The sequence below is a fragment of the Pongo abelii genome, chromosome 18, assembly GCF_028885655.2.
Source record: "Pongo abelii isolate AG06213 chromosome 18, NHGRI_mPonAbe1-v2.0_pri, whole genome shotgun sequence".
NCBI lineage: Eukaryota > Metazoa > Chordata > Mammalia > Primates > Hominidae > Pongo > Pongo abelii.
In genome coordinates, this window is record NC_072003.2 from 49,904,906 (window position 1) to 49,967,811 (window position 62,906).

The following is a 62,906-nucleotide window of genomic DNA, read 5'->3' on the forward strand; positions in this document are numbered from 1 at the left end:
TATTGCAAATGGCATGGGTCCCAGCTCTTTTCCAGTCTACCCTTCAAGACCCAGCCCCCACATCACTGCAAATGCCCCTTGGCATTAGAGTAAGAGCCTCCCACCTTGTTCCTATAGCTTTTTTATTTTATTTATTTATTTTTTGGTGGAACGTCTAACTATTTTTCACTGATCTGTTTCTCTACCAAACCTCAGGACTAGTGCAGTGTTTGATTTGTTCCTGTTTCTGTTTCCCCAGTGCCCTGCATAGGGCCAGGAACAGAGCAGGTATTGAATAGGGCATCTCGAAGGATTGTAAGAAAAGATTTGTTCCAGGAGATGGCACTACAGCAGATGCTGTCCATGCCCCAGGGTGGACCATGCCCTCTTGGCACCCACTTTCCCAGAACATGCCACTGGCTTCCCTGAGGGCTTTCTAGGGCCATAGCAGCAGGCCCAGGAGCGTCCCTTCTCCTATGCAGGGCAGGACTGGTAGATAACAGCCGGGCTTCCTCACCCCTAGGATAGGACAACCCAGAGATACGTTCCAGGGTCTCCCAGAAGACCCACGCTGGGGTTGAGCCTCAGCCACCTACCGTGCCTATCTGTTCACTGATGTCCTGCCCTGGCCTCTTGCCCTTTCCTTCCATTCCCACTCCCCTGCCGTGACTCCTAGGACCATCTCCCGGATAGACAGCTTGCACCAGTTCTGTGTCTCAGTGTCTGCTTTGGGATAACCCAGGTTACAAGAGCTGCCCGGGCCTCTTGCTGCATCCGACAAAGTGACCCACATTTGTACTTTGAATGTCTTCAGACCTCTCCCCCAGACCGAGTCTCAAGCCTCAAGCCCACCTAAGTGCCCGTCAGGTCCTGGGCGCAGGAGGTTGGGGCCAGTGGCTGGTGCTTCCTGCTGGGTCCTTGCCGTGCACTGGGTTATGGGTCCCGTGCAGCCAGGGCTCCCAGGGTGCTCTGGACTTGCCATGCTCCAAGGCTGCCAGAGGAACAAGAGAACAGTGAGGACCCACTCCAGTTGGGGTTCCCGGTGGCTCCTGGGGTGCCTAGGAGCTGTGTCATGCCCCCTCCTGGCAGGCAGAGGGAATGACAATGGCCCCACGGCTCAACCTTCCCCACTGTCCCAGCTGCCAGATCCCAAACCTGGGTCTGCCCCTTTGCTGGGCAGGTTACTCCAAGGCAGAGAAGACCCTTCACCTATTGTGATGATCCATGTGTTATTGAGGTGATCCTTACGTATTGCTCAGAGTTTTAAATGAGATGATTTCAAGTAAAATTATTGGCTTTAGTGATTACTTGAAAGAAAGATGCTGGCTTGTCTAGATACTCAGTTTTATGTTACACATGCGAATGAAGTCTCAGTGTTCAAGCCGAACATGGCCGCTCATGCCTGTAATCCCAGCACTTTGGGAGGCTGGGTTAGGAGGATCACTTGAGCCCAGGAATTTGAGACCAGGCTGGGCAATGTAGTGAGACCCTGTCTCTAGAAAAAATAAAAAAAAATTATCCGGGATGCACGCCTGTGGTCCCAGCTACTTGGGAGGCTAAGACAGGAGGATCCCTTAAACCCAAGAGACTGAGGCTACAGTGAGCTATGATGACACTACTGCACTCCAGTCTGGGTGACAGAACAAGACCATCTCAAAAAGAAAAAAAGAAAGGTCAGTGTTCAGAGCAGGTAGATACTGGTATGAATCATCTGTTGATCAATCAATCAATTATCTATCTATCAGCAAAATTAACTGATAGCTTATTATACCCACTTCATACCCACCTAGGTTCTTCATAGCCCCTAATCTAGTTTAATGCTCACAAAAGTCTATCATTACCACCACATAACAGATGAGAAAACTGAGGTCCAGTCTAAAGTCACGCAGCTGGGGAGTGTGCACAACAAGCAAAGCTGAATTTGTCTCCAGTTCTTGTGACATGCTGGCTGTGCACTTCACACCCAACACATACTCTTGCACTAACCTGAACACTGTCTGCACTCGGGACTGTTTGCGTCTCCCTTTTGTGGTGAGGGAACTGAGACTTAGAGTTGCCAAAGATGAAGAGCTGGTGAGTGGTGGGCAGGATACAGACCCAGGCTGGGCTGACTTCAGAATTCTCTCCACCTTACTAAGGCAGGGAGAACAGGCAGCTGGGATCCGGTTTACATAATAACTCTGTCTGTGACCTGGATAAGTGGATGGGATGACCTGGTAGCTGGCAAGTGACTCAACTTCTCTGTGCTTCTGTTTCCTATAAATTGGGGATAATAACAGAACCCATGTTCACAAGGCTGGGGTGAGGATTCAGTCAGGCAGACTCTGAAGCCTCAGCTCAGGGCCCTGTCCATCCCAGGGACTGTGTAGTACCCCTGCTCTTAGTGTCTGGTAAGTGCTAGATGTTTCCAGAAATATTTGTGAAATAAATGACTAAACTAAGGTGGATTGGAATAGAATTACAAATGTTTGAGACAACTTAGAAAAAGGGACAATTAAAACATTAGCTCGGCTGGAGGGAGTAGCTGGTATACTGGTTAGGCATGGAAATTCAAGACAAGGAAGCTGCAGATGACCTGAGGAAGCTGCCAGTGGAACATAGAAGTAGAGCTGGGACTTGAACTCTGGTCTGTTGGATTCTGGGCTCTTGGTCTGAACCCCTGGGCTGACTAAGGCCTAGAGAAAGATAGAGCTGGTGCCTCCCTGGCACCCCCTGAGCACAGATGGGGACGGGAGTCATGCATGTCCCTGAGCACAGCCAGCGCCTGTCCCTTGCTCCAGGGGTGAGAGCCCCTGGCCTGGGAGAGGGGAGGTCAGCTGGGGCCCGGAGCCTGCACTTCAGGGGGAAGTGCTTGCTGTGTCGGGTGAAAGGAACCCTGGGGCCTTCTCCATATGGCTCTGCACAGCCGTCCAGTGGGCGGCCCTCAGGGACCCTCGATCCAACCTCACCTTTTACAGACGGGCAAACAGAGGCACGGAGCAGGGGCCTGGCTGGCCCAGGGCTGCACATTCTTGAGCATGCCGTCACGGGCACCTCTCGCTTGTCTCTTGTGCCTGTCAGGGAGTCAGGAGACATCGCCTTCCATCCTGACCAACAGTGTGTCCTTAAGCAAGTGCTTTAATATCTCTAGGCTTCAGTTTCCCCACCTGAAAAATGCGGCTACAAGCCCCGTCCTGTTGATAACATGACGGATGACTAGGGGTGGGTTCCCTACGTTCTGATAGGTGCCTAAGTGAGACAGCGGATGGTTTACGTGATTCTTGGTGGCTGGGATTCTTGGGGGCCCAGGGCACTCCTATGCTCAGCACTTCCGTAAAATGGGTGATGGCTAGTGGCCTTGGCCTCAGGGGCCCCAGCCTTTGCAGATCTGCTTTCATGACCAGGCAGCTGGCTCCAGGTCAGAAGCAGGGCACTATTGGCCCAGAGACCCTGTAAGACCCTAGAAATGATGCCTCGGCTTGACACTCCCGTAAAGACTGAGAAAGCTGATTCTAAAACCAGGCCTTAGAATAAAATCAAATTCAGCAGCCACAGTCAGCTCCCTTATGGTTGTCTCTTAAAGGTTTCATTGGGAGTCACCCATTTAAAGAGGAGGGGGAAGGAAAGAGTTGTGCACTGGTGTATCCATGGGGCCTTGGGTAGCTTCCCATCCCTCTCCAGGCCTCAGTTTCCTCATCCGTGAAATAGGAAAGCAATCTTGTCACTCTAAAAGCTCTCTGGGGATAGCCACATAGACGGTTCCATGGCCCTTTCCTCCCCTCTCCTCACCCTCTGTAGCAAAGATTTCTTGACTTTATAACAAAATACTAAAAGTGTTGTCACTGTTGGCCTGGGGGCCTGTAGTTGGCCCAGGGGACAGAGCAGCCCCCTCTACCTTCCAGCCCTGTGTGCATAGACAGTCATTCTCCTCCTCCTGTCCTCAGGTGTCCTAACCACCCCACTTTCCAAGAGCTGACTGCCAAGTCCAGTCCTTCTTCTGCTGGGCACACAGAGGCCACACTATCTTTCTGAGGGCCTGCAGAGGACTTTTCATGGGGGATGAGCCTCTAGGGGGTGAAATAAAGCACCTGGCCCACTCTGGGAGACAGAGATCCCAGGATGTTGGATGTGTGGCTGCCTCTCTTGGGGAAAGGGTGGGTACCCTCCAACAACTGGACGCTCACCTGAGAAGCCTTGCCAAAGCCAGGGGCTCCCAACCAAGTGTGCGTAAGAATCCCCTGGTGGGGTGGGGGTGGGATCCCAGGGGCTTGTTCAAGAGCAGGTTTCCTGGCTCCTAACATAGGAAAGTGCCATTTGAACAGGCCTGGATTCTGCATTTTCCATGAGTCCTCTAAGGCTATGCTGAGGCAGGGGTTCCCTGACACTGTTTTTTGAGAAACACAGGTGTGGTGACTCATTCTCCAGGCCTGAGATGGGTTGTACAAGCGCCTAGCATTTCAAAAGGAATGGAGGTGATGGAGGGTCCAGGAGCTGTCCCTTCCTCTGCCTCAGTGTGCTAAGGAGAGCTCGAGACACAGCGGCTGTCACTAACTCTTCCCCCTCCCACCCTGCCCCCAGCAGGTGCCAGGCAGGGCCCCAGGAGAAGGGGACTCAGGCCACAGCGGGCAGAGGACAGCTGAGCTTGGGATCAAATACTGACCTCCAGTCTCCAAGGCTGTGTGTGTCCAGGGGTCCGGGAGGAGTGTCATATGGCCCCTTCGAGCTCTTGGTTCTCAGCTCCGGCGACAAGCCGAGGGGCTGCCACTTTCTAAGTTCCCCGTTTGAAAACAGGAAACAGGCTGTGTGACCTGCTTCTGATCGCCCCAGCCCATTGGCTGGTGAAACATGGTATATTGAACTCAACTGCCAGCCTGCCAGCTGTACCCACCTCTTCTTCCGGGTAACGCAGAGAAGGGCAAGGCGGTGTGGGGCCAGCCCTGTGGGATTTAGCTCAGCCTCACTTTCCCTGCAGCCTTGCAGAGGTCTGGCTGTCCTTTGAGTCCCTGTTGATCTCTGGCATTCAGGCATTAGCTCCCAGAGCCCTTTAACATTCATTATTCTACTCTATGAGCTAGGCATGATGGGGGCCGTCATGCCCCTTGAACAGATGGGAAAACCGAGGCTTGGATCACAGAGCTGGTGGAACACAGAGCCAGTGACTGACATAGAAGAGCAGTGGGGTAGAATTACAGTTCCATCTGGTGCCTTTTCTCTGAGCAAAGCTGTATCCATCACCACCAACAAAAGTCCCAGGGAAGCGAAACCCCAGGGCAGTGGTGTGATTCATGGCCACCCATCTTTGTGGCCTTGAGGGCAAGAGACAGAAATCAGACAAAAAAAAAAAAAAAAAAAAAAGAAATAGAACTTTGCTGGCTCGCCCAGAAGTTTACCATGTGTTGTTTTCTGAGCCATGATTCCCTTCCTCCCTATTAGAGGTAGTTACAGTCCTGATTCAGATGGGGGTTACTTCTTGGCTTTTCCTTAGAAATTTACCACCTATGAGATCCCCAAACAATTCAGTTTCATTTCACTCATTTGTGAATCTTATGTAAATTGAACCATGCATACTGTGTGTATTCTCCAGTGCCTTGCTTCTTTCATGCAACATTTATGTGTATAAGATTCACTGATGCATTTCTGTGTAGCTACTTTTTTTCATTTCCATTGTTGTGTTGCTACATTATTATTATTATTAATTTTACTTTAAGTTCTGGGATACCAGTGTAGAACCTGCAGTTTTGTTACATAGGTATGTATGTGCCATAGTGGTTTGCTGTACCTATCAACCCATCATCTAGGTTTTAAGTCCTGCATGCATTAGGTATTTGTCCTAATGCTCTCCTTCCCCTTGGCTCCCACCCCTGACAGGCCCCAGTGTGTGATGTTCCCCTCCCTGTGTCCATGTGTTCTCATTGTTCAACTCCAACTTATGAGTGAGAACATGCTGTGTTTGATTTCTGTTGCTACATTATTTAAATACATCACCATTTGTCATTTTTTTTTTGTCTTTTGATGCACACTTGGGTTGTTCCTAGGATGGCCATCATGATCAATGCCACTGATGATATTCTTACACATTTATCCAAGTCCATGTACTTATCTGAGGTGAAATTGCTGGGTCTCAGAGTATGGAGAGTTTCAACTGTGCTAGATTACGCCAAATATTTTCCAGAGTGGCTGTGCCATTTTGTATTCCGACCAGCAGTATATAAGAATTCCAGGTGCTCCACCTTCTCACCTGCACTTGATATGGTCATTATTATTATTATTTTAGAGATGGGGTCTTGCTCTATCACCCAGGCTGGAGTGCAATGGTACCATCATAGCTGACTGCAACCTAGAACTCCTGGGCTCAAATGATCCTGCCACCTCAGCCTCCTGAGTAGCTAAGACTACAGGTATGTCACCATGCTTGGCTAATAAATTTTTTTTTTTTTTTTTGGAGGGATAGACCATCATGGCCACTATGTTGCCCAGGCTGGTCTTGAACTCCTGGCCCCAAGCAATCCTCCTGCCTTGGGCTCCCAAAGTACTGAGATTACCAATGTGAGCCACTGTGCCTGGTTTGGTCAGTGTTTTTTAGTGTACCACTGCATTAATGTGCAGTGGTCTCTCATCATGATTTTAAGTTGCATTTCCCTAAGGACTAATGATGTTGAGCATCTTTTCATGGGCTTATTTGCCATCCTTATTCCTTCTCCAGTGAAGTGTCTGTTCAAGGTCATTGCTCATTATTGACTTGATTATTTTTAATGGTTTGTAGGTGTTCTTTATGTATTCATTTGGGTTTATGTGCTTCTCAATATCCTTTTCCATCCTGCAGTTTGGCTTTTGTACTCTCTTAATGGAGTTTTGTGATGAATAGAAGTTGCCAACTTTAAAGAACCATATTAGTCCTTTGATATGGTTGAATTTCGACTTTCCTAATTGCAACATGAAATTTAATGAAGTCCTCCTAGTGCCAAAGCATTCCGCCTTGAGCCAGTGCCATCCTTGGAGGGCATGTAGGTTTCTCCTGTATTTGCTTCTGCAACAACCTCATAGGCTTGTGAACCTCAAGAGGAGTTCAGATGAGCCAAACACTTAGAACAACACTGTTCCATGCTGTACAAGTGCTGGCAGTTCTTACTATTCTAAAACCGTTGCTGCTTGTCTTTTTCATTGGAGGCTCTATAATGTCCCTGTTTACCTATTGACCTTGCTTATTGACATGGCCCTGCAATTCCACCTCTCTGCAGTGTCATCACTGTCATTAAGAGCCTCCACATCTGCAAAGGTCTGTCTCTGGGCAGAGCTCACGAGGAGAGCCATGAATGATGTGCCTCTGGCCTGCTAGCTGGGGCACCCCGTAAGTGCAGGGGCCATAGGTCAGTCATCTCTGCCTCCCCCTGCCCAGCAGAGGGCCTGGTGCTGTGGCTTCCTGCATACAGTGAGGCTGGAATGCCCTCTCCTCCCTGGGTTGTGTCCCGTAACTTTCCAGTTTTCTCGCCTACTCTCTGCCCAGGCCTGGAATCTGCGAGACACCAGGGTGGACTCTAAGCCTTTCTCTGCAGCCCTGTGAGCCTCTCATGCAGCAGAAGGCAACCACAGGGGAAAAATGTGTGGTTGCTGCCGCTTCCTCTTATGGGGAAAGGAGACGTTTCTTGGAAACCCCCTGACAGAGAGGGGCCTGGCCTATGTAGGTAGGACCCAGCTGAGCCAGAGTGACCGGAAGATGCCACGCATGGCCACCTGTTGGATGTTGCTTTTTCTCTGCAGCCAGAGTTCTCTGCGGTGGAGGCAGAAGGCATAGGTAGTGTCTTAGCTTGGGCTGCTGTAGCAACACACCGAAGACTGGGCGGCCTAAACAACAGACATCTCTGTCTCACAGTTTTGGAGGCTGGGAAGGCCAAGATCAACGTGTTAACAGATTCAGTGTCTGGGGAGGGTTTGATTCCTGGTTTGCAGATGGCTGCCTTCTTGTTCTATCCTCACATGGCAGAATGAGGGCTAGAGAGTGCTCAGGGATCTCTACCCTCATGACCTGATTACCTCTTAAAGGCCTCACCTGTTTCATTAGGATTTCAATATATGAACTATATGAACTTGGAGGCCAGATACTCAGTTCATAACAGGCAGGCAAGGTCCCATCGTCATGCGGGGGACACAGAAGTGGGCATCCTCCATTGCAGCGCTGAAGCCAGATGGCGAGGAGGGTCACCACGAGGCACCAGGAGTGAGAAAGGGGAAATGCTAGTAGTGTCTCAGAATCTGATGCCTCTCCTAGAATTCAAAATCAGAGCACCTCTCCATCTGGCTTGGACCCTTCAGTGGCCTCCCACCTCATTCAGAGTAAATCCAAACTCTCTGCTGAGGCTTCCACGATCTGCTGCTTGTCTGGTTTCCCATTTGTCACTTGGTCCACTCCCAGTGTCACCTACCACACACCAGCCGACCCAGACTGCTCTCTGTTGCTCAAACGTGCCTTTGTTTTCACAGTTCCTTCAGCTGGAAATACCCTCCGCTTGGTTTTTCCATCTCTGGCTTTCTCATATCATCTCATCTCATCTTATCTCATCTCATCTCTTCTCATCTCATGAAGCAGCAGCTTCATTGTCGCTCCTCCCTGCAGCCTTCTCCTGACCCCTCTGTTGAGATCTGTCCTTGTTTTGCTTATTCGTATACTTGTGCATTTCCTGTCTGAAATGCCACAATGGCAGGGACTTTGTCTGTATCATCATCTGTGTCTCTAGCACCTAGCACAGTGCCTGCCACATAGTGGGTGCTCAGTAAGTCATTGTGTGCATGAATGAATGGCGGGGTGAATGCAGAGAAGTGGTCACCCAGGCTGTGGCTGCAGCTCAGCCCTGACTCATTGTGTGATTCTGGGCAGGCCACCACCCTGTCTGATTTTTGGCTTCCCTAATTGCAACATGAAATTAAATGACGTCCTTTTACCACCAAAGCATTCTACATTGAACAAACAATTGAGTACTAGAAGCTACCCCTCACTATCGCTCCGGATGCCTGACATGCTTGGAACTACAACACTGGTACGCCTTCTTTGAGAAATTCAACAAGAGTGTATCAGTCCCAGGTGTGCCTCTCAGCGCTGGTACAGCAAACCACAATTGGCCAGGTGTTTTTTGCAGGTGACACAAAATTTGATCTTGTCAATCTTGTTTTTCTGCAGCTGGATGTGCCTGTATAGCTTTTTATTAAATTTCAAAGGTTCTTAATATTGCGAGATTTAAAAACTGGGGCTGCAGACAGAATGCACTGTGGGGCACCGCTGTGGTTGTATTGAGACATGGCAGGGTGGGGCTGGGTACAGGCCCATTTATTTCTACACTGCAGGCCGCGGGAGCTTCAGTCACCATTACTGAACTTCCTGGTCTTTGTCAACCTCAGGACTATCAGAACTGCTGATTGTGTAAAGATTCATGGCTAAGATTAGGAGAAAATCCAACTTTTCTGATCAGGAGAACATACAACTCCCATTCTTGGGACATCTGTTTGGGCAAAGGTGCTGATGAGCAGTTTGGGTGGGGTTAAGGGCCATCAGGGCCATTGTAAATCATTTTAAGGTATGTGCCTTGCACAGAGGACTTGAAAAAGGGCAGCAGTGGGCCGGGCACAGTGGCGGATCACCAGGTCAGGTGATCGAGACCATCCTGGCCAACATGGTGAAACCCTGTCTCTACTAAAAATGCAAAAATCAGCTGGGCATGGTGGTGCATGCCTGTAGTCCCAGCTGCTCAGGAGGCTGAGACAGGAGAATTGCTTGAACCCAGGAGGTAGAGGTTGCAGTGAGCCGAGATCATACCACTGCACTCCAGCCTGGGCGACAGAGTGAGACTCCACCTCAAAGAAAAAAAAAAAAAGGCAGCAGTGATGCTAAAATCCAGCCCCGGCTCTTCTGTTCCAAGCCAGCACTTCTGACCATGCAGATGAAGCTGGCACTTGTGTCCACATATTGGAAAAGAAGAATGATATGGTCTTCTGTGAGTTAATTAATAATGGAGGAGTGAGAAACTGATTTTCAAAGACAACACCCTCAGCCAATGGAACATTTTATTTTGCTGAAGTGGGGTTTGTAAGCTTGGGGCTAGAATGGCAGAGTTTGAGAACAGAGGGGTGATTCTAGAAACAATATGGCGGAAGGGAAGGAGAGAGAGGAGGCACAGCACGGAGTCTCAGGAGGAGGCTTACGCAGGGGAGCTGGATTGTGTTTTTGGGTGTCTGATCTTCCTGCCCAATGTACTGATGAGCTTCAAATTGGGTTAGGACCTGAGGTGGGGAAGTGACAAAATGCTGGGTCTGGTCTTAAGGTGGGAATGGGGCAACCTCAGAGGCTGCCCAAGAGATGCAGGCACGTCGGGTTCCCAGGCTGGAGGCTGCTCTGTGGAGAGCTGCCTGCTCCAATGTGTCCTTCTTTCAAGCATTGTCCCTCTGTCAGTAAGTCACCCATGGATAGGGTGCAGTGACTTACGCCTGTAATGCTAGCCTGGGAGGCTGAGGCAGGCAGATCACCCGAGGTCAAGGGTTTGAGACCAACCTGGCCAACATGCTGAAACCTTGTCTCTACTAAAAACACAAAAATTAGCCGGGCATGATGGCACATGCCTGTAGTCCCAGCTACTTGGGAGGCTGAGACAGGACAATCGCTTGAGCCCAGGGGGCGGAGGTTGCAGTGAGCTGAGCTGGCGCCGCTGCACTCTAGGCTAGGCGACAGAGTGAGACTCTGCCTCAAAAAAAAAGTCACTCTGCAAACAGACTTGGCCAAGCACTGGGCCAGAGGCTGAGGTCCAGCAACAAGGAAGGGACAAGGAAGGAATAGCTTGAACCCTCAGAGACTGGTGAAACACAGGACGGACACATGGAACTTGGGCCAACAGTGGAGGACCGTCTCGGCTGATGGCCAACAGGAGGACAGGCAGGCTGATCTTTGCAGCTGAGAGGACTGGGAGAGCCCATAGGGACTGTGGGGTCTGGAGAGCTTCCTTGCAGGAGGTGGGCATGGAAGGTCCAAATAAAAGCGGGTAGAGAAGGACGTGGACTTGACTCATAGTCCCACCATTCCATAGCTGGGTCATCTTAGGAAATTCATGAACCTCTTGAAACCTCCGTTTCTTCCTCTCAAAGATGGGGATGAGGAATGGAACCTATTCCATAGAGGTGTTGTGAGAGTACAGGGCGTGGCATATGGCAAGTGTTCAATAACATATTCACACTGTGGAGTGCTGTTTACCAGGCACCAAGTCCTAGTGTATGCATCCCTCATGACAAGATGTAAGTGGACTGTCATTCCCACTTAACTGTGAGGGAGACTGAGGTCAAGAGAAGTGAAATGACTGGCCAAGAACCTACAGCAGCTAAGGAGCAGGGCTGGAATTCAAATCCAAGTTCGCTGGGGCCAGAGTCATTGCAGTTGCCACCTGTTGCCTCTGCCTGGGGCGCAGAGTGAGCAGAAGCTCAGAGGTGGGAGTACTGAGAGCTGCGGGAAGTTGGTGAAGCTGGGGGTGCAGTGATGTGGGGAGAGAAAGCCATTCCTGTCTTCATTTGGGCCAGCTTGTGGAAGTGTTTGGACTTTGGTGAGTGGGCGGGCTGCTTGGAGCAGAGGACCACCAGCGTGGAGACTGCAGCCCAGTGTGAGGCCGGGTAACCACCGCTGTCAGCAGCAGCAGCAGCCGCCAGTCCTGGGCTGAGCTCCTACCATCCAGGCCTGCTGATGGGGGCAGTTGTCGCTCCTAGGGGAAGTGCTCAGGCACAGGCAGCTTCCCGGCCTGGGAGAATTTTAAATGACACAACCCAAGGATTTCTCTCCTCTGAGGCCTGGGGGATTCTGGAGGCATCTTCCTTCCACCTCTTCTGAGCACTTCCTGGCCGGTGCCCAGGTCAGAGCACTCAAGGACAGAAATATCTCCAGGGCATCCCAATTGCCTGTGTCAGCAGAGGGCCCTGCACACAGGGAGTTTTTAATCAATATCCCTTAACTCATTGGAAAGTTTTAAAAAATTATTATTAAACAAGTAAATTATGCTTATTAGGAAACACAGGTTAGCACAGAAGAATTTTAAAAGTCCAGTTAAAATCCGATCCTAACTTGTCTTTTAGATGTTTCAATGCATATATTCACACATATCTATTACAGAATTTTTGTATAAAGTATGAGGTAGTAGTCTAAATTCATTTCTTTTGCACGTGGATATCTAGTTTTCCCAGCACCATTTGTTAAAGAGATCATTTTTCCCCCTTGAATTATCTTGGCATCCTTGTTAAAAAAAACCTACTTTTTAAATTTAGCCTAATATTCTTTCTACACAAAGCATTTGACAGCCCAACTGTTTTTCATTGAGATATAATTCACATACCATAAAACTCATCCTTTTAAGGTGTGTAATTCACTGGTTTTTCGTCCATTCACAAGGTTGTGTAACCATCACCATGATCTAATTCCGGAATATTTTCATCATGCCAAAAAAAAAAAACAAAAAACAAAACAAAACAAAAACCAAACCTTACGCCCACTAGCAGTCACTCCTTATTCCTCCCTCCTCCCAGTTCCTGGCAACCACAAATCTACTTTCTGTCTTCATGGGTTTGCCTATTCTGGACATTGCATGTAAATGGACTTATACAATAGATGTCATTTTGTGACTGGCTTCTTTCACTTAGCATAATGTTTTCAAGGTTCATTTATGTTGTAGCATTTATCAGTACTTTGTTTTTTTCACAGCTGAATAATATTCCATTGCACAGATAGATCACATTTTCTTTATCCATTCATCAGCTGAGGGACATTTAGGTTGCTTCCACTTTTTCCTCTTATGAATAATGTTGCTATGAACATTTGTGTACAAGCGTTTGTGTGCATATATGCTTCAATTCTGTTGAGTATACCTAGGAGTAGAATTGCTGGATCATATGGTAACTCCATGTTTAACTTTATGAAGAACCCACAAACTATTTTCCACAGTGGCTTCACTATTTTACGCTCTAACCACCAATGTATGAGGCTTCCAGTTTCTCCACATTATTTCCAGTACTTGTTTTCTGTCCTTTGGACTAAGGGCACCTTTGTGAGTGTAAAGTGGTATCTCATGTTGGCTTTGATTCACATTTCCCTAACAATTAATGATGTTAAGCATCTTTTCATGTGCTTGTTGGCTACTTACATATGTTCTCTGAACATTTTCAAATCCTTTGCTCATTTAAAAAGTTGTTTATTATTGAGTTTCAGGAGTCTTTTATATATTCTGGATATGAGTCGTGACTATTTTCTCCCATTCCATTGGTTGTCTTTTTATTTTCTTGATCATGTCTTTCAAAGCACAAAAGCTTGGAATTTTGATAAAGTCCAATTTATCTATTTTTTTCTTTGGTTGTTTGTGCTTTAGGTGTCAAATCTGAGAAATCATTGCTTCATCCAAGGTCACAAAGATTTTCATCTATGTTTTCTTCTAAGATTTTTATATTTTAAATCTTGCATTTGGGACTTTGATCCATTTTGGGTTAATTTTTGTATAAGGCCTGAAGGAGGAATCCAAATTCAGTTCTTTTGCTTGCGGATATCTAGTTTTCCCAGCACCATTTGTTAAAAAGACCACTTTTTTCCCCCCTGAATTATCTTGGCATCCTCGTTAAAAAAACAGTCTACTTTTTAAATTTAGCCTTATATATTCTAGGCGGCTTTCTATCTGATAAACATACTTATAGCATCTTTAAAAAATAAATATCTATTGAAATATGACAAGCACAAAGGAAAATGTAAATATCATGTGTTTAACTTGGTCAGTTTCACAATGCATTTGCATCAATGCAACCACTATTCAGACTAAAAATAGGAGATTATTGGCACCCCAGAAGTCCCCTTCACTCCTCCCCTAGTCACTACCTCCAACTTTCTCCCCAGTGGTAGCCTCTATCTTGGCTCCTACCTGTAATGCAGTTTTGCCTGCTTTTGAACTTTATAGAAACGATACCATTCCGTATGCACGCTTTTGCACTCAGCCTGTTTCACCCAACATTATGTCTGTGAGGCTGCAGTTCTCGTGGGGGTACAGTGATTCATTTATTTTCATTGGTAATTAGAAGCACAGCATTATTTTTAGTATATTCACTTAACAAAGATTTATTGCATGCCAGGTCCTGTTCTAGGCCTTGGGAGAAGGCAAGGAACAAGGCAAAAATTCCCTGTTCCCTTGGAGCTCATGCTCTCTTGGGTGAGAGACCGACAACAAAGACAATAAATAAGTAGAATACATAATGTGTTGTGTGCAGATAAGTGCTACGGAGAAAAATACAAAATAAAGCAGGAGAAGGGATTGGAGGGTGTTGCAGCTGTACACTGAATAGTTAGGGAAGGCCTTGCTGAGAAAGTCATATGGAAGCAAAGACCCAAAGGAGAGGAAGGAGGGAGCCATGTAGATTTCTAAAGAAAGAGCATTCCAGGCACAGCAAAGGCAAAGGCCTGAGTGTAACTTCAGGTTTGGCATATTTGAGGAACAGCCAGGAGGCCAGTGTGGCTGGAGCAGAGTGAGTAACATGAGAGTGTTAGAGGTGGGTAGAGAGGGTGCCAGGGGCCAAACAGCAATTGTAAGGACCTTGGCTTTTACTTTGGGATGGGAGTCATCAACAGAGGAGTTTCAGCAGAGTAGTGATATAATTTGACTTAAAACAGCAACAACAACAACAAAACCAACAGACTCACTCTGGCTGCTGGATTGAAGAAGGGCTGTAGCTGGAGGCGTGGAGAATGGCCAGGAGCTCCTGCTATCACCCAGGTGAGAGATGATGGAGATGTGGACCCAGGTGGTAATGGTGCATATGGCAAAAATGGGCTGCATCTTGGAAATATTTGAAGGCCAAGCTGAAAAATTTGCTCCCAGATTGGATAGTGGGGTTGAGAGAAGATGGGTCGGGTTAAGTGTTCTAGGTTCAGATGTTCTGTCAGTTTTCTTAATTAATTTTCTGTTACTGGGCATTAGGGAGGTTTCTAGCTTCTCACTGCTATAGGCAAGATGATGGTGAACATCCTTGTAGATGGATCTGTGCACTGCCCAGAATGAGTTTTCTAGGGTAGATTCAGTCCTTCTAATGCAGCATTTTCCAACCTTGGCTGACTGTGCACCACCTGTACAGGTATTTACCTGAAAGCGTATGGGGTAGTGGTTAAAGCATTCATTTGTGCCAGAGGCCTGGGGCAAATCCCCATCTCTGGTGCCAGAGGAAAGGGGGCATCTCGAGGCTGGGGAGGCCCCTGGCAGGAGTGAGAAGTCCTGAGGAGCCCGGGCTTCAGGTCTCAGAGGGGGCCACTGTTTTTTGAGTTCCTTCCTCTCTGTGGGACTCAGTTTCCCCATCTTCACCATGCCAGTGAGTGGGTGGGTGTAAGTGAGCGAGTCTGCCTGGAGGATCCTACTGCTGCTCTCTGCACCTCTTAGGGGAATCTCCTGCCTCCTCCTTCTCCCTTGGTGGGTGTGAGATCCAAATTCAAATCTGTACCTCAGTTTCTGCATCTATAAGTTAGAGGCAATAATAGTCAATACCCTAGAGGTGGAAGTAACTGAGTTACCGTACGTAAAGACTAGCACATGGTAAGCACTTTCTAGATGCCAGTTATTTTCATTATTTTTGAAAATTGACTTCACATTTTTTAAAACAACCAAATATAAGAGTTTCAAAAGGAACATTTACATTAACATGTTAAATGGAAAACCGGTGTCATTTGCTCTGGAGAACAGAAGAATGTAAAATAAAATATATTTAACGGAAACAAAAACAATGCTATTAAAAGCTAATTAGATAGTTTCAGAGCCAAGTAGTCTAGGCGGTGCTACAGAGGTACTCAAGCCCTATTAGTACTAAACTGAGAAATAGACTCCATTCAACATAAACGGAAAAATTGAAAGGAAAATGAAAAAAAAGAACCTTAAATGACCAGTCCACTCTTACCTAACATGTAACCTGTCACACTCCGGAAAAGTTTTCCTAGTTTTGGCTGTGTGTGCGTGTGTGTGTGTGTGTGTGTGTTGGGAAGCGATGTGTGTGTGTATTGGGAAGTGGGGTGTGTGTATATTGGGAAGCATGTTTGTGTGTGTTGGGAAGCAGTGTGTGTGTTGGAAGTGGTGTGTGTGGGGTGTGGTGTGTGTGTGTTGGGAAGTGGTGTGTGTGTGGGATGTGTGTATGTGCACGTGTGTGTTGGGAAGCAGTGTGTGTGGGGTGTGGGTGTGTTGGGAAAGCAGGGTGTGTAGTGTGTGTGTGTTGGGAAATGGTGTGTGTGGGGTGTGTGTGGGGTGTGTGTGTTGGGAAAGCAGGGTGTGTGTGTGTTGGGAAGTGGTGTGTGTGTGTATGTGAGTGTTGGGAAGCAGGGTGTGTGTGTTGGAAGTGAGGGGGTGTATGCGTATCAGGAAGCATGTTTGTGGGGGGGAAGCAGGGCGTGTGTGTGTGTGTGTATGTGAGTGTTGGGAAGCAAGGTATGTGTGTTGGGGGAAGCGAGGGCTGTGTGTGTGTATTGGGAAGCATGTTTGTGTGTGGGGGGGAAGCAGGGTGTGTGTGTGTGTTGGGAAGTGTGTGTGTGTGTGTGTGTGTGTGTGTGTGTATGTGAGTGTTGGGAAGCAAGGTATGTGTGTTGGGGGAAGCGAGGGCTGTGTGTGTGTATTGGGAAGCATGTTTGTGTGTGGGGGGGAAGCAGGGTGTGTGTGTGTGTGTTGGGAAGTGTGTGTGTGTGTGTGTGTATGTGTGTGAGTGTTGGGAAGCAGGGTGTGTGTGTTGGGGGAAGCGAGGGCTGTGTGTGTGTATTGGGAAGCATGTTTGTGTGTTGGGGGGGGAAGCAGGGCGTGTGTGTGTGTTGCGAAGCGGTGTGTGTGTGGTGTGTGTGCGTGCGCGTGTGTGTTAGGAAGCGGTGTATGTGGTGTGTGGTGTGTGTGTGTGTGTGTATGTGTATGTGTTGGGAAGCGGGTTGTTCCGAGGACTCCCCGGTTCCCTCCTGGTTGAAACGTGGCCCAGAAAGAGAGGCACACTGGCTAGGGCACACAGCCAGGGCCGTCCGGCCCCGCAGGCAGCCCCGGTCCTGCCCTGTCCCAGGTAAGCCTGGCCAGCCCTGGAGCCGGCGCTTCGGGGCCGCGGGGCCGCGGGACAGGAGCGGGTGCTGCGGTCTCGGCATAGCAGGGGCGGGGTCCGGGCGGGGGCGGAGCCGAGCGCCCGCGCACCCGGAGCCGCAGCCCGAGCCGAGCCGGAGCCAGAGCCGGAGCCTGGAGTCGTGGCCCGGAGCGGGCCTTGGAGTCGGCGCGCAGGCGGCTCGCGGTGAGTGCTGTGCCCAGCGCCTGGGGGTGGGCTGGAGGGAGACTGTGGGGCCGAGGTTCCCGTCCCCGGGACTTGAACACTTGGCTTCTGAGCCGTCCTGGCCGCAGGGCTTGGGCAAGGGTTGCCTCGGTTTCTCCTGGGGGAGTCCCAGGATGTAGATGGGAAGTGAGACGGAAAGCGGGTATCTCGAGGTTGGGGAGGCCCCTGGGCCACTCTTTTGATTTCCTTCCTCTCTGTGGGACTCAGTTTCCCCAGCTTCACCATACCAGTGAGTGGGTGGGTATAAGTGAGAGAGTCTGCCTGGAGGATCCTACTGCTGCTCTCTGTACCTCTTAAGGGAATCTCCTGCCTCCTCCTTCTCCCTTGTTGGGTGTGAGATCTAAGTTCAAATCCATCTCTTCCCAGACAGCCCACACCAGGACCTGCAAGGCCACATCTCCCGGCTGTTTGCTCTCCTCTGCTTCTCAGGTTGATGGAGCAGCCATCTGGTCCTGCTTTCATTCCAACAAACTGAAAAGCCCTCCACCCCAATCCCCCTGGGGAGGACCTCCTGAAGCTGCATGAGGGCTAGGGGCTGGACCCCTGCTTCTGAGTTTGCTCTTTCTGAGCCTCTCCTGCCATGGCCTTGGTTTCCCCATGGGCTGTGACCTGGCCTCCTCCAGGGTCCTTGTTCTACAGAGGGGAAACACCTGCCCTGTCTCCCTCCCCTGACCCCTTAGTGAAAAAGACCATAGTGACATCCCCACCACCTGTACTTGCCTGTCCCAATCACTCAGCCATGGGGCTGCTGGGGCCCCTGAGTTTGTTGGTCACTCAAGGCCCCTTTGCCTCTCTGCACCCTGGGATCTGAGGCTGGAAGCATCCTCATCCAGCCTACCTCCCTCCTACCCAGTGCAGAGCCCCTCTGTGACACATGCCCAGTGGTGGGGAGCTTGTTACTGATAAGGTGGCTTTTCAGTGCCTTGCAGCTCTTGTTTTCTTTAGCTAAAATCTGTGGCTTACAGATTCTACACCTTGGTTCCATGTCTGTCTCCCGGAGCCATGCAGAGCATGTCAGTTCTTTCATTCATTCCAGCAGTCATCATTCATGCACTGGATGAGACACGAGATGGAGCAATAGGAAAATCAGACAAAACCCCCTGCCCTCATGGAGTGCACATTCTAGAAAGGAATGGACAGCAATGAAATAAGTAAATACATGGCATAGCAGGTGGCAGGAAGTGCTACGAGTGAAACAAAGCTGGGAAGCAGGATGGGGTGCTGGGGCTGGGTATTGCATTGTATATAGCACAACCAGGGAAGGCTTCTCCAAGATTACGATAGCCGGGCAAAGTCATAAGGAATTGAGGGGTGAGCCATGTGAGTATCTGGGGGGCTGGGAGGCTTTGGTTTTCACTCTGAGTGTGATGGGAGCATGGGTTTGGAACAGAGGAGTCATCTGCTCTGACTTGGGGTCTGGCAGGTCCGTCTAGCTGTGGGATGGAGAATGGATCATGGCGGGTGGGGTAAGGGCAGAAGGAGAGCCCGCTGAGAGGATCATTGCTGTCATTTTGGGGAGAGACCATGGTGGCTTGCCCATGGCCCAGAGTTGGTTAAAAAAAAAACCCCGACATTCAGATTTGGGATATATTTCAAAGGCTGTGTCGATAGGAGTTGGGGTGCAAGAGAAAGGTAGAGTCAAAGATGATTCTGAGTTTTTGGCTCAAGCTTCTGGAGGTTTGAAGCTGCCATGAACTGAAATGGGAGTTGCTTAGGGGGGAGAGCAAGAGTTTGGTTTTGTGCTTGTGGAGTTTGAGCTGTCCATTAGGCATCAATGATGAGTAAGCAGTTGGGAAAAGTTAAGGGTGGAGGTTGGAGTTGAAAATAAAACTTTGGGCATCATCACCATATAGCTGGTATTTAAAGCCACAAGAGCAGGTGGGCTCATCTAGGGATGGAGTGATATGGAGAAGAGAAGGGGTCTAACCATTGAGTGCTGGGGCCCCCAGTGTTAGGAACCAGCCAAGAAGACAGAAAGAGTGAAAATCAGAGAGTTGGGGTGTCCTGGAGGAAATGAAGAAAATGCCCCAAAGAGGAAGGAGGGAACAAATATGACCAGTGCCCCTGGCAGAGCAAGCAGGCTGAGGGCTGAGGATTGAGCAATGGGAGGTCACTGGTGACAGTTTCACTGGAGCTGGATGGGGAACTTGAGGGAATGGGAGGGGATGGGAGGACTTGGGGACAGCAGTACAGGCAACAGACAAGGGGGCCTGCTGTAAAGGGAGCAGATAAATGGGATTGGAGCCAAATGAAGAAGGGGGGTGTCAAGAGAGGGCTTTACTTTTACAATGGAGAATTAGAGTGCATTGCGCACTGGTGGGGGGAATCGATCTCTTAGGGAGAGAACAGTGTTGGGGAGGGAGAATGCAGGATGCCTGGGGGAGGGTGGGGGGCTGGGCCCCGGCAGAGACTCAGGACACTTGGAAAGTTGAGCTTCCCTGGGCTTCCCCTCCTCTCCTGTCTGCAAGGGGTCAGTGGGCTGAGATTTCAGCACTTAAGCAAAGCATTTGCTCTTGGCCCCAGAGAAACCAGGCTGGCTGTGGTCTCAGGAAGGAAGGAGGTGTCCAGGCTCAGGCCTGGGCCTGGGTTTCAGGGAGGGCCCACGTGGGTCACCGCTTGACCCTCTCTTTCAGCAAGGAAGTGCTCCTTTCTCTACATGGGCCTCACCTTGGGGAGGACAATGGTGTCTTTGAAGTTGTAGTAACTGAAGTAGAGATCAAAAGGCAATGCAGATAGATTGATAGATTTCACCTGAAGAGGGGAAGCCCGACCAGGTAATAAAGGAGTAAGAGGAAGGATGTTAAGGACAATTTTTAGGAAACAGATAATGAGTGAATATTTTTTCTCTCTCTTTCCCAATTTAAACTGAAGCAGGAGAAACTGAAGCTAGACATAATGAGGAACTTCCCAAGCTGGTGAGCTTCCTGAGCTGGTTAGTGAGAACAGCACTAAGGCCAGGTTCTCCTCTACAGATGTTTAAGATGAGACAGGACAATGCCTGCTCAGAGACAGGGGGCTGGCTGAATTGGCCCTCAGGATTCTCTCTGCTCTGAGGTTTCTGGAAGAAGGCCAGGGCAGAGGTGCAGTGATGCAGCTGCTGGGAGGACAGAGCTCTGAGTCACGTGGCTTGGGCGGGCCTCCCCTTCCTGGTGTCCACAGAAGCCCAACGTCACTAGCCGGGCTGTGTATGGCTCACATGTAGGCCAGGCTGCCCTAGGCTTGGTGTGCAAGGGAGGGGCCCCTACTTACTTGTAGCCTGTCCCCTCGTGAATGTGTCTCATCTCCCCAGTGGGGTTTTTCAGTGAGTGTCATGGTCTCCAGGATGCACAAGGCTTTGTGCCAGAATTGCCTGGAATTACCTAGTTCTGGAAGGCTGGTTGGCCAACTCTGGCCTCCGGCTTTTCCTTTGGGAATTTCCCTTGAAGGTGGGGTTGGTAGACAGATCCTGGCTCACCAGTCCTGGGCCACTGGGCTTTTGATGTTCTGCACAAGGCCATCCCACAGATGCCATGCCTGCTCCCCTAGCCTAATGGGCTTTGATGGGGGAAAAGGGTGGTTCCGTCTCTCACGATGAGGAGGAAAGAGCAAGTGTCCTCCTTGGACATTCTCTGGGTAAGAGGAGCAGGCATTGTCCTGTCTCAGCTTGATTCTCAGCCTTCTTTCATCCCTGGCTGCGCGCATGCTCCCAGGCCTGGGGTCAGATGGGGAGTGCTGACTCTGTTTCTGGGCTGTTTTCTGGGGAGAATGGGTGGGTGGTTATTTTCCCCAGGACCTGCGCAGGGGCGATGGTGGGGGCTGCTGTCGCGTCCTTGGCTGGTGTTTCCATAGCTGAGAACCACTCCAGGGCCGAGCCCAGAGCTTATTTTACCCCTTTTTTGTCCTCTCTTCCCCCGTCCCTGGCCACCCCACCCTCTTGGCTCCTCTGCTTAGCTGTGGGCACAGGGAGGAGAACTCTTTGGCCTGAGAGAACTACCTTAGATCCTGGCTTCCAGTGGCCTCTGCAGAGGGGGACACCCTCTTTCCCAAGCAGCCAGACACACAAGTAACCTCATTGCCTCAGTTTCCCCATCTGATCAGCACAGGGCCCCCTGTGCCCCAGCAGCATTCTGAGAGATTGGAGCTTTCTCCTTTTGCTTACCTTGGCTACCGTATGAGGACGGGTACAGAGTGTTCCCCCCACCCCCAGCCCAGGGGATATTTGATTCATGAATATTCCCACAGTGTCTTTGTGGGGGACAATGCTGTGTCAGGCTCAGGGATGCTAGGAGGAGTAAGACCCAGGCTTCCACGTGGCCCAGGCAGGGAGAGAGACACATAAACAACCATCGGGAAAGAGGTAAAATCCCCAGGCCACTTGGCATCTGCTCCCTCGAGTGTCTGGGAATGTCCCTGATTTATAAAAAGAAGCTGACAGCCCTCTTTGTTGTCTTTGCCTACACCCTTTCACTTTCGTTTCTTCAGGGCACCGCAGCAGCCCTTGTCCACGGACCCCATGACAATCGCAGAACTGACCATGCTGAGAGATTTTCTTGGCTGCTCAGGGACCCTCTCAGGGCTTGAAGCTCCTGGAGGGTCACTTCGCCTCAAATTCCCAGAACCCACAGCAGGTCACTGATGATAGTAGTGGCAGCAGTCTGTGCACGGTGGTTTCGAGGGCATGGGAGGGAGGTGAGGGCTCTAGGGCAAGTGTGTGTGGGAAGTGTTGATGGGGGACAAGGCACCAGAACGCTCGGAAACAACTTAGTTTGCACCGTAATTTTTCACTTCGCCTAGGACAGGACCTTTAGAACAATATTCTGAGTCTACCCCTTGGAGTAGCAGTGTGCAAAACACACAGCACAGGCTTGGGGCCCCCATGGGGAACCCAAATGTAAGAGTTAGAGACATGCATTCCGGAGTCGTACACGACTCGTGTTGAAATCCTGACTCTGCCTGTCTAGCTGTGACACACCGTACAAATCACTTAGCCTCTCCGTGCCTCAGTGTCTTCCTCTGTAAAATGGGCAGATCATAGGTACTACTTCAGAGTGGCTGGGAGGGTTCAGTGAATTCATGCAGGAGAGCACTTAGAATGGCTCCTGGTGTGTAGTTTATGCTTAATTAATATTAAGCCATTACTGAAACTGCTGTAGCCTGAATCCAGCCAGCATGAAAGAGCCCCTCTCACCCTGCTTCGAAGAGAATGAATTCCCTGATTGCTTGGAAGATCTCTGTCTCTCTCTCTTTTTTTTTTTTTTTTTTTTAGATAGGGTCTTGCTCTCTTGCCCAGGCTGGAGTGCAGTGGCACGATCTTGGCTCACTGCAACCTCTGCCTCCCGGGTTCAAGTGATTCTCCTGTCTCAGCCTCCTGAGTAGCTGGGATTACAGGCGCTCGCCACCACGCCCGGCTAATTTTTGTATTTTTAGTAGAGACAGGGTTTCACCGTGTTGGCCAGGCTGGTCTAGAGCTCCTGATCTCAAGTGACCTTGGGAGATCTCTTGCTCCTAATATTACCTCAAGCCTTTTAAAATGTTTTAAGCCGGAGACCAAGCATGGATATGGGACTTAGGGGTCTTGATTTAATTCTTGGTTGCTTCAAACTCTGTGGGACCTTGAGGTGTTTCTTGCCTTCTCTGGGTCTCAATTTTCACATCTATATGGTGGGGAGCTTGGATTGGGTAATGTCTGAGGCTAGAACCATGGCTAACTCGGGTTCTGCTGGGGCTGACTTGCCCTGGCCTTCCCCGACCACCCTGCGTCTGGCTTCTGAAGAAGTCCGCACTGACCTTGTTCTCCTCCCCAGGTTGTGAAATGTGCTCGCAGGAGGCTTTTCAGGCACAGAGGAGCCAGCTGGTGGAGCTGCTGGTCTCAGGGTCCCTGGAGGGCTTCGAGAGTGTCCTGGACTGGCTGCTGTCCTGGGAGGTCCTCTCCTGGGAGGACTACGAGGGCTTCCACCTCCTGGGCCAGCCTCTCTCCCAGTTGGCCAGGCGCCTCCTGGACACCGTCTGGAATAAGGGTACTTGGGCCTGTCAGAAACTCATCGCGGCTGCCCAAGAAGCCCAGGCCGACAGCCAGTCCCCCAAGCTGCATGGCTGCTGGGACCCCCACTCGCTCCACCCAGCCCGAGACCTGCAGAGTCACCGGCCAGCCATTGTCAGGAGGCTCCACAGCCATGTGGAGGACATGCTGGACCTGGCATGGGAGCGGGGTTTCGTCAGCCAGTACGAATGTGACGAAATCAGGTTGCCGATCTTCACACCGTCCCAGAGGGTGAGGCACTCCTGGCGTGCATCACAGAGTTCCCAGGAAAGGGGTGCTTAGTCACCAAGACTGCTTTGTCCTCATGAAGTCAGCCTGTGGGGTAACTTGGTCCGTGGGATTTCCCCTAAAAAGGTAGCCAGGCAGGTAAAATTTCCTCTTGACTCTTGGCAGGAAACATACAACTCTTTCTTCTTTTCTTTGTCTCACTCTGTTACCCACGCTAGAATGCAGTGGCACAATCGTAGCTCACCGTAGCCTTGAATTCCTGCGCTCAAGTGATCTTCTGGCCTCCGAGTAGCTGGGACTACGGGTGCTGTACCACCATGCACAGCTAATTTTTTTTTTTTCTTTTAGAGATGGGGTGTTGCTATGTTGCCCAGGCTGGTCTCCAGCTCCTGGCTTTAAGCAATCCTCCCGCCTTGGCCCCCCAAACTGTTGGGATTGCAGGCATGAGCCACTTTGCCTGGCCAACAGAACACTTCTGCTGAGAGGAAGTGTGTGGTGGCCGGGAGCTCAGATTCTGGAGCCAGAATGGTGCAGGCTCAAGGTCAACCCTGTGTGATCTCAGGCTTCCCTAAGGAGCCTCTCCAACCTCAGTCTCTCTTGTTTCAGTTTCCTCATCTATAAAACAATGGTAATAGTCAAATGGTGCCTATCCTATAAGGCTCTTTGGAGGATTCAGTGAGTTAATTTGAGTAATGCTTAGGATAGTGTCTATTACCACTGGCTGCTATTTATTATTTCTGTTATGAGTGATACTCTATACTTGTACACTTTTATTTCTGTCTGTTTTAAATTAACAGCACAGCAGATCATAAGACTGCAGTATATTGAATTTATTTTATAATTAACATAGCATATTATAAACTAATATAGTTTAAATGTTTATGTAGGATTTCTGACATGAAATTGCATTAGATCATAGATGTTCAGAGTTGGTATATAACTGCCCCTGAGAATGTAATAACTCAGCAGAGACCATCTGGTCAGAGAAATGACCACTGAGTATTTTTGAAACTCTTCTGTTTTCTTCCAAATAGTGATTCTTAGGGCTCCTGAGAGGCAGATGGAACAATCACTAACATTCCACTTTATAAATTGGGAAGTTGAGACCAAGGAAAGTAGTTTGAATAAGCTCGCAGTAGTTAACAAGGGGGCTAGTGCTGGACCAATTGGCCAGCACTGGTCATTGACTTATTCATCCATCATTCATTTATTCATTCATCTATTCAGCCAGAATCTATTAGGCGCTTCATATGTATTTGCTTAAAGTTTGTTGTGTTCATAGAGCTTTGCACATAGTAGGTACTCCATAAATATTTGTTGATGAAATAAGTGAGTTATTGAATGAATGATTGAATTAGAATGACACTGCAGTGTTAAAATGGGCTGGGTTGGGGAACATTTTAGTTTTTATTTTTGTCCGTTTTCCAAAAATGTATGTGTTGTTCACATGAGTCTGGATAACCCTAGATTGAGATTGATGAAATAAACGAATTTGTCTTCAAGGCTGCACTAAAGCTGGCTCACATGGCTACGTATTTACAGAGCAGACGTGGTACAGTCCTCTCTGATTAGTTGCACATACAGAAGACATATTCGTTATTGGACTGACCTTAGTTTCTCTTATAATTTGTTGGGGGAATTGAATCAGCCCATCTGAGAAGTTACAAGATTGTGTCTTGTCATCTTTAAAAGTTCAGCAATGTGATCTGGTACAGATGGTCTGAGGGGTTTGGAGAAGGTAGCCTAGATCCCTACGGCCCAGAGAAGACAGGACATGAATAGAGGAAGTACATGGATTGGTGAAGAAAAGAAATGGGATAACTCATGGGTCAAAGAAGAAATCATGATGGAAATCAGAAAATATTCAGAACCAAACAATAATGAGAATATTATTTATCAAAATCTATCGGATACAGCTAAAGCAGAACATAGGGGGAAATTTACAACCTTAGATGCCTAGATTAGGAAAGAAGAAAGGCATTTATTTATTTATTTATTTATTTATTTAAGATGGGGTCTCACTGTGTCACCCAGGCTGCTGGAATGCAGTGGCACGATCATAAATCACTGAAGTCTCGAACTTCTGGGCTGAAGTGATCCTCCCGCCTCAGCCTTCCAAGTAGGTGGGACACAGGCTAGCACCACCATACCAGGCTAATTTTTTTTTGTAGAGACAAGGTCTTGCTATGTTGAGGTCTCAAACTCCTGGGCTCAAGTAATCCTCCTCCCTTGGCTTCCCAAAGTGCTGGGATTACAGGCATGAGCCACCGCGCCCATCTAAGGCTGAATTTTAATGAGCTAAGAATTCGTCTTAAGAAAGGGCTAAATAGACAGCAAAAGCAAACATTGAAGGTTGGGACTGAGCTGAGTGGGTAGCAGGGATGGGAGACAACAGATCTGAGGAGAGCAGGAGATTTTGAAAGGATTGCACTGCCTGAGGTTTAAGCCTTTAGAATCCAGCTGTCTCTGACAGCCTTTAGAATCCCTTTGAGCTCTGACATTCTGTGACTCTGATTTGGTGGCCTTCCCTTAGTGGCCTTACTGATTTCATTTGGATGGTGCTTGTGGTATAGCCAACCAACATGTCTTCCCAAATGGCCTTTTAATTTCCTGTAAAGAAGTAGTTGTCATTGATGGCAGGTTAGGGACAGAAAATGCTGTGGAATGAGACAAAATGCAAGTTAAAGAACTAAATTCCAAAAATACCCATTGCTACTATTGACTGAGTGAATTCCTACTGTGTGCCAGGCACTGTACCCAGTCCATTCCCTGTATTGTTTTATTTAAGCCTCACAAGGGTGTAGTGTGACTACACTGTTTCTTAACAATGAAGAAACTGCCCAAATCGCCCATCTGGGAAGCGGCCCAGCTGGAATTTGAATCCAGGCCTGTTTTCCTCCAGAGCTTGTGCTATTCTCTGTCTGTCATAAAATGTGGGGGCTTTGTGTGGTAAACTTGCTCAGTTGGGCATAGCAGTTGTTAGGAAACCTGAGGCTGGTAACACCAGCTGTAATACCAGCTGTCCGTCTGACTCATGCAACTGTTAAAGTTGATAGGGCTGAGGTGTCAGACTGAGCTCTGAATTGCCTGATTCCTGTAACAATATTAACTTAAACATTTTTTAAATTGGGAAATACACCATGCATACAGAAGAGTGTGTATATTTCATATGTATAGTGTAAACTGTTCCCATCACCCAGGTTAAAAAACAGGATGTTGCCAGTACCTGGGGCCTTCTTTAATTGCAACTACTAGAGGTAAACACTGGCTTGACTTTTGTGTAAATCATTTCTTTGCCTTTCTTTAATGTTTTAGCATCTTTTAAAATAAATCCCCAAACAATGTATTGTTCTATATTGAAAAACTGAGTAGCAAGCCAAAAATAGCTGTGTAAAGAAGGTCACTTAAATTAGGCTGGGTGCGGTGGCTCAAGCCTTTAATCCCAGTACTTTGGGAGGCTGAGGCAGGTAGATCACAAGGTCAGGAGATCGAGACCATCCTGGCCAACATGGAGAAACCCCGTCTCTACTAAAAATACAAAAAATTAGCCAAGCATGGTGGCATATGCCTGTAGTCCCAGCTACTCGGGACGCTGAGGCAGGAGAATCGCTTGAACCCGGGAGGCAGAGGTTGCAGTGAGCCAAGATCGCACCACTGCACTCTAGCCTGGGCAACAGAGCAAGACTCTGTCTCAAAAAAAAAAAAAAAACAACAAAGGTCACTATTGCCTTTTCTTAGATGAAGGTTCCCAAGGCAGGGAAAGCTAAGTGGAGTCTCAGGGACTTGGTCTGGCTTTTCCTTCCCTGGGAATTTATAAGAACCTCTTCTGGGAAGTCAGTAGGCAATGCCATGAATGAGTCTGGGGAAATATTGGGCTCATTGCAGCTGGAGGGTCTGGTAGGGCTGATGTGAATTAGGTACTGTGTCCGGAGGAACATGGCCAGGGGAAGTGGGCTGCTTTGTACAGTCAGTGGTAAAGTTGCCAAAGGCTATTATAGCTCACAGGAATAGGCCAAGGCTAAACACTTCTGTGGAGTGAAATGAATGTCCTCAGCTGACTGAGGCAGCAGGAGTTGAGAAGAAATGATATTAGTTCATGGTGAAGACAAGTCAAATATAGATAAAGGTTAGGGTCAGGCTTGCCTGGACATATAGGAGATAACTGCCCTCAACCTGTCTGAATCTTGAGTCACTGCTGCATTCTGTTTGAACTGGTGGCCATCTACTTTTAGTATACAGCCATCAAGCTGAGATTTCCCTACATGGTCTTCCTGCGTTGGTCTCCTGTATCCTGAATCCTATGGCCTCTTCTTCCCTGGTTTACTACATTTTGCTAGACCGTATCCTCTAGTCAATTCCTTAGAATGAATGTATGAAAGTTAAAATTTCTGAGCTCTCACATGTCTAAAAGTTCCCTCATACTGGATTGATAGTTTGGCTGGGTATAAAATTCTGGGCTGGCCATCATTTTCCTTCAGAATTTTGATTGCATTATTCCATTATCATCTCTTTTCAATATTGCTTCTAAGAATTCCAAAACCTTTTTTTTTTTTTTTTTTAACTTTTTGAGACAGCGTCTCACTCTGTCATCCAGGCTGGAGTGCAGTAGTGTGATCTCGGCTCACTGCAACCTCCGCCTCCTGGGTTTAAGCAATTCTTCTTCCTCAGCCTCCTGAGCAGCTGGGATTACAGGCACCCACCACCACACCCTTTGGTAGAGATGGGGTTTTGCTATGTTGGCCAGGCTGGTCTTGAACTCCTGACTTTAGGTGATCTGCCTACTTTGGTCTCCCAAAGTGCTGGGATTAAAGGTGTGAGCCACCACACCCAGCCTCCAAAACCATTTTAAAACTCTTTCTGGAAGCTTTTAAAATTTTCTTTTAGTCCCCAGCATTTTAAAATTTCAATTATGTGCCTTGGTGTTCTTCCATTGTGTTGGTCACCCAAGAGGTACTTTGAATCTGGAAACTTCTCTCTTTATGTTTTGGGAAATGTTCTTGATTAGTTTATAGGTGATTTCTTCCTCTCCATTTTATCTCTTCTCTTTTTATGAAACTACTATTAATTCAATGTTAGAATTCCTTGACTGATCATTTAATTTTCTTCTATTTTCCATCTCTGTGTCTTTTTGCTCTACTTTTCTATGATAGTCACAGCTCTATCTTTAAACTCTTGAATTTTTCATTTTTGATGTCATGATTTTAATTTGCAAGAGGTAGGTTTGACTGTCTCTTTTCTGTAGTATCTTACTCTTGTTTTATGAATGCAACATCTTCTTTGACTTAAGGATCATAAGATAGGTGGGTTCTTTGTTTGACTGTTTTTCACCCTATGTAAACTTTTTCTACAAGTTGCTTTCCCCTTCCCCCCTTGTTTGGCTTCTATCTCCCACATTAGATGCTTTCTCTGGGCTCATGACACTCTTTGGTTTTCTTTCTCAAGATTGACAAGTAGGACTTTAAAACTTGTTGAGCATGTGGGTGAAACTTGTCTACCATGAATTTCACTGTAGATATTTTGGGAAATGACAGTGTTTATATCTTTAGATCTCGCCTCCTGGGTTGATCAAGTTATCTGAGTAGACCACAGACCTTTTGCCTGGGGATGAACCAGAAATTTGTTTCAGAAACCACTTTGATTCAGTCCTCCTTGTTTTAGTCATTTCCTTCAGTTCTGGAGGTCCCTCATGCTGATCATTCCAGAGCCCTTTACAGATCCTAGGGTACACACTGCATGGTTTTCAACTTTCTTGTTTTGGGGTTAAGATTTGGCTTTCAGGAGTCTCCTCAGTCTGTTATTATTCATTCATTCGGCAAGTCCTTGAGCACCTGATTTGTGCCAGACATTCTTCTAGGTGTTGGGGATACCTCAGTGAACAAAACAGACAAAAATCTTTGTCTTGGAAATACACACACTCCAGTCAGGGGAGAGGGACAATAAGCCAAAGGAAGGAAATTACAGAGCGTGCTAGAAGGTGGTAAGTGCTGTAGAAAGTAAGTAAAGTGGGTTTGGGAGTTGAGAGTTTGGGAAGGGGATAAATGATGGCAATTTTAAATAGAGTAGTCAGAGTTCTCACTTAGAAGGTGAAATTCAAGTAAAGACTTGAAGGAGGACAGGGAATTAGCCACATGGATGGCTGGGGGAAGGCTTCCAAGCTGAGAGGACAGCCAGAGCCAAGGCCCAGAGGCAGGAACATACCTGGTAGTTTTAGGAAACAGGAGGCCAGGATGCTGAGTGGAGTAAGAGGGGGCATGAAAGGAGAAACTTGGGTCCACGTGATTCTAGACAGGTATTTTTGTCTGTTTTGGGCCCTGAAGGTTACTGTTGGACTTGGACTCTTACTCTGAGGAAATAGGGATGCTATTGGCATGTTCGTACAGGAGTGGTGTGACCTGATTTTTGTTTGTAAAGGATTAGACTCTGGCTGTGGCATTAAGGCTAGGCTGTGAGGGCAGGAACAGAAGCAGGGGGACCAGTTTTTCAGCCTGTGCAGCTTTCCAGATAAGCAGAGATTGTGGCTTGGAGGAGGATGGTATAGAGGAGGTGACAAGAAATGGCTCTGTGTGTGGTATGCAGACGTTGGCCACAGATGGCATTTGAGCACTAGAGACCTGGCTGGTCCACATGGAGTTTCCATAAGCACAAAATACACATCAGATTTCAAAGACTTAATATGAAAGAAAGAATGAAACATACCTTGCTATTTCTTTCTTTTTTTTTTTTTTTTTTGAGACCCAGTCTTGCTCTGTCACCCAGGCTGGAGTGTAGTGGTGTGATCTCGGCTCACTGCAACCTCCGCCTCCCAGGTTCAAGTGATTCTCCTGCCTCAGCCTCCTGAGTACCTGGGACTACAGGCACATGCCACCATGCCTGGCTAATTTTTTGTATTTTTAGTAGTGATGGGGTTTCACCATGTTGTCCAGGCTGGTCTGGAACTCCAGACCTCAGGGGATCTACCCGCCTTGGTCTCCTAAAGTGCTGGGATTACAGGCATTAGCCACCACGCTCAGCCATATCTTGCTATTTTCTACATGGATTACATGTTGAAATGGTAATGTTTTGGCTATTGTGGGTTAAATAGAATATATGATTAAAGTTGATTTCATCTATTTCTTTTAACTTTAAAAAATGTGTCTGTTAGAGGATTTGAAATTCCACATGCGGCTTGCATTTGTGCCCTGCATTTTATTTCTGTTGAACAGTGCCCTTTGGGACATGCTTTGAAGGTGGAGTCAACAGGATTTGGCAGATTACAGAGGAGAGGCTTCAAGGGTGACTCCAAGACTTCGGGGCAGAGCATCTGGAAGAATGGGATTAATATTAGCCAAGATGAGGAAGGCTGTCGGTTTGGCAGATGCGTGGGCAGGTTAGGAGTTTAGTTTTGAATATGTTGGAGGTGTTTATGAAACTTTTAAGTGGAGATGGAAAATAGGCAGTTGGATGTGCAAGTCCAGGGTTCAGGGGGACAGTTCAGGCTGGAGATGAAGATGTGGGAGTCTGAGCAGAGATTGTATTCAAATATTCAATCCACGAGACTTGATGAAATCACTTCTCTTCCAAATGATTTACAGCCTGCAGAATCATTTTCCCTATCTTTGTAGGTTTATGTCTTCATTTTGTTTCATTTATTTTTCAGTTATTCACTGTTTTAGTGAGTTTTGAGTAGGAGCCAGATTGGATGCATGTGTTCAATTCACCATCCAACACTGTATTAACTACTTGAAACTCATGTGGTTGTTTGGTTGTTTTTCTGACCTTTTATTGTGGATGGAAGAGAGATGCTTATGAAGTTGCAGTAATCAGTAAGCCTTCCCACATTGCTCCATCAGCCTTCCTGGAAGAATAATGTCTTCTGCCTTTCCCGTAGGCAAGAAGGCTGCTTGATCTTGCCACGGTGAAAGCGAATGGATTGGCTGCCTTCCTTCTACAACATGTTCAGGAATTACCAGTCCCGTTGGCCCTGCCTTTGGAAGGTAGGTATATGTTCTCAGTTAATCGAAGGGCAGTCAGTGCAGATCCATGGTTAAGAACAGAACACACCTCAGTTAGCATCCCATATGCTGGCAGTATAGCCTCCCTGTGACTCAGTTTCCTTGTTTTAAGGCTAGCACCACCCCCTGTCTCATTGGGATTTTAGGAGGATTAAAAGGACAAAAGTGTGTAATGTTAGCTATTAGCTTTCATTATCTCCCACACAATATACTGACAATTGGGCTACCATATATTGAGGGCTAACTAAAGGTGTTACTTACCATCCAAACTCTCATTATCTGTACCAAAAAGATATGGACACGTGTTTTGAGTTAGGGCTGGTATCTCTTGATCTCTGAAATTTAGCAGCTCACAATCGGAAACTCAAGAACCAAGTAGATCTAGAGACTCTGGTATCCCTCAGTGCCCAGGGTCACCACCCAAACTCAGGAACAGGAGGGGCTTGGACTGCACCACTTGAACATACCAAGCATCCTGCCAGGTGCTTTATGGACAATGTCTACCCATTGCAACAACCCTGAGAAGTATGTGGTGTTTTCTTCCACCTTGTGGAAACTGGGCAGAGAGTTTAAGTGACGAGGGAGGGGGAGAAGGGTCTGATTGTAAATTGTCCCCACCTACACTTTCTCTTTTCTTGGGAGAAGAAATGTCAGTTGTAAAGAGAGGGTGCAAGCCTGGCACTCTTTAGGGCTTGTTCCTACACCACTGTAGGGAAAGCTCATTGGCACTGAAGCCCCCTGAGCTGTGTGTGGTGCTGGCAGATGGGTCTATCACCCTGGGCTGTGCCCTCTGGGCAGCAAGCAAGCCTGTGGGAGGGGTGGCTGGAAGTCTGTGCCTGGCACTCGCGAGTGCACCGTCTCATTGAAGAACAGGATCTAAACATCAGTGCACCACAGCAGGGTGCGCAGCACGGAGCGCAGGGCCTGGTTTGGCCCTTGGTTGAGGTTTGCTGTTGATATCATCAAGCACAGCTAGTTCCTGTAAGACCAGGCCAGGGTGCAAGATTCCCCACACTTCTAAAGGTGACAGTTGGTGTGTTTATTTCTCTATAAAATGACGTGTTTTTTTTTTTCTGGAGAATTTTAGTATCATTGGTGATGGCTGGAAAACCTGCATTGGAAATCAGGTCGGAAGAGGAAGATATATATCTGATATGTATTGGAGAGGAAGATATCTATCTTATGGTCTAAGTTCAGGGATCCTGGTATATTCAGAGGGCAGAAAGCTCAGCAGTAATCATCAACTCTGGGAACAACAGAGGTGACATAAACACAGGGCGTCCCCTTTGTGTGACTGCAGATAGTCATCAGTGAGCTCAGAGCTCTGTGAAAATTACTTGTTAGTTTTTGGGTTGAAAATAGTGGGCCAGTGTTTGCTTGGGGGCAGTGAGGCTGTGATGGTGGGGGACCATGCCAAGCTCCTACCAGCCTGGGGCGCTAAACCAGCACTTCCCCATTTCCTGAAAGGGGAACTAAACCCTGACACAGGAAATGGTTTGCTTGCATTACTTTCAGGATGAGAAAGGAAGAGCACTGGCCTTTCAAACACACCCCCTGCATGAAAACTCTCCCTGCATGGGGTGCATGGGGAGGATGGGGAAGTGGAGGCAGGATCACAGACTCTTGTTCGAGTGCTCAGCTGGGGCACCCCGGTGACCCCAAGGCCTTCCCTTGCTAGGTCCACCCAGATCAATCAGGATCATCTCCCCATCTCGAAGTTTAACTTTATCACATCTGCAGAGTTCCTTTTGCCACGTAAGGTAACATATTCACAGGTTCTGAGGATCGGGACATGGACATCTTAGAGGGTCTATTGTTGTGCCTACTATATCCATGAATAATAATGATAATAAGCACCATTTTTTTGAGAGTTTGCCATGTCAGATATTCTTTTAAACTCTGTTTTATCTCATTGCCTCCTGAAACAATCCTTCCGGGTGTATATTGTCCCCATTTTTACAGATGAGAGAACTGAGGCCCAGAAAGGCTAAATGGCTTGCCCAAGTGTATGGTGGACCCAGGTTTTCAAACTCAGGTGTGTCTGACTTCAGAGACTGGGCTCCTGAGCCCTTAAGCCCTTTGTTCCCCTTTAGAAAAAGTCAACTGAGGCTGAGTGGTGAAGGGATTTATCCAAAGCCACCCGGCCACTATGGCAGGACAGATATCAGATTACGGGTCTTCTGATCCCAGCCCAGAGCCCCTTCCCATCATCCAGAACTCCTCCTGGTATCAGTAATGATGATGGCAGTCACTGATGTCTTTTGAGCACTTACTTTGTGTTGGGCACTGTGCTAAGCACTTGACATAGGTCATCTTAGTTGATCCGTGTAAAACTCTGTGAGGTAGTGACCAACATTTCTCCCACCTTATAGAGGTGGAAGCTGAGGGTTAGGAAGTTTCCTTGACTGTCCTCAAAGTCCACAGCTTGTGAATGGAGGAGCCAGGATGGGCACCCGCTGGCTCTCCTATCCCTTCAGTTATGTCAGCTTCCCCCGCAGCAGCCCACTGTCTGGTTAGGTCCCATCTTCGCCATGGTGCCACCTTCATCTGCCTCTTCTTCTGCCTTCCAGCTGCCACATGCAAGAAGTACATGGCCAAGCTGAGGACCACGGTGTCTGCTCAGTCTCGCTTCCTCAGTACCTATGATGGAGCAGAGACGCTCTGCCTGGAGGACATATACACAGAGAATGTCCTGGAGGTCTGGGCAGACGTGGGCATGGCTGGACCCCCGCAGAAGAGCCCGGCCACCCTGGGCCTGGAGGAGCTCTTCAGCACCCCCGGCCACCTCAATGATGATGCGGACACTGTGCTGGTGGTGGGTGAGGCGGGCAGTGGCAAGAGCACGCTCCTGCAGCGGCTGCACTTGCTGTGGGCTGCAGGGCGAGACTTCCAGGAATTTCTCTTTGTCTTCCCATTCAGCTGCCGGCAGCTGCAGTGCATGACCAAACCACTCTCTGTGCGGACTCTACTCTTTGAGCACTGCTGTTGGCCTGATGTTGGTCAAGAAGACATCTTCCAGTTACTCCTTGACCACCCTGACCGTGTTCTGTTAACCTTTGATGGCTTTGACGAGTTCAAGTTCAGGTTCACGGATCGCGAACGCCACTGCTCCCCGACCGACCCCACCTCTGTCCAGACCCTGCTCTTCAACCTTCTGCAGGGCAACCTGCTGAAGAATGCCTGCAAGGTGGTGACCAGCCGTCCGGCCGCTGTGTCGGCGTTCCTCAGGAAGTACATCCGCACCGAGTTCAACCTTAAGGGCTTCTCTGAACAGGGCATTGAGCTGTACCTGAGGAAGCGCCATCGTGAGCCCGGGGTGGCGGACCGCCTCATCCGCCTGCTCCAAGCGACCTCAGCCCTGCACGGTTTGTGCCACCTTCCCGTCTTCTCATGGATGGTGTCCAAATGCCACCAGGAACTGTTGCTGCAGGAGGGGGGGTCCCCAAAGACCACTACGGATATGTACCTGCTGATTCTGCAGCATTTTCTGCTGCATGCCACCCTCCCAGACTCAGCTTCCCAGGGTCTGGGACCCAGTCTTCTTCGGGGCCGCCTCCCCACCCTCCTGCACCTGGGCAGACTGGCTCTGTGGGGCCTGGGCATGTGCTGCTACGTGTTCTCAGCCCAGCAGCTCCAGGCAGCACAGGTCAGCCCTGATGACATTTCTCTTGGCTTCCTGGTGCGTGCCAAAGGTGTTATGCCAGGGAGTATAGCGCCCCTGGAATTCCTGCACATCACTTTCCAGTGCTTCTTTGCTGCGTTCTACCTGGCACTCAGTGCTGATGTGCCACCAGCTTTGCTCAGACACCTCTTCAATTGTGGCAGGCCAGGCAACTCACCAATGGCCAGGCTCCTGCCCACGATGTGCATCCAGGGCTCGGAGGGAAAGGACAGCAGCGTGGCAGCTTTGCTGCAGAAGGCCGAGCCACACAACCTTCAGATCACAGCAGCCTTCCTGGCGGGGCTGTTGTCCCGGGAGCACTGGGGCCTGCTGGCTGAGTGCCAGACATCTGAGAAGGCCCTGCTCCGGCGCCAGGCCTGTGCCCGCTGGTGTCTGGCCCGCAGCCTCCGCAAGCACTTCCACTCCATCCCGCCAGCTGCACCAGGTGAGGCCAAGAGCGTGCATGCCATGCCCGGGTTCATCTGGCTCATCCGGAGCCTGTACGAGATGCAGGAGGAGCGGCTGGCTCGGAAGGCTGCACGTGGCCTGAATGTCGGGCACCTGAAGTTGACATTTTGCAGTGTGGGCCCCGCTGAGTGTGCTGCCCTGGCCTTTGTGCTGCAGCACCTCCGGCGGCCCGTGGCCCTGCAGCTGGACTACAACTCTGTGGGTGACATTGGCGTGGAGCAGCTGCTGCCTTGCCTTGGTGTCTGCAAGGCTCTGTAGTGAGTATTACTGGGCATTGCTGTTCAGGTATGGGGGAGCACCATCAAGGCTAAGTGTGGGAACACCAAGCTGGGATCTAGAAGTCTGGGCCCAGCTTCGCCTCTGCCACCATTCTTTGCAACACTGTCCAGATCCCTTCCCTTCTGGGCCTTAATTTCAATATGTGATGATGACAGCCATACTTTATTGACTGGCCTATGTGCTGGGTCTGATGCTATGCTTTCCGGAATGACCTCATCTAATCTCTACAACCACCCTGGGGGGTAGGCAGGAATGTTATTATCTCCATTATCCTTGACTTGAGGCTCAGAGAAGTGAAGTAACTTGTCCAGGGTCACACAGGAAATGGCAGAGCTGGGGTTCACAAATCGCATCATTCTGATTACAGGTTTCCTGCCCCCCACCAGTCTGTGGATACACTTCAGAAGCTCCCTGAAAACCTTGAGGTCACTTGCAGAAAGTTTTCTGTAGTATGTGTCCATATTAGGAACGACACCAAATCAGAGGTGACTTGTGCCCCATCAGAGACTTTAACACCCCAACCAGATAGGAATTTCAGGACCCAAGAAATAGAAAGTGGCTGCAGGGTTACAACCACTCTTGGATTCCTGAGGTAGCACGGTGTCCAAACAGGATTTCAGCACTACCTGTATTGCTTAGAGCCCCAGCCAAAGATGTGAGGTTTTGCCCTTTGGAAAATCTGTGCCCCTGAACTCAGGGGCCTCTTTCCACATCTTGGGGGCAGGCAAGGGCAGAGGGTGTGCCTAGGCCTGCGGATCAGCATGCCACAGATTCCCCAACATCCTTCCAGCTTGAAAGGGGAATGCCCTGCTTCTATTTAGAACCTATAGGAAAGCAGAAGTTCTGGATTGAAGTTAACATTGATTCCCAGCCTCCAGGGGCTTTGGGCTACACCTGGATGACCTTAATTGACCCTAAGCATGGGACAAACCTCTTCTTGAGAGTATTAGGATGGTATACATCTTCTCTGGGGGCAAAGCAAGAAGATTTATTTTTCTTTTTATTTTATTTTATTTTTATTATTATTATACTTTAAGTTTTAGGGTACATGTGCACAATGTGCAGGTTAGTTACACACGTATACATGTGCCATGCTGGTGTGCTGCACCCATTAACTCGTCATTTAGCATTAGGTATATCTCCTGAAGCTATCCCTCCCCCCTCCCCCCACCCCACAAAAGTCCCCATAGTGTGATGTTCCCCTTCGTGTGTCCATGTGTTCTCATGGTTCAATTCCCACCTGTGAGTGAGAATATGCGGTGTTTGGTTTTTTCAAGATTTAGTTTTCACCATGGACCAAACACATGGATACCCACTAGAAACTATGTAGTGACTTTTGTTAACCCTGACATAGGGACCATGGTCATTAGGTTAAAGCATAATAACAACATAATACATAACATATATAGCGAATATATATATGTATATATATGTATTATATGCAATGAATATAAATATGATTATACCCATCATGGTCTTGGAGGAAACAGATGACACACTTAAAATGGGTGATTTGAGGAGAGTTTAATAAACAGATTGTTTACAAGCCACGGGCAGGAGTTAGGAAGAGCGAGAGGGTTGGTGCAGGGGCCTGGGGTTAGTAACAGCTGGGGGAGGGTAGACTTGAAGGGGAGGGAGACTAATTAGCTGGGGGGAAGGTATGGAGATGGCTGTCTGAGCTTCTGCAAACTGGAAGAATACCGCTTGGCCCTAACTCCCCACCCCGACTCTTGCCCCTGGCCAGCGCCTTCCACTGGCTGGACCCATCAGGGAGGCCGAGTGGGCTGTCTGCTGGACTAGTCCCCAGGCATCAGCCTCCCAGGAGCCAGAGACAGGTAGAAAAGGGGGAGAGTGGATCTGGCCAGGCAAATGGAAGACAGCCAGCATCAAACTCTATTTCCCTAGGGGGGAGGATCATGATACTTTGAGTGGGAATTTGGAAACCTGTCTGTTGGAGCAATTTCCCTGATAGAAATAAGAATTGTGCACTTTCCTGGGTAGTAGACTCATAGTTTTTACCTCAAGAGGCAAGGCATGACTGGCCTGTGTGATCCTCATAGGCCAGTCCATCTCTGGAATTCTTGAATGGATCATCCATCCTTGATTAGGGATGTCCCCGTGATTATCAGGGTGTGCAGAAGGGCTCTGGGAAACCTGTGGGTCTGTCTCTATGTTCAGAGAAAGGTGAGGGTGGCCTGGTTCTAGCTCATGGTGCTCAGACTGTGGTGTGTAAAGGCACTTGTGGCAATGCAGATTCCTGGGCCTGCCTCTAGTGATTCCCATTCAGTAGGTTTGGGGTGGGGCTCAGGAAATCTATATTTTTCACAAACACCCCTGGTGATTCTGATACAAGTGGTCTCGCCCTGAGAGAACTACTGGTCTGCAGCAACCAGCTTGGTTTTCCATTAGAAATTACTGTCCTTGAGCGAGTTTTACTGCTCTTCACCTTACACACACTAAAACTGCCAAGGCCGTAGGGGAGGGGAAGCAACCATGAGGTTGCTGTGAGTGCATTGTGTGTATGTGTGTGTGTGTGTGTGTGTGAGAGAGAGAGAGAGAGAGAGATTGAGAAAGAGAGGAAGGGAGGAAGGGGAGGGCACAGGCTCCTCTCCCACAGTGCCAACCTGCCTCTCTCCCACTTGAAGTGTTTCCATGCCAACTGAAATCCTCAGCCTCTAGGAAACCCTATATACACAGTGCCCCTATATAGGTTTCTTTAGAGTCTGGCTCTCTCAGACTCTAGAGTGATGGCTTTAAAAGTTTTTTGAATGTGACCCACAATGATTGAGAAAGAGAGAGAGAGAGCACGCACCACCATGTAAACATGGAACCTAAACTTCACAAAATGACTTTGCTTTATGAACTCTGAGGCACTCTGCTCTCTTCTGTTCCGTTCTATTTCCATTTTAGAAATGCTGCTCAGGACCTTCAAAATGATTTGCATGACCTGCAACCTGCAGTCTGAAAAATCACTGCACTACAGAAGTGGCCATAAGAGGCCCTGAGGGAGAAGCTGCACAATGTCATGGTTAAGAGTGGGGTTTGGAGCCAAGCTGCCTAGGCTGAAAGCCTTTATGTGCCGTACAACCTTGGCAAAGTCACTTTGCTTGTCTGTGCCTCAGTTTCTTTGTCATAAATGCACATAATAATGGTACCCATTTCACTGGCTTGTTGTGAGGATGAAATAATATTATTATTGGGAAGTGCTAAGGATCGTGATCAGTGCTAGCGATCATGATTCCAGGTGACTTTTACTGTGTACCAGGTGCTCACAAGGCTTTATGTGCACAGCCTGGTGAGGCTGATAATACTATTGTTCCCTCTTTTTTTTTTTTTTTTTTGAGACGGAGTCTCATTCCGTCACCCAGGCTGGGGGTACAGTGGCACAATCTCGGCTCACTGCAAGCTCTGCCTCCCAGGTTCACGCCATTCTCCTGCCTCAGCCTCCCGAGTAGCTGGGACTACAGGCGCCTGCCACCATGCCCGGCTAATTTTTTTTGTATTTTTAGTAGCGACGGGGTTTCACTGTGTTAGCCAGGATGGTCTCGATCTCCTGACCTCGTGATCTGCCCACCTCGGCCTCCCAAAGTGCTGGGATTACAGGCGTGAGCCACCGCGCCCGGCCTGTTCTCTGTTTTATAGATGAAGAGACCAACAAATAACTAGTAAGTGACTGATCAGGATCACAATATCCAGCTGAGGCACTCCAGAGCCTGAGCTGTTAACCATTCAGTCAGGGCCTGCCAAGTTTGCCTAAAGATAAAGAATCATGTGCACAGTTGTTAAAATATACAGATTCCTGGGCCCCACCCTGCAGATACTTGATTGCCAGCTCCAGGGTATGGGCCTGAGAATCTGTATTTTAGGGAAGCTTTCAGATGATGTTGTGATCAGGTGAGTTTTGGGAATGGTGCCCCAACAGGAGTGGCAGACAGGGCTTGCTCGGCAGGGACTAGCCTGTTGGAGTGGTGTCATTGGGGTTAAGGACTGGGCAGCAGGGCCTCACTAACCACAGCCTACATGCCTGTTTCTGAAGTTTTGGCCACTCTCATCCAGCTGGTCTACTGTCTGCTGGCCTAGATGATGGTAAATTGTCCCAGGGGTAGCCTGTCTAGTTCAGGCTGCACCTTTCCCATATATCAGCTCCTTTCTACCATCGTCCCCTTTGTGAGGCTGCTGTGATTATCATGTTCCTTTTGCAGAGATGGAAACATTGCCACAAATTAGCTCTGTCATTTCCTAAGGATTTCAGGTTCTTTAGTAGGGGGTCTGGATCCTACATCCTGGGCCATCCCCATCATAGTGCACCACGTCACCTCCCTGGCCAGGGACCGTGGGGTCTCCACTTTTTTGGGGTGCTCCATCTATGCAGGGTTTCCTGGAAGCACAGATGCTGGCACTTCAGGGATGAATGAAAGTCTTTTTGGGGGATTTGTAGATTTTTTTCTTGTCTTACTAGCTCCATTTTCAAATGTATTTATTTTGTCTCTTTAGTTTGCGCGATAACAATATCTCAGACCGAGGCATCTGCAAGCTCATTGAATGTGCTCTTCACTGCGAGCAATTGCAGAAGTTAGCGTAAGTCAGCCTGGGCTGTGGACAATGGGCCCCAAGTGCCCTGGTCTCACCCCAGGTCGTGCAGCCTGGGAAGCTGTGAGTGATGGGCTGGGGCAGGGGCTGTTTGCATGATGGGGGGTGCAGGTGATTCCTGCCCAGAGGGGAAGGGCAACCCTGGGATTTGGTGCTCACTGTCCAATGTGCTTTGCTTCTGTGTCTCCTCTCTTCTGGAACTGAACAGTCTATTCAACAACAAATTGACTGACGGCTGTGCACACTCCATGGCTAAGCTCCTTGCAAGCAGGCAGAACTTCTTGGCATTGAGGTGAGCCCAGGTTTTCTTTATTCCCTGGAAACTATTTTTTGCCCCATACCTGAGTCAGTCTGATCTGGTCTTGGCCTGGCACTGCCCACACTGGCTCCTGACCTCCTGATTGAATGCAGGGACAGTGTCTCATTTTAAGCAAGGGTTCTCTAATGCTGTGATCTCCCTAGTAAACTCTGGACTAGCCCTGCTGAGGACTTCTTGTCTTTTGACCTTTAGCCTGTAGGGCAAGAAAGCTTTTCTAGGCCCCTTTCCTTTCCTGTGTCTAAGAGTGTCACAGCTTTCTGGGGTTACTGAGTTGCACGATGCATGTTGAGCTTGTCCTGGTAGGGGAGGCATACACAGTTACTTGCCACCCCAGCTGTGGCAGCCAGTTGCTGCAACACTCCCAGGAGGTCCTTTTACCACTCAGAGCATGCAAGGTTTGCAGTCCATCTGATTCTGCATTTCTGCAACTCCAGTGTCTCCCAGTTTCAACTGGAGTCTCTCTCTCTCCTACCTGACGCCATTAAATTGCCCCTCTAGCTGGCCGCTGGGTTGGCCTGGTTTCTCTCTCCTTCTCTCTCTCTCTCAGATAGTCTTGCCTCCTGTGATTTGTGAGGCAGTAAAAGAAAACAAAGTAAAGAATTGTTTCCATCTATTCTTTTACCTCTTGGGCTGGGTTTGTGGATGGGAGTCGCCATTTTAAAATGGCGGGCCACATAGCTCAGTCTCGGCGAGGGCTGCTGAGATCAGAACCACAGGTGCCAATTTGTACAAAGGACTCAGTCCTCCTACCACTGCCTGCTCCCTCAGACTCACAAGCCTGGAATAGGCTGTAGCCAGACCTGGCTGGCCCATCCCTGAGAAGGGTGCTAGTTTCAGAAATGGAGACTGAGTTTGTGGCCAACACAGTAGTCCTCCGGTATGTGTAGGAGAGACATTCTAAGACCCCAGTGGATGCCTGAAACCATGGAGAGTACCAAGCCCTACACATACCATGCTTTTTCCAATACCTACACACCTGCGATAAAGTGTAGTTTATAAATTAGGCACAGTAAGAGAATAATAGCAACTCATAATAAAATAGAACAATTATAACAATATGCTGTAATAAAAACTATGTGAATGTGGACTCTCTCCGTCTCCCTCAAAATATCTTCTTGTACTGTACTCACCCTTCTTCTTGGGAAGATGTGTGGTGGTAAAATGCCTGTGTGATGGGAGGAAGTGAGGTGGATGACGCACGCAGCACTGTGCTCTAGCGCTGGGCTGCTGTTGACCTGACCACACGTCAGGAGGAGAATCATCTGATCCCAGAGATCCTGAATCTTTGAGCAACGATGAGGTCGGCAGCTGGATGTCAGGAGCAGACGATCTTGATGGCTACCAAATGGGAGCGTACAGAGCATGGACGCGCTGGACGGGGGGCTGATTGACGTCCTGGGTGGGATGGAGCCGGATGGCGCGTGATCAGAATAGCATGCAATTTAAAATGTATGAATTGTTTCTCTCTAGAATTTTCCATTTAATATTTTTGGACTGCAGTTGATTTCAGATAACTGAAACCATAGAAGGCGAAGCTGTGGATAAGCAGGGGGCAGGGATTACCGTATATCATTGTAATTGAGAGCACAGGCTCTGGAGCCAGACTGCCCGAGGTTTGAACCCTCATTAGCTGCATGACCTCAGGTCAGCCCAATGTCTGTGTGCCTCCGTTTCCCCTTCTGTAGAATGGGGGTAATAACCGTGGCTACCTCACAGGGGGTAGTGATGAGCAAGCAAGTTAATCCACATGAAGGGCTGCACCGTCTGGCAGGGGCTTTATATAGTAAGTGAGTGGCTGAAAGATGATGGGTAAATCACACAAGCACTCAGCTTGTTTCTCCTTATGTGAGTCCGGTCCTCCAAGCAGGGATTCAATGTGCCACACATTTACTGGGGAAAAGTCCTAAAAGGGGAAGTGGGGAAGGGAGCTGGGGGAGGCTGGGGGGTGTGTCCCTGAGTGAAGGAGAGAGGGAAGGAAGGAAGGTTGAGACTGGGCACCTTGGACTTCATTGCAGTCCTAAGACATCTTGGCAAGGCTGATGAGGAGTTCTTGAACCAAATTCACCAGGCAGGGGAGCCTGATGTCTCAGGCAGGGGCTGGCAAGTGCAGATGCCAGGATGTTAGATTTTGGAGCACAGCAGCTGGGGCCCTTGGCTGCCTCCAAGGAGCTGAGGCTGGAGACCTGAAAGACAAGTTCTCCTAGCTGCCACACCCCTTCTCCAAGGATACAATAATATGTGCCTTATAGGATTGTTGTGAGCTGAGTGGCTTGACGTTCCTTGAAAGAATGAAAGCGTATAGTTATCCCAGGAAGCCTAGGGTTGCCCGTGAGAGCTCTGGGGCTTCTCCGAAGCTCTCCGAGGTGTCTGGATTTGGTTGCAGCAGGAGCCTTCCTTGCTGGGATCTAGCCTTGGCCCTCCCTCTCTCCTTCCTTCCTGGAAGGCTCAGTGGGCCCCACCCCTCCCTCCAGTCACCTGGACCTGCCCAGCGCTCTTGTGCAACAGGTAAAGCCTACCTGTAGCAACAGCAGATCTGGGAAGGCTGCAGAGGGCACGATGGGGTCTGGATCGAGGGCGGCTGAGACCGGAGGGAAAGGTGTGACCCTGAGTCACCCTCACTGTCCCGGGGAAACCACCTCCCAGGACAGCTGCCTACTGTGGCTCCTGCCTGGACTTGTCACACTGCTGTGCAAACAGCTTCCCGCTGCCCCTTTCCCTTTGCTGGGGGAAAACGAAGTTGTGGGAGCCGCTGAGTAAACTGGACTGAGCAGCGAGGGCACCTGCTGTGGCTGCTGCCTCCCGGGCAGGTCGTCAATGCTTTCTTCCTGTGTTTCCCTGGCCAGGGCACAGATGGCCCTCCTCTTCTGGCTGCCGCTGTGTTCTCTCAGCCTCCTCTGTCTTCCCTTCCAGGCTGGGGAATAACCACATCACCGCCGTGGGAGCCCAGGTGCTGGCTGAGGGGCTCCGAGGCAACACCTCCTTGCAGTTCCTGGGGTAGGTTGGATTCCAGGAAGAGGGACCTGCATGGACGGGCTTGGGACTTTTGAGGATTTGGGGGCAGGTGAAACTCTTCAGCCAGGAGGCCCCAGAGGCAGCCCAGCTCTAGTGGGGAGGACAAGCCAGGGAGAGAGTGGGTGGCCCTTGACTGCCACCTTCACACTTGGTCTATGCCTGACAAATAGGAAGTTTGGGATGTTGGGGCTAGGGGAGGACAGTGCCCACGCGCTGGTGACAGGAAGCCCTCTGATCCTCAGGGCGCTAGGGCTATAGTTTGGCTGCATATTAAAACCACCTGGGAGCTTCTAAACACTATTGCCAGGCCTCCCATCCCAGACTGATGAAATGCAAATATCTAGGTGCAAGGCCCAGGTATCAGGAGTTTTAAAAAGCTTCCCAGGGGATGTACAGTCAGGGGTGAGGACCCCTGACCTAAGAAGGAGAAGGAAATGGGGAAGGATAGGAAGGCACCCAGGATAAGAGGGGCTGTGCTAGGTCCCTCGGAGCTCTTGCTCCCTGTAGGACCATGCTAGGGCCTGCCAGGGAGGGGAGTACCCCAAACTGCAGCCCCAGGGTGGGCTTCCTCTGTGTGCTAGGCACCCAGGCTTGCACTTGTGCTGTTTCCAGCAGCCGCTCTCCTATCCTGTCATGCCCTAGTGTGAACTGGGGTCCATTTGACAGGAACTGGGAGTTTTAGAACCTGGGACTATAGGAAGAGAGAATAACCTTAGGGCCTAGGTGTTACAGCCCATTTCACAGGGAGGCAAGTTGCCCCCAAGCTCAGTTTTTCGTTTTGTTTTGTTTGAGACATAGTCTCACTGTGTCACCCAGGCTAGAGTGCAGTGGCGTGATCTTGGCTCACTGCAACCTCCGCCTCCCTGGTTCGAGCGATTCACCTGCCTCAGCTTCTCAAGTAGCTGGGATTACAGGCACCCACCACCACACCCGGCTAATTTTTGTATTTTTAGTAGAGACAGGGTTTTGCCATGTTGGCCGGGCTGGTCTTGAACGCCTGACCTCAGATGATCTGCCCGCCTCGGCCTCCCAAAGTGCTGGGATTACAGGTGTGAGTCACCGCACCCGGCCCCCAAGCTCAGTTTGAGCCATGAATGGGACTATGTTGCTCTAGAAATCAACATCTTTTCCACACTGCATTAGTAGCAACAGAGTCTAGAACAAAGGAGGCCACAGCCCCACTGAACTCTCTTCTGCTTGAGGTCACATCTGCCACATCAGGGGTATTTACCTCTTTCAACACATATTTATTAGGGCACCTGTCTGGGCCAGGCGTTGTTCTAAAACCCCCAAACGCTGTCATATGATACAAAGTGTTCTGTAACTTGCTTGTTTTTTTTTGTTTTCTTTTGTTGTTGTTTTTTTTTTTTTTTTGCTTCACAATATATTATAGGAATTTTTTTAGGTCATTATGACCTCTTTATTTACTTAATTATCTATTTATTTATTTTACTAATATTTACAGAAAGGGTCTTGCTCTGTCACCCAGGCTGGAGTGCAGTGGTTGCAATCATAGCTCACTGTAGCCTTGAACTCCTAAGCTCAAGCGATCTTCCTACCTCAGCCTCCTGAGTAGCTGGGACTACAGGCACACGCCACCATGCCTGGCCAATATTTTTATGTTTTGTAGAGACGGGGTCTCACTATGTTGCCCAGGCTGGTCTCAAACTCCTGGGCTCAAGTGATCCTCCCTCCTTTGCCTCCCAAAGTATTGGGATTACACATATGAGCCATCATATGTGTATGAGGCTCATATGAGGTCAGCCTGACCTCATTTTTCAAAGAGCTGCAGGGTGTTACATAATCTATTTAACTGGACACTTTTTGATGACTATTAAGTTGTTTTCAGGTTTTTTGTTATTACAGTGTCATATCCCTGGGGCACAGAGCAGTGCTGGCACATAGCCAGAGCTAAATCAATACATACCTAATGAATGAAAGTGCAGTGGACGTCCTAATTCAGCCATTCTTTGCTAACTTGTGCACATACCTGTCCAGGGTAGGTCCCTAGAATACAGTCAATAAGTCAGAAGGTGTGAGTTGGGCTCTACCTTTTGGAAAGGGATGTTTTCAAGCTACAGTGAGTCAGAGGAGGACGGCCCAGAAGCTGGGGAAGTTGAAGCTAATGGCGTGAAGGAATTAGGGGTGTTAGGAAGAAGCAGGAGATAAAGAGCTAGCTTGCAGAAGAAGTGTTAGACTTGTTATGGGCAGGTACCGGAGGGTAGCTAAGGACTTGTGGGTGGCAGTTACAAGGAAGCATATCTGAACTAAGTGTCAGAAAAAGTATCACAACTGTAAATTACTCTTGTCAGTGAGTTCCTGTCCTTAAGGGTTTGGGCTGGGTAGGCCTCTACTATTCTCTAAGTCTGTAATGTAAAGCCACTGAAAACTCTTGGGTTAAGTTTGGCCATCCCACCCAAAAGATGGAGGCAGGTCCACTTTGCTGGGACCAGGAGCCCCAGTGAGGCCACTCTGGGATTGAGTGGTCCTGCCCCTCTGGCTGGGACTGCAGAGGGAGGAGGACTGTTAGTTCATGTCTAGAACACATATCAGGTACTCACTGACACTGTCTGTTGACTCTTTTGGCCTTTTCAGATTCTGGGGCAACAGAGTGGGTGACGAGGGGGCCCAGGCCCTGGCTGAAGCCTTGGGTGATCACCAGAGCTTGAGGTGGCTCAGGTAAGTCAGAATCTATCCTGCAGTTTTCTTGGGGAGATCAGGTGAAGAGGGAGGAGCTGTGGCCAGTTTTGAAGGTCTTTGAACTTTATTTCTACCCCACAATGTTAGGCAATGGAGTAAGGAAAAAAGACCATTGGATTTCAAGAGAGGACACTTGAGTCTTTCTGGGTGACTTTGGAAATGTCCCTTGTCCTCTCAGGGTTTTGATACAGTATCTGTAAATTGAAGATATTGGGCTGGATCAGGTACATTTTATCTTAAGGACCAATTCCAATCCATTGGTAGTGGGTGCCCAGTGCACCATATTAAAAAGAATTCTAAGGCTGCACCTGGGCTTAAAGAGCACTATAATCAATTAGTGATGTGTAAAAAACATAAAAAAAAGAGCACTGCATTCAGTTAGTGATGTCTAAAAAGGGTAAAAAAAAAAAAAAAAAAGAAAGAGCACCGCAATCAATTAGTGATGTCTGAAATGGAGCAGACCAGGAGAGCACCACGAATTTTGCCCTCCATAGGTTAGCTCATCTCTGAGGTCTTTCCCTGCTCTGACATGCTTTTGTTCCATGATTACCTCCAGCCTGGTGGGGAACAACATTGGCAGTGTGGGTGCCCAAGCCTTGGCATTGATGCTGGCAAAGAACGTCATGCTAGAAGAACTCTGGTGAGTTTGGGGGATTCTCTGCTCTGGGGAGGTGGATCACAATCTCTGTTGATCCCCTGGCCTCATCCATAGGAGCGGTTGTGTGGACAGACAAAGGTGGATGATTGAGTGATTGACTGATTGATTGATTGTGTTTGTCTTTATATGTCCTGAGTGGTATGAAGCTTATAGAGCCTGGTATGTACATGCTAATTTTTTTATTTAATAAAATATATTGGTTTGCTGGTTTGATGACTGCCTCCACATGGCATAAGTGTTAAGAGCATAGACTCTGGAATCAAGCAGGCCGTGATCTTAGGCAAGTTAAATAACAATTTCAGAATCTCAAGTTTCATGTCTGTAAAATGAGGGTAAGAATACTTCCAACCATAAAGGATTTTTGCAAGAATTAGATAAAGTAGTGCCTGTGAAGACCTTAATATAGTGCCTGGCATATTTGTAAGTGCTCCATAAATGTTAAATTAGAATAATGGCAGGGTTACTACTACTATTACTGCCCCTGCTGCTGCTGCTACAACTACTATAGTACTGTGACTACTACTACTAATAAAGGTTTGTTATTTTAAAGTGATTTTGAGTTCCTAGGAGCACTGGGTATTCAAGTCATTGGTCATTTTGGAAGGTGTAATGGAGTTTTGATAGTTGAAAGAGGAACCATGAATCATGCTTATACTGTTGACCTGAAGCAGATTCTAAGTTTCTCATCCTTTAGATGCCACTAGTATAGTTTTCTGACGTGTTCTGGGCAGCTTCAGATTATGTCAGGGAGATAAAATGCTGAATGTTTGATTTTCCCGGGAAGCAGAAAGGCACTGCAACATATGGGCATTGCCATAAACAGATTTTATGGATGGACCTTGGCTGTTGCAGGGCTTACTAGCTCTACTTAAGTATGATTGATTCTATCCTGACTGGATTTTGCCACTTGGAGTTTCTTAGTAGAGGAGAAACTTATTGTGAGAGCATCCGTTATGATTACTGTTAAAAGAAAAACTTTAGGCAAATTAAATTTAGCAGAGCTGGTTTGAACATACAGCAATTTTTGAATTGGGCAGCATTCAGAACTGGGAGTGCTCCACCCAGCAAGGTGGGCAAGCAGTATCTATAGACAGGAAAAGGAAGTGATGTACAAAACAGCTTGATTGGTTGCAGCTGGGCATTTGCCTTATTTGGGCATGGTGTGATGAGGCATTTTCCTTATATGGACATAGTCTGATCAGCTGGTAGACTGTGATTGACTGAAGCCTGGCTGCTGTGATTGGTTGAGACTTAGCTCTTCGTTATAAGGATATATTGTTAGGTTGCAGTTTGCTACATAGGAACTCAAAATATGGAGGCAGTCTCAGGCCAAATTTAGTTTAACTACATGTTAAGCTGCAGGTGACAGAATACCTCCATCTATAGAGGTTTAAACAAGGAAAAGGTTTATTTTTTCCTGTATAGGCAGCTGGAGGTAGGCAGTGTAGGGTTTGTACAGTGGCTACAAGAGGCCAGGAGGGGTCTCAGCTCTGTCTCATTCTCTTTCTGTTCCATCATCCTTAGCCTGTGACTTCATTCACACGGTTGGTTGTCTCATGATCACATGATGGCTGCTCCAGCTGCAGCACTACTTCTGTATTCCAGGATTCAATCTATATACCTGGGAAAGCCATCTGGGTTCTCTCCTTTAAAAAGCATTCCTGGAAGCCCCACCTGTCAACTTCCCCTTATGTATCAACCACGTGTATGTCACTTGACCAACACACTTGTACGTTGTTTGACCAGCCCTGGCTGCAATGGAGAGTGGGAAATATAGTTTTTTCACCAAGTGCATGGCTGTCCAAATGAAATGAGACTTCCATTAATAAGGAAGAAAGGAAAGATGGATATCGGGAAGCTGGGGGATGAGGGAACTTATTACATAGAGAGCCCTTGGAGTGAATTCTCTTGCAAATATGTCCAGGAATACAGAATCCCCACAACGTACTTTATCTGTTCTTTCTTTATCCATGAGTTTGGGTTTTCAGATGTTGGATTTCCTATATGGGGGCATGTGAGTTCATCATCTTCCATAATCAATGTTGTATCAACTGGACTTTCTCTCTTGTTCTCACCAGCCTGGAGGAGAACCATCTCCAGGATGAAGGTGTATGTTCTCTCGCAGAAGGACTGAAGAAAAATTCAAGTTTGAAAATCCTGAAGTAAGGAACCCGTAAGCAGGAAACAGGACAATAATTGCTGGCCTTTGGAAGGGGCATTTCTGAATAAGATCTGGGCCGCTCCCCGCTGGGGTAACTCATGTGAGGTGGCCTGGTAGAACAGCTTGCCTTGGTCTAGGTGGACAAGGATTCCAATGCAAGTTGTTTATCTGGGAGGTGGTCCCAGTAAATGCTGATAGGAGAGTGGTGAAGTGAGATGGGGAAGTGAAGGTAACCAATAAAGGGGAGTTATCAAGCCAGTTATCAATGAGGGAAATTGGAGCTCAGTACTCTGGGGCACTCCTGGAGCCAGTGCAGAACACACATGGTCACCTACCCAACCAATGGGCAAGAAAGTCATGGCATTTATCCACCAACCCTCTGTCCTTCCTATGTTGACGTGCGCTCGTGGAGCACTGATTCTCCAGCACTTCCAGCTCACCCTCACCCAGCTGAACATGCTTCTGGGGTCAGGAGAATGGCCTCAGGCAGAGAGTGGCAGGTCTTCTCTGCAAGCAGTGGCTGGGGAGGTGATGTGATGGGTAGCACTGTGGCCTCCTCCAGTGGCTGACTCAGTGGCTTGGGACTTGTGCCACAAAGAGATGGACAGCTGAGGTGAACACGAACCCACCTAGTGACCATCATGGGTTTGTCAGGGTGCTCTCTGAGGCTGATGCCAAAATTCTTATTTCAAGTAGACCTCAGGAACCCCATCAGATGGCTCCTTTTGCTGGAGGAAAGTGGCATCTGCCTAGGCAAATGTGGTCCTAGGAAAACGCTTGCCTTTAAAGACAGACAGACAGACAGCTGCCTCTGTGAGTGCCAGCTTTGCTGCCAGGCTGCTATCCACTCTGGCGACACTTGTTTGTGTTGCTTTTACAAGCTAGGAAGTTTCCAAATATTTGGAGAAAACACTTCCACTAATTATTTGGGTGGAAATGGGCTGGGAAGTTGGGGTGAAGCCCGGATGTGTCTGAGCCAGATGCCAGCTTTGCACTGAGGGTAGGCCTTTGGGAATACCAAGCCCATTATCAACCAGGTGTGGATATGGCATGTTTGTCTTCCCTCCTTGTCACAGCCTTACTCCACTTGACTCCCGTGGATACCAGGCAATGAGGCTGGGGTTGGTCCCATGCCACCCTGTCATCAGCCTTATTTTTCAGCATCCTAAACTATATCATCCCCCACAAAAATTGAGCTTCTGATATATCTTTTATAAAAAAGAGAAATGCCTACATCTTTCTTTTCCAGGCTTAGTTCTGCCAAGAGTTGGTTGAGAGCCCAGGCTTGCTGGGTACAGTAGCTCACACCTGTAATCACAGCACTTTAGGAGGCTGAGGCAGGTGGATCACCTGAGGTAGGGAGTTTGATACCAGCCTGACCAACATGGAGAAAACCCAGCTCTACTAAAAATACAAAATTAGCCGGGCGTGGTGGCACACGCCTGTAATCCTAGCTACTCGGGAAGCTGAGGCAGGAGAATCACTTGAACCCGGGAGGTGGAGGTTGCCATGAGCCAAGATCACACCATTGCACCCTAGCCTGGACAAGAGAGAAACTCCATCTCAAAAAAAAAAAAAAAAAAGGATGAGAAAAATAATAATTAAAAAAAAAGAGTCCAGGCTCTGGAACCAGACAGCCTGGGTCTTACCCCTGCTCCACCATTACCAGCCAATTCTTCTTGGATGGGTGCCTCAGTTGCCTCAAGTGTAAATGGAGATAATGGCTGGACCTTCATTATAGGCCATGAGCATTCACTGAGAGAATGTAGGTAACAAAAGTAAGTTGTAGGTTGGAGCAAAAGTAATTGTGGTTTCAGACCGTGAATTTTAAATTATTATAACTAGGCTAAAATACATCTTTATTAATCAAAATAGGAACCATTAAAATCAACACATTTTTGCCAATAAGAAATAAGTTTGTCTATTCCTGTAGCATAAAAATTCATGCTCCGGGATTCAACAAACTCTTGGAAAGCATTTTTTGCATCCTCCTGGTTGTGGAAGCATTTTTCCTGGAAAAAGTTATCAAGATTCTTGAAGAAATGGTAGTCAGTTGGCTAGAGGTCAGGTAAATATGGCGGATGAGGCAAAACTTCATAGTCCAATTCATTCAACTTTTGAAGCTTTGGTTGTGCGACGTGCAGTTGGGTGTTGTCGTGGAGAATTGGACCCTTTCTGTTGACCAATGCCGGCTGCAGGCGTTGCAGTTTTCAGTGTATCTCATTGACTTGCTGAGCATATTTCTCATATGTAATGGTTTTTCAGGGATTCAGAAAGCTGTAGGGGATCAGACTAGCAGCAGACCATCAGTGACCATGACCTTTTTTTTTGGTGCAAATTTGCCTTTGGGAAGTGCTTTGGAGCTTCTTCTCGGTCCAACCACTGAGCTAGTCATTGCCAGTTGTATAAAATCCACTTTTCATCGCACGTCACAATCAGATCAAGAAATGGTTCGCTATTGTTGTGTAGAATAAGAGAAGATGACACTTCAAAATGATGATTTTCTTGGTTTTCACTCAGCTCATGAGGCACCCACTTACTGAGCTTTTTCACCTTTCCAATTTGCTTCAAATGCTGAACGACTGTGGAATGATCGATGTTGAGTTCTCAAGTAGTTGTAAGAAAATCAGCTTTGATGATTGCTCTCAATTGGTCATTGTCAACTTCCGATGGCCTGCCAGTACACTCCTCATCTTCAAGGCTCTTATCTCCTTTGCAAAACTTCTTGAACCACCACTGCACTGTACGTTCATTAGCAGTTCCTGGGCCAAATGAGTTGCTGATGTTGTGAGTTGTCTCCGCTGCTTTACGACCCATTTTGAATTCGAATAAGAAAATTGCTTGAATTTGCTTTTTGTCTAACATCATTTTCATAGTCTAAAATAAATATAAAATAAACAGGAAGTATTAAGTCATTAGCAAAAAATCATAAAGTGAAAATTGTGCACTAAAATGATATATAGCATAACCACATTTATTTAAGAATGTATTCCGATATCAAATGGCAAATTTCAACAATGCAAAACCTGCAATTACGTTTGCACCAATCTAATAGAAACTCAACAAATACTGGCAATTACAATTGGCATTGCCTTAGGGTCAACTTGTAAGACATTCCTGAAATTGTGGGAAAGGGGGAAGACCTGGAGTGTACATTATTGGAAGGCAAAGCTATAACCAAAAGAGCAACATGGGAAACACATGACTCCTCTGTTGCTGTCCCTGGCCCTATCCTGTCTCCCCTCCCTGTTGTCAGCTACCTTATATGTTCTCTAATCTCTGTCTCTGTGCCCTCAAAGACCTCCCTGAAAAGGAAATATTACTGCTCATTGGTTATTTTCTTGGTTATCAATTAAGTACTGTATTGGTTATCAATTAAGTACTGTATTAGTCCGTTTTCATGCTGATGATAAAGATATACCCAAGACTGGGCACTTTATGAAAGAAAGAGTTTTATTGGACTTACAGTTCCACGTGGCTGGGGAGGCCTCACAATCATGGCGGAAGGTGAAAGGCACATCTCACATGGCAGCAGACAGGAGAAGAGGGCTTGTTCAGGGAAACTCCCCTTTTTAAAACCATCAGATATCATGAGACTTATTTACTGTAATGAGAACAGGATGGGATTCAATTACCTTCCACCGGTCTCTCTCACAACACGTGGGAATTCAAGATGAGATTTGGGTGGGGACACAGCCAAACCATATCAAGTACTGTGCAAGTGTTTTAGGTATGCAGAGAGTGGTGGGTCTTCCAAGCAAGCAGAGTGTAGGGAGGTAATGGGGGACTGGTGACTGACTTAATGGCCCAGGACTCATGCCACAAGGAGATGGATGGTGGATGTGAACAGGAGCCTGCTTACACCCATCACAATTTAGATTCTTATGCTTGATGGCACAAGTACTCTTTTAGGCCCATTTTACCAATGAGGAAATTGGGACTAATTTGCTCGAGATCAAAAAAGAAGTGGTGTAGGTGGGATTTAAACCCAGGATGTCTAGCACTAAAATGCAGGTACTTAACCACTATCCTAAGGGAGTGGCTACTTAATTTGATAAACTCATCTAGTGAATGGAAGAGAGATGGGTACATTTCACTGACGGTACTGAGCCTTTGCTGATGAGCTCATTGGGAATCTCAGACATGAGCAGGATGTGTCTAAGGGACAGGTGGGCTTCAGTAGGCTGGCTAACTCCTGCAGTCTCTTTAACTGGACAGTTTCAAGAGGAAAACCAAGAATCCTTGAAGCTCACCATTGTATCTTCTTTTCCAGGTTGTCCAATAACTGCATCACCTACCTAGGGGCAGAAGCCCTCCTGCAGGCCCTTGAAAGGAATGACACCATCCTGGAAGTCTGGTAAGGCCCCTGGGCAGGCCTGTTTTAGCTCTCCGAGCCTCAGTTTTTCTATCTGTAAAATGGGGTGACAAGAGAGAGGAATGGCAGAATTTTGAGGATCCCTTCTGATTCTGACATTCAGTGAGAATGATTCTGCATGTGAAGGATCTGATTCTCTGTCTAAGAAAGAAGTCTTTACATCTTTAAGTAGGGAGCAATGATTTCATTTTTAAACCTTGACTATTTATTCAGCAACTTCTCTATTCTATGAGATAGTGTAGGAATGGGGATGTGGTTGAAGAATGAAAAGAAAAGTCAGCTCCCGCCCTCCTAGAAATTGCATCTGCCTTCACAGGTCAAGGATATTGGATCAGACCTTCTGCGGTTCTGAATGGAGATTACACAGGTTAGGAGCAGGTTGCACAGTGTATCCAATTCTCTATAATTAAAGCCATAGACTTTCATGTATTTGAAAAAAGCAAGAATTGCATTCTTGACAGATTCTTTCATTGCCTTAAAAAGAATGACTAGCCTTGGGAGTCTGGGCAGCTGGGTCTAGCACTGTAGACTTTCCCTCTGCTGAGCCACAGCTTCAAAGATTTGTCCTTCTTGTTTCCAGGAATCTATTTCTCAGACAAAAAGTAAAGGTTTTCCCTGCCCTAATATGCTATAAGTGAATGTTACTATATATGTTCCAGGCACAGGGCTAGAGACTAATATTTAAAAGCCAGGAAATTTCCTATAAAAAATCTATATCTCAGGGTTTTCTCAAAGGAGCTGGGAACTCTGGATGCCCATTCATGATTCCAGTAGTTAACCAGAGTACAAGAAGGGCTGAGTCTTCTCAGATGGGCAAACCCATTCTGGCTGACTGCAGATCCACCAAGCCTATTGTCTTAGACCAGGACCCTTTGGCAACTCATTCCTGTAAGCTTGTGACCCCTGCTTTAAATATGCAGGCCTTGTCTTCTCTCAAAAAGCACATCAAGGCTGCAGTGAATGCAGATATCAAGTGATGAAGTTAAAAACAAAAGCTTTGCTGGGCGTGGCAGCTCACATCTGTAATCCCAGCACTTTGGGAGGCTGAGGCAGGAGGATCACTTGAGGCCAGAGGTTCGACACCAGACCTCATCTCTCAAAAAATAAAAAATTCAGCTGGGTGCGGTGTAATTCCTAGCTACTCGGGTGGCTGGGATGGAAGGATCCCTTGAACCCAGGAGTTCAAGGCTGCAGTGGGCCATGATTGCATCACTGCATAGGCGACAGAATTAGATCCCATCTCTTAAAAAAATAAAAAATTTAGAAGTGACTTCAAAAATGTATGCTGTGATGGAGAGATTTTTCCTTCTGTATGATTGTGACATCTCTGTGGCCTATGACATCATCAGGTTCTGGGCAAAGTGTAGATTTTCTGTTTCTTTGTTTTTGAAACCATTGCACAGTCCTAAGAAACATCACATTCTGTGTCCTGGGCACCAGCCAACAGGAGGATGATATTTTAAGGGGTCTGATGTTATTTGCTGCCTGTTGATGGAACTTGGGAGGGCACCAGGGTTTGCTCATTGCATTCTTGACAGATTCTCTTGTTGCCTTAAAAAGAATCACTGGCTTTGGGGAGTCTGTGGCTGGCTGGATGCAGTGTTGTGGACTCTCTCTGCAGAGTCATGGAGCCTTGTTCAGAATGCTTCATGAGCTGCCCTGGTTGGCCAAGGGTAAAAACAGCCCTGACTTCCCTGCAAGAAACACTGCAGCTGGGCCAGAGAGTCAGCCCATCCCAGGCATGGGTTTAAAAAGCGGAGGCTTTTGTTTGAAAGCCCTGCTCTAATTTTGTCCTCACTCAAACCTCTGTCATTTGATCTCCTTTAGGCTCCGAGGGAACACTTTCTCTCTAGAGGAGGTTGACAAGCTCGGCTGCAGAGACACCAGACTCTTGCTTTGAAGTCTCCGGGAGGATGTTCGTCTCAGTTTGTTTGTGAGCAAGCTGTGAGTTTGGGCCCCAGAGGCTGGGTGACATCTGTTGGCAGCCTCTTCAAAATGAGCCCTGTCCTGCCTAAGGCTGAACTTGTTTTCTGGGAACACCATAGGTCACCTTTATTCTGGCAGAGGAGGGAGCATCAGTGCCTTCCAGGATGGACTTTTCCCAAGCCTACTTTTGCCATCGACTTCTTCCCAAGATTCAATCCCAGGATGTACAAGGACAGCCCCTCCTTCATAGTATGGGGCTGGCCTCTGCTGATCCTCCCAGGCTTCCGTGTGGGTCAGTGGGGCCCATGGATGTGCTTGTTAACTGAGTGCCTGTTGGTGGAGAGGCCTGGCCTCTCACAAAAGACCCCTTCCCACTGCTCTGATGAAGAGGAGTGCACAGAACACATAATTCAGGAAGCAACTTTCCCCATGTCTCGACTCATCCATCCAGGCCATTCCCCATCTCTGGTTCCTCCCCTCCTGGACTCCTGCACACGCTCCTTCCTCTGAGGCTGAGATTCAGAATATTAGTGACCTCAGCTTTGATATTTCACTTACAGCACCCCCAACCCTGGCACCCAGGGTGGGAAGGGCTACACCTTAGCCTGCCCTCCTTTCCGGTGTTTAAGACATTTTTGGAAGGGGAGGGACACGTGACAGCCGTTTGTTCCCCCAAGACATTCTAGGTTTGCAAGAAAAATATGACCACACTCCAGCTGGGATCACACGTGGACTTTTATTTCCAGTGAAATCAATTACTCTTCAGTTAAGCCTTTGGAAACAGCTCTACTTTAAAAAGCTCCAAATGCAGCTTTAAAAAATTAATCTGGGCCAGAATTTCAAACGGCCTCACTAGGCTTCTGGTTGATGCCTGTGAACTGAACTCTGACAACAGACTTCTGAAATAGACCCACAAGAGGCAGTTCCATTTCATTTGTGCCAGAATGCTTTAGGATGTACAGTTATGGATTGAAAGTTTACAGGAAAAAAAATTAGGCCCTTCCTTCTAAGCAAATGTCTTCCTGGATTATTCAAAATGATGCATGTCGAAGCCTTTGTAAATTGTCAGATGCTGTGCAGATGTTATTATTTTAAACATTATGATGTGTGAAAACTGGTTAATATTTATAAATCACTTTGTTTTACTGTCTTAAGTTTATATTCTTATAGACAACATGGCCGTGAACTTTATGCTGTAAATAATCAGAGGGGAATAAACTATTGAGTCAAAACAGCCATCTTCCTTGTGACCAAACATTTAAAAATATTCTGGCTGGGCACAGTGGCTCACGCCTGTAATCCCAGCACTTAGGGAGGCTGAGATGGGCAGATCACCTGAGGTTGGGGGTTTGAGACCAACCTGACCAACATGGAGAAACCCTGTCTCTACTAAAAATAGTGGAGGTTGCAGTGAGCCGAGATCACACCATTGTCCTCCAGCCTGGGCAACAAGAGTGGAACTCCATCTCAAATAAATAAATAAAATAAAAAATAAAAATATTCCTAAAACTTGTCAAATTTTAAAGCACAATTTTCTACTTGAAGGAAAATGATGTTTTCAACCCGATCATGTATAGCTTAAGGCAAAAGCAATTCTTAGAAAATAGCTAGGCAATCAAAACGCTTTTGGCTTCAGTTTAGAAAAGTTTAACCCCGTGAAGTTTTCAGCTGTGCAGGAGCCTCCCCGTACCCAGCCTAAAAGGCTGCACCACATGTGAAAAGGCCCCTTGGCCTCCCTCGATCCCCTCAAAGTGGCTCCAGGAGTCTTTAACAGGAGAAAGATGGAGAAGGTTTACCTATGGCTGGCTTTCCACAGTGAGCAGCCTCTCATGCAGGCCTTGTGTTAAAATAATGCTTAGCTGCGTTTAATAAGCAAGGGATCAGGTGGTCGCCCAGCAAGGTGAAATCCTACTTCCTTGAAAGGTTTTGTGTCTGGCTGACTTGGTGGTGTGGCATCTCCCTGGACCCTGCATGGGAGTGTGTCTGTGGGTTTTCTTTGTGATTGGTGCCCTGTTCTGCCCAGACCATTGTTTCTGATATAGCAGATCAGGAGGAAGGTGGCGTTGAGTCTCCTTTAGCTGAGGAGTACACACAGCAGCCCATTTGCATAGCACTATATTGGGTTGTCAATTTGTCATCTTTAAATTCATTCAGCAGTGAGGCCAGGCATGGTGGCTCATGCCTGTAATCTCAGCACTTTGGGAGGCTGAGGCAGCTGAATCACTTGAGGTCAGAAGTTCAAGACCAGCCTGGCCAACATGGCAAAACCCTGTTTCTAAAAATAGAAGAAGAAAAAAAAAGTTAGCTGGGTGTGGCAGCGCACGCCTGTAATCCCAGCTACTTGGGAAGCTGAGGCAGGAGAATCGCTTGAATCTTGGAGGAGGAGGTTGCAGTGAGCTGAGATCATGCCACTGCACTCCAGCCTGGGCGACAGAGCGAGACTGTCATAAATAAATAAATTCAGCAATTATTTATTAACCAGTTATATTAGGATGACCAGTGGATGGACAAAACAGACATGGTCCTCAAGGTGCTTAGGTGAGCATAGAGGGAGAAGCAGGCAGAAAACAAGTCAGTTGAAAAAGACATGAAAAAGTCTTCAGCCAGGCACTATGGCTCATGCCTGTAATCTCAGCACTTTGGGAGGCCAAGGTGGGCAGATCACTTGAGGTCAGTTCGAGACCAGCCTGGCCAACATGGTGAAACCCCATCTCTACTAAAAATACAAAAATTAGCCGGGCATGGTAGCAGGTGCCTGTAATCCCCGCTACTTGGGAGGTTGAAGCAGGAGAACCGCTTGAACCCGGGAGGCAGAGGTTGCAGTGAGCCGAGATCACACCACTGCACTCCAGCCTGGGCAACAGATCAAGACTCCATAAAAAAAAAAAAAAAAGTCTTCAGGCTGTTAAGGGGCTGGTCCGAGACAGGTTGTCTGAGGAGGTGACAGGTAAGCTGTGTCCCCAAGAATGAGAAACATATGGCCAAGCAAAGAGTGAGAGGGAAGAAGGGAGCATTCTAGTAATGGGGGACAAGTGGTACAAAGACCCTGGCGAGGGAAGGAGCCTGGTACGCATGGTAGGCTCAATAGTCACTCTGGAACATATGTAGATCCTAATCCCCGGGACCTGGGAATGTTGCCTTACCTGGCAAAAGGGACTTTGGAGGTGGGATTCAGTTAAGGGTCTTGAGATGGGAAGATCATCCTGGATTACCTGGGTGGGTCTTAAATGCAATCGCAGTTTCCTTATAAGAGAAATTTAAAGGACAATGTAAAGCAAAGGGAAATATGACACCAGAGAAGAAAGCAATGTGATCACCAAGTAAGATGCTACACTGCTGGCTTTGAAGGTGGAGGAAGGCGCCATGAGCCAAGGGTTGCAGCTCTAGAAGCCGAAGAAGACCAGGAAATAGATTCTCCCCTAGAGCCTCTGCAAGCAGCATAGCCCTGCCTGCCGTGGCTCCAGCCGATTTTGGGCTTCTGGCTTCCAGAACTATAAGGGAATAATTTGTGTCATTTCCTGCAGCAGCCATAGGAAACTAATACACTATGTTGGAGGCAAGCTAAGGGAAAGGTGTCACTAGATGGGTTTGCAGAGGTAGGTAGGACCAGTTCAGGAAAGGTCTCACTGGCCACAGTCAAGAGTTTGGTCTTGATCTTGGAATAACGTCAACGCCTTGGAAAGTTCTAAGCAGGGGAGATGTGAACCAATTTACAGTTAAGGAAGATCTTGTTTGCTCCTGGGTGGAGATAGGACAGGAATATGTAGGGGTGGGGATGGGAGGCAGAAGAAGTGGGGAGGCTGCCTCAGAGCTATTGCAGCTGAGAGGCGGTTGGCAATGGAGGTGGAGAGAAGAGGATGGATTCCAGAGACATTCTGGAGGTAGATTCCCAAGAGCCTACGAATGGGTTGGATGGGAGGGATGAGGGAATGGCAAACATCAAGGATGACTCATAGATTTCTGACTTGAGAAACTGGGGGCCTGGGAAAGTTGGGTAGGAAACCAGTTTGGAAGTGGGAGGGAGTTCTGTTTTGAATTGTCAAGTTTGAGACACCAAAATGGAGAAGTTAAGTGGAGACGTCAAAAGATGGTGTGAATTTGGAGCTCATGGGAAAGGTCACAGCCAGAGATAATAGCGTGGGTGTCTTCAGTGTCAGACTGAGAATGGGGCCCTCGAGTCTGGATGACATGAGCTAGAAAGAGATTATGGAGAAAGAAGAGGTCAAGAGGGCCTAGGTAAGATGGTACTGAGATCTTGATATGTGTTTCCTGGTAGAGTTCAGAGTAGGAGAAATTCCCTAATTTTCAAAAGTCCAGCGTATACCACCAAAAGCCTCCTGGGCCTGTGTAGGGAACTAGGGAAGTAGGATTCTTGATTGTAAGCTTCTCTGATAGGGAAGTTACCTGAAAGGTACATGCTCATGGCCAGAAGTTTATCCATGAGCAGACGGATTCCAGTTTTACAGCTAAGAATACATAATTCTTATGCACAGAAAAACAAAGTATTAGAGCAGAATTTTAAAAACAGCCTCAGACTTTCATAATATTAATCATCATCCTGGAAGAAAAAGGATGCCAGTCTGAGGGCCCTTCCCTCCCCATAGCACCAAACAAAAAGCTGAAATGAATACACCCCACAGAAATGTGAGAGTTGGAGTCATATTCCAAGTGGCTGAGCTGAGACTAGTGCTTCATTCCATTGTTGTACCAGGACAGCTTCAAGCCTCCTTCTTCACTCCGGTAAGTGGTCCAGCCCAGTGTGTGAAGAGCCCAGTACTCAGGGCAATGCCTGGAAGTGCCCGGGCACGAGAGGATGTGCTGCCTCGGGCCCTAGGTGGAGGGTTCCAGGTGAGCTGTAAGGTCATAAAGGACATTTCCCCTGGAGAATCGCAGGTGGAGATTGCAGCAGGGAAGACTGGCAATCCAGGCTCTTTGATTGGCTTCCCTTGGATCGTTTTTTTCCCTCTAAATTTAATCCCAACCTATTATTACTTCCTGAACAATCCACAGATCCAGTCCCCTAAGCATCACCACTCCCCTGATCACTCACCCTGAAAATGCTTCTTTTCAGAAGTGCTACATCTCTTTCTGCTTTGTAACAACTTCTCCATATCTTCAGTTCCACATCCCCCTGCACCCCTCCCTCTCACCTGCTCTGCCTCCACCCCCAGGAAATAAGGAGGTCCCTTTGGGATCCATCCTTGCCTGGGTTACTCCATCAGTCTCCCTGTTACTGACTTTGACCTGAGGCGTGAACCTATTAAAACATAAGTCAGATCAGCTACTGCTCTGATGTAAACCCTCCAGGACTTCTTGTCTGGTGCAGGGTAAAAGGCAAGGTCTCATCTGACTTGGACCCCCTGTATCTTCTCTGGCCTCCCCTTTGCCACTCACACCTGTTCTCTGGGCTCCAACCTCACTGGCTTCTTTGCTGTTTCCTGAGCACACCAGGCACATTGCTGAGGACACCAGGCACATTGCTGCTTCCAGACCTCTGCACTCGCCTTTCCCCTCCTATGGCAACACTGTTCCCTGAGACGGTGGTGTGGTTGGCTTCTTCATTTCCTTCCAGTCTTAGTTCAAATGCCACCTACATGAGGTAGTCCTTCCCTGAACAATCTACCTAAATAGCAGTTTCCAGCCACTGCCTGCCCTCCTTTGTATCGTCTTCTCTGCATGAACTACCTGATGCATGGTCATTTTTCCCTTCCCCTAGAATGTCAGCTTCTTGAGAACAGGAACCACGCTCACTGCAGTGTCCTCAGAATCTACAAAGGTGCCTAGCATATAGTAGGTGCTCAATACATATTTGTTGAATGAAAGAAGGATCCACTTTCTTTATTAAAGGGGGCAGAAAATAGAAGTTGGGGCAGCTTGTAAGAATGAGTCACCCTTTTTCTGACATTGTTTGTGTCTCCTTCATAAAGGAGGAAGATTCCCTGGGACACAGAACAATCCCTAATGCATCAACTGCCCAAAATGGGATCCAGATGTAGCAGAAAGTTCCCTTTAATAAAGTGCTTTCTGTGTGTGTTTTAAAAATCAAACATAGAAATTATTTGTCATTGATACCAGCAAATAGCTCAAACGGGAGAGCATGGATTTATAGTTCGGCTGGATTAGTTTAAAGATGATTAAAGTAATCCCCTTTATCTTATCAAAAAGAGCTTTTAGGTGGTCATAGTAAAAGTCCTCAGACAGAATGTTCAGTTGCACTTGGAATTTCTCTTCCCTAAGAGATAAGCACAGCTCGGAGATGGAAGACCTCAGCCCATCATCCATGGATCAAAACACTGTGCTGGGCTACTGTGGAGAAAGCGCCCGTGATGTATCCTTGCTTGTGCGGATACCTGGTCCAGTTAGCCGCTTGGCCTAGTGTTCATTCTGAATGCCCATATTCACAGGATTGGTGGGAAAATGGCTGGAACCATGGGAGGTTGGATGGACATCTGGGAGTTGCCATTTACTAAGATGGGGAGTGCAGAGGGATTGCAGGGGGTGGTGGTGGGGAATATCAGGAGTTCGGTTTTGGCTGTGTTGAGTGGAGATGCTGAGAAGGCAGTAGGATATAAAACAGACACCGAATTTGGAGAGACTACAAGTAGGAGGTACCCCGTGGTAGGCACTGGGAAGCATGGAGCAGGGTCTAGTCAATAACCATGACCGGTGCCACTGAGCAGGTTCCCTTGAATCCTGACTGTGTGTTACTCTATGTCCCATGCCCCTAGCAGGCTACCTGGAGTTCACTATCCTCCGTGGGGAAAGATCCATTCAATTCAATAGCTTTATGTTAGGTTCCTGCTGTGTGCAATGAGAGAACTACATAAGACAGCTTAGAATCAGTGTTAGGTCAGGCACAGTGGCTCATGCCTGTAATCCCAGCACTCTGGGAGGCCAAGGTAGGAGGATCACTTGAAGCCAGGAGTTCAAGACCAGCCTGGGCAACATGGTGAGACCCTCATCTCTACTCAAAAGAGAAAAGTTAGTTAGCTGGGCATGGTGGTGCATACCTGTAGTCTCAGCTGCTCGGAAGACTGAGGTGGGAGGATCACTTGAGCCCAGGAGACTGGGGCTGCAGTGAGCTATGATTGTGCCACTGTACTCCAGCCTAGGCAACAGAGTGAGACCTCATCTCAAACGAAAAACAAAAAACAAAAAACAAAAAACAAAAAAAGAACCAGCGTTAGGTTCTCTGCAAAACCCTTCAAAACTTCCCATTGCTCTTGGGATGGAGAACAA

The 62,906-nt window shown here is 47.9% G+C and overlaps 2 protein-coding genes and 1 pseudogene across 4 annotated transcripts in view; 1 reads left to right on the plus strand and 2 right to left on the minus strand.

Moving 5' to 3' along the window:
- Positions 1-4,806, minus strand: part of SNX20 (sorting nexin 20) — a 7,988-nt gene extending 3,182 nt beyond the window's left edge. The window contains exons 1-2 of one of the 2 annotated variants that reach the window (XM_002826412.4): positions 4,619-4,806; positions 832-970 (exon numbers count right to left, since the gene is read on the minus strand). In XM_002826412.4, coding sequence (XP_002826458.1) covers positions 832-961 — 130 coding nt within the window. In that variant the 5' untranslated portion in view covers positions 962-970; positions 4,619-4,806. The remainder of the gene's footprint in view (positions 1-831; positions 971-4,618) is intronic. The other variant, XM_054533901.1, reaches the window with a different exon arrangement.
- Positions 4,807-17,132: 12,326 nt separating this feature from the next.
- Positions 17,133-56,901, plus strand: NOD2 (nucleotide binding oligomerization domain containing 2). Of its 2 annotated transcripts, none has more exons than XM_002826416.6 (12): positions 17,133-17,241; positions 23,064-23,530; positions 31,395-31,500; positions 34,089-35,904; positions 40,421-40,504; positions 40,725-40,808; positions 43,746-43,829; positions 46,443-46,526; positions 47,104-47,187; positions 49,284-49,367; positions 53,640-53,723; positions 55,569-56,901. In XM_002826416.6, exons 2-12 carry the CDS (start codon positions 23,072-23,074, stop codon positions 55,639-55,641), a joined length of 3,042 nt encoding a protein of 1,013 aa, XP_002826462.4. In that variant the 5' UTR covers positions 17,133-17,241; positions 23,064-23,071; the 3' UTR covers positions 55,642-56,901. The 2 variants fall into 2 exon arrangements, with proteins under 2 accessions (XP_002826462.4, XP_024089547.2); XM_024233779.3 differs by lacking the exon at positions 17,133-17,241 and adding an exon at positions 20,524-20,892.
- Positions 51,127-53,464, minus strand: LOC129050783 (histone-lysine N-methyltransferase SETMAR-like; annotated as a pseudogene).
- Positions 56,902-62,906: the final 6,005 nt, after the last annotated feature.

Bases quoted from the DNA above. Each gene is read 5' to 3' on its own strand.
- NOD2 (XM_024233779.3), top strand. From the start codon at position 20,820: ATGGGGGAAAAGGGTGGTTCCGTCTCTCACGATGAGGAGGAAAGAGCA. The intron at 20,893-23,063 runs GTAAGAGGAGCA...TCTCCTCCCCAG, and splicing joins CCTCCTTGGACATTCTCTGG to GTTGTGAAATGTGCTCGCAG. The intron at 31,501-34,088 runs GTAGGTATATGT...TCTGCCTTCCAG, and splicing joins GTTGGCCCTGCCTTTGGAAG to CTGCCACATGCAAGAAGTAC.